At 38.8% G+C, this 68,502-nt stretch overlaps 1 protein-coding gene across 1 annotated transcript; it reads right to left on the minus strand.

Annotated features, from left to right (window-relative positions):
• Positions 1–28,582: 28,582 nt before the first annotated feature.
• Positions 28,583–39,519, minus strand: SMIM19 (small integral membrane protein 19). Its single transcript, XM_006859918.1, has 4 exons — positions 39,389–39,519; positions 34,343–34,480; positions 31,401–31,525; positions 28,583–28,647 (listed from the first exon to the last, which is right to left on the minus strand). The coding sequence occupies exons 2-4, from the start codon at positions 34,474–34,476 to the stop codon at positions 28,583–28,585; spliced, it is 324 nt and encodes a 107-aa protein (XP_006859980.1). The 5' UTR covers positions 34,477–34,480; positions 39,389–39,519.
• Between the last annotated feature and the right edge of the window lie 28,983 nt (positions 39,520–68,502).

Below are 68,502 nucleotides of genomic sequence, written 5' to 3' on the forward strand. Positions count from 1 at the left end.
ATCTCTTTTGCTTTCAGAAAGTTCGACCACCTATGGACCCTTCGCACAGGCTCAGAGATTCAGAATTTCTCTCTTGAGAATTTGGACATAGACAGAGTCAGTTAACACCAACTGCTGGCCTTAAGAGGTCATGCAACACCTGGGTAGCCATTCAGGGTCACCTATGCTGAGCATCAGGGAAGAAGAGGTAGTCTACAAATGAAAGAGAACTGTCTTGCAGAGAAAAGCAGAGCTAAGAGCCCAGAGGGAGGTGAAGAAAATTCTGCATCTTCCTTGGTTGCTGTCAGATTTCTAGTTCCTGGCTGTGATTCCTCATGAAGCCTTAAACTGCATAAGATAACTCTGTATTACTTTACCTAAAGAAAGCTTGCATAGGCTTCTTATAAGCAAAATATCCTTATGATATGGATGCATGTATTTGCTACATAGCAAGAGAATAATTACAATTTTAATAGTTTTCACTAGAGGTTATATTGATTTATTTAATTCTTATCATAAGACATTTTTCAGCTTTTTAAATAACCATTAAAAAGTAGACTCACACTCAACTTGTCATCCACTAATTTCTTTTTAACTGTCTACATTTTTCATTCTTTAAGTGAACACTAACTACTATGATTACCATTCTTGAAATCATAGGGCCTCGTTACAATTTGATTCACCTTTTTAATGGACACTACCATGTGAAGTTTTGGCACTGTGGGTTAATGCATTGGACAGCAAAGTTGATTTGAATTTCAAGGTTGGTAGTTCAAGCTCACCAGCTGCTTCTTGGAAACACTATACAGGGTCACTTTGGGTTGGAATTGACTCGATGGCACTTAACAGCAATGATAGCAAGATAACATTTATTCTATCTTATACTTACTATTGTTGTTATCCAAAATTTTCTACATGAAATTGGAAAACTTAAATAGCAATATGGCGTCTTGGTGGAAAAAAACAATTAAAAGGTAGTATTGGAATTACTCATTTATTTGTACGCTAATTATATTTTATATGTTTTAAAACATAATAAAGCCTCATTAAAGCAGTTTCCTTGCTTTTAACTTTATGATAATCCATGCAGTAACTGGGCTGAGGTTTTTTTATTTTGTTTTGGTTTATCATTTTATTTTGCTTTTAATAGTAAAATAGTACACAAATGCCAAAAAACCACACACAAAAAATATAATACAGCAAGTATAAGGAAAATACCCTTGTAGTTGGAGTCCTGGTGTAGCACTGTGGGTTAATGCGCTGGACTACAAAGTTGGTTTGATCCTCAAGGTTGACGGTTCAAGTTCACCAGCTGCTCCTTGGAAACTCTATGTTGTTGTTGTCAAGTGCCGTCGAGTCGATTCTGACTCATAGAGACCCTGTATAGAGTTTCCAAGGAGTAGCTGGTAAGCTTGAACCACCGACCTTGCAATTCAAACAGTTTTGCAGTCTGGCGTATTAACCCACAGCGCCACACCAGGACTCCTATACAAGGTGGCAATGGGTTGGAAACGACTTGACAGCACTTAACATAAATAACAACGGCCCTTGTAGTTATCAGACAGGTCAAGAAATCGAACTTTGCCACCAACACTAGAAGCCCCATGAGCCCCGTCCCAATCACAACCCACTTGAGGTTAACTTTTAAATATTAATGACATAAAAGGAGATCTAGCGCTTAATGGGTTACCCATTGGGCTGCTAACCTCAAGGTCAACAGTTTGAATCTACCAGTGGCTCCTGTAAATATTTACAGCCTCAGAAACTCTACACTGGGTAGTTATGAGTCAGAGCCAACTACGTGGCACCTACCAACCACAACAACATATAAGAAAAAGATTAGGTAAACAATCGTGTAAATAATTTTGCAAAGAGAATGTGCACATATATCAGACTACTTTTTAGTACTTGAAATAATTTTATAACTTACAGTAAAAAATTAATGTTTGAAAAGTAACTACCTTATATTGTTTATTGTCTATTTCATATCTAAAAATAGATAAATACATACAAGGAAGCTTAAGATATTTATGGAAAAATTTCATTATCTTTCCATTTCATTCTCCCATGAACTTTTTTATGCCCTCCTCATATATATGTGTGTGTTTATACATCTATACATACAAACCAGTTACTGTTGAACTAACTTTAACTCATGGTGATTTCATGTGTGTCAGAGTAGAATTGTGCTCCACAGAATTTTCAATGACTGATTTTATGGAGGTAGATTTCTAGACATTTCTTCTGAGACCTCAAACTTCTAAACTTTTAGTTAACAGTCAAGTGTGTTAACTGTCTGTGCCACCTTGTTATAGTGTTAGGTACCATCAAGTCGGTACAGACTCATTGTGACCTTATGCACAGCAGAACGAAACACTGCCCGATCCTGGGCCAACCTCACTATTGTTGGCATGCATGAGCCCATTGATGCTGCCACTTTGCTGATCCATATCTCTGGGGGGGGGGGTCTTCTCTTTTTTTCTGACCAAACATGAGATCCTTCTCCAGCAACTGATACCTCCTGACAATACACCTGAAGTATAAGAGACAAAGTTTGGCCATCCTGGCCTCCAAGGAGAACTCTGGCCGCACTTCTTCCAACACAGATCTATTGGTTCTTCTGGCAGACCATGGCACTTTCAATATTCTCCTCCAAAACCATGATTCAAAAACCTCAATTCTTCTATGGTCTTCTTATTCACTGTCCAGCTTTCACATGCATATAAGGTAATTGAAAATACCATGGCTTGAGTCAGGCACACCTTAGTCATCAAGCTGACATCTTTGCTCTTCAACACTTTAAAAAGGTCTTGTGCAGCAGATTTGCCTAATGCAATAAATACATCGTTTGAGTTCTTGACTGCTGCTTCCATGAGTGGTGATAGTTGATCCAAGAAGAATGAAGTCCTTTACAACTTCAATCTTTTCTCTATTGATAAGAATGTTGTTTATTGGTCCAGTGGTGAAGATTTTTGTTTTCTTGACATTGAGACGTAATCATACTGAAGGCTGTGCTCTTTGATCTTCATCAGCAAATGTTTTGAGTCCTTTTTACTTTCAGCAAGCAAGGTTGTATCATCTGCATATCATAAGTTGTTGATGAGTCTTCCTCCAATCCTGATGCCACATTTTCTTCATATAAACCAGCTACTTGGATTACTTGCTCAGCATACAGGTTGAATAAGTACGGTAAAAGAATACAACCCTGTCGCACACCTTTCTTTATTTTAAACCATTCAGTGTTCCCATGCTCTGTTAGAACAACTGCCTCTTGGTCCAGGTATAGATTCCTCATGAGCACAATTAAGTGTTCAGGAATACTCATACTTTGCAATGTTATCCATAGCTTGTCATGATCCACACAATTGAAAGCTTTTGCATAGTCAATAAAGCACAGGTAAACATCTTTCTCATATTCTCTGCTTTCAACCAAAATCCATCGGACATCAGCAATGATATCCATCATTCCACAGCCTCTTCTATATCCTATGATATATGGCGGATCGGGTAGACATGCAATGAGGAGCTCCATCACCAACAACACAGAATACCGGACCAAGCAGGCTAAGGAGATGGTGCTAGAACTCTGAATCACATATAAAGGAATATTTGGAAGATTGGAAGGCTTACAGCTAGGGAAATTTGTAGCAGAATCAAGAAACCCATTGTTTTCTAATTCAAGACTCTCAGCTACTACCAGAGCTGCCATCTTGGGAGAGACCAAGTGGGGGAAAGATCAGAACAGCCACAAATGTCTGACAGAACCGAGGAGATACAGGGGTGGACATTCTTTTTTGCTATCTGTTCATTGGTCTCTTGCTGTCTGTGCACCTCCATTCTGGTGACTGGAGGGGATGCCTGAGCAATGGACACCCCACCCCACCCCTGGAGGTTTCTACTATACATGTGCACAGATCTCCTTGAAATTTAAAGTGACAGTTTCTACTTAAAACCAAACGGCCACCACTTGTCTGTCAGTTTGTCATACTGTGATGGCTTGTGAGTTGCTGTGATTCTGAAAGCTATGCCACTGGTATTTTAAATACCAGCAGAGTCACCCATGGTGGACAGGTTTCAGATGAGCTTCCAGATGAAGACAGACTAGGAAGAAAGAGTGACTAACTACTTCCGAATATTTAGTCACTGAAAACCTTATGAATAGCAGAGAAACACTGTCAGATATAGTGCTGGAAAATGAGCCCCTCAGGTTGGAAGCCACTCAAAATGTGACTGGGGAAGAGCTGCCTCCTCAAAATAGAGTTGACTGTGATAATGAGAATGGAGTAAAGCTTGTGGGAGAAAAAGCCCGTGGGACCTTCATTTGCTGATGGGGCACAACTCAAAATGAAGAGAAACAGCTGTAAACAGCCATTGAAAATTGAAACTTGGAATGTACGAAGTATGAATATGGGCAAATTGGAAGTTGTCAAAAATGAAATGGAATGCATAAACATCGATATCTTAGGCATTAATGAGCTGAAATGGACTGGTATTGGCCATTTTGAATCTGACAACCACATGGTTTACTATGCCGGGAATGACAAATTGAAGAGGAATGGTGTTTCATTCATCGTCAAAAAGAACATATCCAGATCAGTCGTGATGTACAACGCTGTATGTGATAGGATAATATCCATGTGCCTACAGGAAAGCCCAGTTAATACCACTATTATTCAAATTTATGCAACAACAACTAAAGCCAGTGAGGATGAAATAGAAGAATTCTACTAACTTCTTCAATCTGAAATTGATCAAACATGTAATCAAGATGTATTGATCATTACTGGTGATTGGAATGCAAAGGTTGGGAGCAAAGAGGAAGGATTAGTAGTTGGAAAATATGGTCTTGGTGATAGAAATGATGCTGGAGAACGCATGATAGAATTCTGCAAAACCAATGATTTGTTCATTTCAAATACCTTCTTCAGACAGCATAACAGGTAACTATACATATGGACCTCCAGATGGAATACATAGAAATCAAATTGACTACATCTGCGGAAAGAGAAGATGGAAAAGTTCCATATCATCAGTGAAAAGGCCAGGGGAAGACTGTGGAACAGACCATCAATTACTCATATGCAAATTCAAACTGAAGCTGAAGAAAATGAAAACAAGTCCACTAGAGCTAAAATATGACCTTGAATTTATCCCACCTGAATTTAGAGATCATCTGAAGAACAGATTTGATACATTAAACACTAAAGACCAAAGACCAAAAGAGTTGTGGGATGACATCAAGGACATCATATATGAAGAAAGCAAAAAGACATTGAGAAGACAAGAAAGAAGGAAAAGGTCAAAATGGATGTCAGAAGAGATACTGAAACTTGCTCTCCAGTGTAGACATGCTAAAGTAAATGGAAGAAATGAGGAGGTCCAAGAGCTGAACAGAAAATTTCAAAGATCAGCTCGAGAAGATAAAGACAAATATTACAACAAAATGTGCAAAGATCTGGAGTCAGAAAACCCAAAAGGAAGAACACACTCAGCATTTCTCAAGCTAGGGGAACTGAGGAAAAAATTCAAGCCTTGACTTTCGTTATTGAAAGATTCTCTGGGAAAATTATTGAATGATGCAGAAAGCATCAAGAGAAGATGGAAGAAATACACAGAGTCTCTGTACCAAAAGGAAATGGTTTATGTTCAACTGTTTCAAGAGGTAGCATATGATCAAGAGCCAATAATTCTGAAGGAGGAAGTCCAAGGTGCATTGAAGGAATTGGCAAAGAACAAGGCACCAGGAACTGAGGGAATCAAAATTGAAATCTTTCAAGAAAGTGAGGCGGCACAGGAGGCACTCACTCATCTCTGGCAAGAAATTTGGAAGACGACCATCTGGGTGACTGATTGGAAGAGATCCATATTTGTGCCCATTCCAAAGAGAGGTGACCCAATGGAATGCGGAAATCATTGGACAACCTGTTTGATATCCAATGTAAGTAAAGTTTTACTAAAGGTAATACAGAAACGGCTACAATCATACATAAACTCCATAGACAGACTCAAAGTGATTATGACAGCAATAACAACTCTTAAAGAATACTTATTCTGTCTGACACCACATTGGCTATGGTACTGTAGAATAGGCACTGGACTGCTAACTGCAAAGTCGACAGTTCAAACCCACCAATTGATCCTTGGAAACCCTATTCAGGGTTGCTATGAGTCAGAACCAACTCCACAGCACTTAACAATAGCAACAACATTTTATTTAACCTTGACTATAGCTCTTTGAGGTGAGAACTATCTTCATTTTACAGAAGAGAGCTTGAAGTTCTATGAAGTTAAGTTTCCTAGGGGACAAGGCACTACTGATTAGTAAAAGAGCTAAGATTTAAACCTAGGTCTGTGTCTGGCCATAGCTCATGCTGATAACTCTTCCAATACATGCCCACTGAACATACCTGTTTACTTTAGGGATCACTGTGCAATTGAAATACAGACCTTTTTTTTTTTTTTTTTTTTTTTAAACTTGGACTTCAAAGATTCTAGATAAAGCAAATGAACAAACTTCAAGTCTTTTATGTGCTCTTAAAGCTCATCTCTTGGTTTTCTTTCCCTGGTCTTTACTTTTTACTGTGTCAGGGTAAGTGCTTTGGAGAACAAGATAGACTTTGCCCAATCGTCAATTGAAAATCCTGGGATCTTGAAGAAATATATATTGAATCCTTTCACCTGCAGTTCCCATGACTTGAAAAAAGAATATACAGGAGAAGATGTATCGAAACTTTCATGTTTTACTTGTTAATTACTCTGGATGTATATATATACATACATATATATTTTTAATATCAGAGTATTATAACAGAGTGTCAAAGAAAGAATAACATTTTCAATATGAACTTAAGTTTTCCTGAATTTACTTTGTGTAGAAATTTACATAAACCTGTCTGTCACTGTGAAAGGGGCTGTCTTCTTTTGTTTTCTGAGTCATAGCTTAAATGACAACCAAGTATGTAAGTATGTTAAGTGGCTTTTATGAATGCACTACAATCTTTGCGTGCTCAAACTTGTCTGGTACAAAGTGTACAAAACAGACACATGATTTATAAACTACAGGGTATTCAAATTAATACGGGGGGGGGGGAATCTATATTTGAATGTTGGGGAAATACTTTTAAAATAATATAAGGAAAATTACTTGCTGCCAATTGCTTGACTTTGCTCTTATCTCAAAGGGCTTTGAGGGAAGCTGTTTTGTTATCTGATAAATTGAGATGCTACGTGCTAACGGTATCTGTGTGATTTCCAGCTGGAAGCAATGTTTGTGCCTCCAAACCATTCTTTTTCTATTATGAGAATCATAGAACCATAAGTGGAAAATAACTCAAGAAAGAACATAGTTGTGGTTTTTAACATTGGACATCCCCCTAATTTCTCTGTGCCAGTATTTCCATCTAAAAAACGTGGGTATCACCACTATCTAGAGGATGACCAAAAAATCTGAAGGTTGTAATAATACAGTGAACATGAGTGATAATAACTGCACATTCAGAAAGAACAACTGTGTTTGGAGACTTGGATTAATGCATTTATAAGTTTTCATTAGCCAGTTGTTTTTCCTCACACTACAGAGAAAGCTAAAGAGTACATGTTTTAGTTCCTTAAAAATTTTGAGATTTTATACATATCTGATTTTGCTGTTCAAAAATTTAAGTATATAAATTGGTTATGTTTTAAAATAACATTAACAACATCACATGGATTGTTATATTGCCTTCCAGGGATCACATATGGTGATCTTATTTAATATGTAAATATTACTGGGGTAAAGGTAGTCTTATGCTCAATTTACAGAGGAACAAATGGAAGGCTACTAGGTTTAATGATATGCCCAAATCAAATAGATATCAGCACAGATTGAAACTGACTGGAATCCTGGTTTCTAATTCTGTGTTTAATTAAAACCTTACCTAGTTTATTTTCTAGGTAACTATAAAACCCTTACCTATTTTATTTTCTATCTATATTGTTACATTCAAAGCTGTCGTACAATAGACAGAAACATAGAGTTCCCTTTGATTGTATTAAATGTGACTTAATAAGCTAAACTGAATTAAAATTTTATTTTAACTTCTTAGGAGCAGGATGAGCTATATTCTTTTGATTGGCCATTAATGACCAGTTATAATAAAGTTCAAAAGGAAAGGGATTCCTTGAATCTTGAAGTGACTTTCCTCCATTCAGAATTGCTTCAAGCTAAATTTACTCTCAAACAACTTGAAAAAGCAAACAGCAAACTTCAATCAAAGCTGCTAGCTTCCAGAACAGTAAGTGTCTACATATATCAGATATTGGTTAATAAATTCAGCTCAAATTTCTCCACCATTATAATTAAGTACTAGAATTTCTAAAAATGTATAATCCTTTCAAGCATACTAGATTTTCCAGGTTCCTTTTTAAAAAAACAAAAAACAAAGAAAGGGTATATTTTGCAAATACTAAGCTAGCGTAAGAATGACTGTTAATTCTATTTCACCGTGGCAACAACCCACAGGCCATTAAGTAAGGCATCTAAGAAATAGCCAAAAATATTCAGAATCATAAGAAAAGTTAGAATGCAATTACACACATACAAAAAAACTTTGGATAAATAAGGTTCCAACTACTTTTATTCATTTGTAATTTGTAGATAAATGAAAATCTGTCCTTGGGACTGGCACTTCTAAAACCTTATCTCCAGTCCTCTGAGGAAAGCATCAGAGATCTTGAAGATGAAAAGAGAAAGCTAATTCAGATGACTACAAATCTCAAGGAAGACAGGGAGCAACTACTTTCCCAAAACAATTTTCTGGTAAAATCCTTGACATCCAGAAAGGATGACTAACGTTTGTTTGCAATTACCTAGGCTGGTATCCCCTCCCATGTTCTGGACTGTTAGTACATTTCCTCAGTTGAGGTTGGTTTGCAATAAACAATATTTCATTGACCAGTGCTTTACTAAAATAAAAGGCAGTGGTGTCATAACTTTAAGGACTCTAGGTTGTGGAAATGGTATTAATTAAAGTGTGTCCCCCCAAAATAGGTGTTTTTGCATTGATTTTGATAAAGTGATTCACAAGTTTGCAAGTTTGAAGACCAGGAAAGGAAAGTTCTGATTTTATCAAGATGTTCACTAAATGTTAAAATGCTTGTGTATTGTTCCTGTTTAACAGTATAAATTCATTTATGAATATATTTCCATAAGCATTTATCTATAATATCTACATTATTTGGCCAATTAATGATTAAACAAACAATCCATTAATTTGGGGTCCTAGTGTAGTGCTGTGGGATATAGCACTAGACCACAAGATTCATTTAAACCACAAGGTCTGTGGTTCGAACTCACCAGCTGCTCCTTGGAAACCCTATACAGGGTCACTATGGGACAGCATTGACTCGACAGCACTTAACAACAACAACAACGAGACGGTATTAATGTTGTTGTTGTAAAGTGCCGTTGAGTCAATGCCGACCCATAGCGACCCTGTATAGGGTTTCCAAGGAGCAGCTGGTGAGTTTGAACCACCGACTTTGCAGTTCAAACAACTTTGCAGTCTGACGCATTAACCCACAGCACCACACCAGTATCAGTGTAGGATGCGTTTTAAGTAGATATCTTTTGAGATATTAAAGAGATTAAACAAGCAAGATTAAACAAAGGAGCTGGAAGAAGATAGACACCAAGTCAGATGAAGTTCATTAGTAGCAGAAGCTCAAAAGAGATCAGGACCTTCCCCGAGAGCTGGAAAGGGGAGAAAGCCTTCCCTTTAAGATGGCAGCTGGAATTCAAACCTTTAGCATCCTAAACTATGAGAAAATAAAAGTGTTTGTTAAAGTGGTATTCTGTGATAGTAGCACTAGATAACTCAGACAAATAGTGATAACATTTGTTGCAATACTTAGATAAATGTAGCTTGCTATGTATAAATTAACAACAGAGAAATTCATTTGTAAAACAAAAAACACACTTTTACCATGACTACTCATTTGAAGCTCTGACTGACCCACTCAAGATTGTCTAACAACTGGAAAATGTGTAGAGTACTTACAACCCATTTATAGCACCAGACCAGCTTCCTTCCCTTTGGAAATGCAAACACCTTTGCATTTGCTGGCCCTTAGAAGGAGCTCTGGTAGCATAGTGGTTATGAATCAGACTGCTAACCACAAGGTCAGCAGTTCAAAACTACCAGCTGCTCTGCAGGAGAAAGATGAGGCGTTCTGCTTCTGTAAAGATTTATAGCCTCGGAAACCCTGTACAGGGTCTCTATTCATTGGAACTGACTCCACAGCACACAGCCACCACCACCACCATCATGGCTTAGGAGTCCTGGTGTGGCGCTGTGGGTTAATGATCTGTACTACAAAGTTGGTTTGAACCTCAAGGTTAAAGATTCAAGCTCACCAGCCGCTCCTTGGAAACCCTATACAGGGTCGCTATGGGTCAGAACCAACTCAACGGCACTTAACAATAACAACATCATAGGTTAAGGGAGTGTTGGTGGCTCTGTATGATAAGCACTGGACTGCAAACCACAAAGTTGGCAGTTTGAGCCCACCAACTGCTCCATGGGAGAAAAATGAGATTGTTTGCTCCTGAAGGGATTTACAGCCTCATAAACCTTCTACAGGGTCTCTATGAGTCAGAACTGACTTGACAGCCCTTAGCAACAACATCATAAGTTATAATGAGTTTATAGACAGCAAATCAAGTAAAACACTTATGTTGTTGTTGTTAAGTGCCGTTGAGTCAGTTCCGACCCATAGCGACCCTGAACAGGGTTTCCGAGGCTGTAAATCTTTACGGGAGCAGAAAGCCTCATCTTTCTCCCACAGAGCAGCTGGTAGTTTCAAAGTGCTGACCTTGCGGTTCGCAGCCGGATTCGTAACCACTACGCTACCAGAGCTGATATATACTCCTAATAATCCAAACTCACTGCTATCAAGTCAATTCTTACTTACAACAATGCTGTATAGGGTTTGTAAGGCTGTAAATCTTTACAGAAGCGAAAAGCTCTTTCTCTCTTGGAATAACTAATGTGTTTGAACTGCTGACCTTGCAGTTGGCAGTCCAGTGTTCATCCTACAGTGCCACCAGAGCTCCTTCTATACTGGTATTTTGTTGTTGTGTGCCATCCAGTCAAATCTGACTCACAATGAATCTGTATAGGATTGCCTAGAGCAGCTGGTGGGTTTAAATTGCTGACCTTACAGTTAGTGTAGATAGCAGTCCAGTGCTTATCCAACAGCACCACACCAGGGCCCATATATTGCTATTGTTGTTAAGTGCTGTTGAGTTGGTTCTGATTCCTAGGGACCCTTTATAGGGTTTCTGAGGAGTGGTTGGTGGATTTGAACTTCCGACCTTGCAGTTCAAACTGGTCATGTGGCCCAGTGCTTATCCTACAGTGCAACACCAGGACTCCATATACCGGTATTTTGTTGTTGCTTTTAGGTGCCATCAAGTCGGAACCGACTCATAGCAACCCCATGCACAGCAGAATGAAACAATGTCTGAATCTGGGCCAACCTCACTACCACTGCCACACTTGAGTCCATTAATGCCACTTGGCCAATCCATCTCATTGGGGGTCTTCCTCTTTTTCTCGGACCCTCCATCTTACCAAGCATGATATCCTTCTCCAGCGACTGTTCCCTCCTGACAATATGTCCAAAGTATGAGAGATGAAGTTTGGCCATCTTGACCTCTAAGGAGCACTCTGGCTGCACTTCTTCCAAAACAGATCTATCGGTTCTTTTGGCAGCCTATGGCACTTTTAGTATTCTCCTCCAACACCACAACTCAAAGGCATCAATTCTTCTATGATCTTCCTTATTCACTGTCCAGCTTTCACATCCATATGAGGTTATTGGAAATACCATGGCTTGGGTCAGGTGCACCTTAGTCCTCAAGCTGATATCTTTGCTCTTCAACACTTTAAAAAGTTCCTGTGCAGCAGATTTGCCCAATGCAATACGTCGTCTGATCTATTGACTGCTGCTTCCATGAGTGTTGACAGTTGATCCAAGAAGAATGAAGTCCTTAAAAATTTCAATCTTTTCTCTGTTGATAAGAATGTTGTTTATTGGTCCAGTAGTGAGGATTTTTGTTTTCTTGACATTGAGATGTAATCCATACCGAAAGCTGTGCTCTTTGGCCTTCATCAGTAAATGTTTTAAGTCCTCTTCACCTTCAGCAAGCAAGGTTGTATCATCCGCATATTGCAGGTTGTTAATGAGTCTTCCTCCAATCCTGATGCCACGTTTTTCTTCATAGAACCCAGCTTCTCGTATTATTTGCTCAGCATACAGGTTGAATAAGTATGGTGAAAGAATACAACCTTGTCGCACACCTTTCTTAATTTTAAGACATTCAGTGTTCCTATGCTCTGTTCAAACAACTGCCTCTTGGTCCAGGTACAGATTCCTCATGAGCATAATTAAGTGTTCTGGAATACTCATACTTTGCAATGTTGTCCATATCTTGTCATGATCCACACAATCAAAAGCCTTTGCGTAGTCAATAAAGCACAGGTAAACATCCTTCTGATATTCTCTGCTTTCAGCCAAGATCCATCGGACATCAGCAATGATATCTCTCGTTCCACGGCCTCTTCTGAATCCAGCTTTAACCTCTGGAAGTTCTCTGCCAATGTATGATTGTAGCCTTCTGTATTACCTTTAGTAAAACTGGTATAGCACAACTGATTTGGTATATAACAAAATTTTTTATAGCTCACTTTTGCGGTGATTGTTTACTTTCTTGGATTTTCCATACAACCACTGAAAGCACTGGCAGAAAACAAGGCTCCAGGAATTGACAGAATATAAACTGTGATGTTTCAACAAAGAGATATAGCACTGAAGTGCTTACTCATCTATATCAAGAAATTTGGAAGTCAGCTACCTGGTCAACTGACTGGAAGAGATCCTTATTTATGGCTATTTCAAAGAAAAGTGGTTTAACAGAACATAGAAATTATTGAACAATTAATATCACACACAAGTAAAATTTTCCTGAAGATAATTAAAAAAGAATTGTAGCAGTACATTGAAGAGAAATGTCCGAAATTGAAGCTGGATTCAGAAAAGGACTTGCAACAAGGGATATCATTACTGATGTCAGATAGATCTTGGCTAAAAGCAAATACTAGAAAGATGTCTACCTGTGGTTTACTGACTATGCAAATGCATTCTATGTGTGGATTATAACAAACTATGTATGGTATTGTGAAAAATAGGAATTCTCGAACACTTAATTGTGATCTTTTGGAACCTACATATAGACCAAGAGACAGTTATTCAAACAGAGCAAGGGGATATACTGTGTGATTAAAATCGCAGTTGTAACCTTTCAACTTATTCAACCTACATGCTGAGCAAATAACCTAAGAAGCTGGACTATATAAAGAAGAAAATGGCATCAGGATTGGAGAAAGATTCATTAATAACCTGTCATATGCAGATGAAAAACATTGCACACTGAAAGTGAAGATGACTTTTGAGGATCATATAATATGCAACCTTCGGCATGGGTTTTGCTTCAATATAAAGAAAACAAAATTCCACACTACTGGACCAATAAGCAACATCATGATAAATGGAGAAAATGTGAAGTTCTGAAAGGTTTCATTTTACCTGGATCCATAATCAACATCCATGCAAGCATAAGTAAAGAAATAAAACTATATATTGCATTAGGCAAATCTGCTGCAAAAGACCTCTTTAGAGTATTCAAGAGCAAAGATGCCAGTTTGAGGACTAAGGTGATCCTGACCCAAACCATGGTATTTTAAGTTGTTTCATATGCACGCAAAATTGGACAATGAATATGGAAGAAGAAAGAAATGCTGATGCCTTTGATTTATGGTCTTGTTGAAGAATACTGAATATGCCATGGAATTCAAGAAGAGGGAACCAATTTGTCTTGGAAGAAGTACAACCACAATGCTTTGGGGATGGCAAAGACATATTATCAGGAGCGATGAGTCCCTGGGGAAGGACATGATGCTTGGTAAAATGAAGGGTCAGCAAAAAAAGATGAACAACCTCAATGAGATGGAACGACACAGTGGCTGCAACAACGGGCTCAAACCTAACAACTGTGAGAACATCATAGGATTGGGTAGTGTTTTGCTCTGTTGTACATGGGGTTCTAGAAGCCAGAACCAAATGGATGGAATTTAACAATAACAACAATGCAACCACTTTCATTGGCATGATAAATTGAGAGTTAATTACTAAAAATTACTGAATTGAAGAACAATAAATTTGAAAATTGTAACTCCCTAGAAACATAGTACACTGTGCTCTGAACATTTTTGGAGAAAGAAATATAATACTTCTTCTTTAAAGTTTTTTTAGAGGATGATAATATGATATGCTATTGGAATTTAACTACTTTTACAAAGTGTGCTGGACTGTCAGCAAAGAGCTTCAAAAATGATGGAATCACTGTTACTCTGTTTGGCCATGGGGATAGAAGTTTAAAAAGGGAAACTATTAAAACTGAGTTACTCCTCAGCTTACTGCTTACTTGGATGGCACAATACTGATTCAACTGGATTTCATTAAGCAAATATTTGTTAAACACCCAGTATATGCAATTTGAAGTCCTGGTGTGGCACTGTGGGTTAATATGCTTGACTGCAAAGTTGGTGTGAATTGCAAGGTCAGGAGTTCAAGCTCATCAGCCACTCCTTGGAAACCCTATATAGGGTTGTTATAGGTTGGAAGCAACTCGATGGCACTCAAAAACAACACCAATATGCAATTTATTCTAATGAATAAAAGGTAACCAGGGTGATGCAATTATAAGTGCTCAATTACTAGGCAAATGCTTGGTGGTTTGAACCTAACCTGAGGTGCCTTGGAACACTTAATTCAACCTTATAGAAAAGTTTTAAGAATAGTATAAAGAACTCCACTCACTTATCTATGCCAAGAAACTTGGAAGATAGCTACCTGGCCAAATGATGGGAAGAGATCCATATTTGTCCCCATTACAAAGTGAGGTGACCCAGTGGAATGCAGAAATCATTGAACAATATTATTAATATCACATGCAAGTAAATTTTTGCTAAAGATAATTTTAAAATGACTGAAACAGTACATCTGCCAAAAACTCAAGCCGGATTCAGAAGAGGACGTGGAACAGGGATATCATTACTGAGGTCAGATGGATCTTGGCTGAAAGCAGAACATACCAGAAAGATGTTTACTTGTATTTTATTGACTATGCAAAAGCATTCAACTGTGTGAATCATGACAAGCTAAGGATAACATTGTGAACAATGGGTATTCCAACTAAATTGCTCATGAAGAACCTGCACATAGACTAAGAGGCAGTCATTCAAACAGAATAAGGAGATGCTAGAAGAATTGATGCCTTTGAGTTGTGGTGTTGGAGAAGAATACTGAGGGTGCCATGGACTGGCAAAAGAACCAATAGATCTGTTTTGGAAGAAGTGCAGCCAGAGTGCTCCTTGGAGGCCAGGATGGCTAAGCTTCGTCTCTCCTACTTTAGACATGTAGTCCGGAGGAAACAATCGTTGGAGAAGGATGTCATGCTGGGTAGGGTGGAGGGTCAGAGAAAAAGAGGAAGACCCCCCAAGGAGATGGATCGGCCAGGTGGCATCATTGATGGACTCGGGGGTGGCAGCGGTGGTGAGGTTGGCCCAGGATCGAGCATTGTTTCGTTCTGCTGTGCATGGGGTCGCTATGAGTCGGTTCTGACTCGATGGCACCTGACAACAACAACAACAACAAATGATTTAAAATCTGGAAATGTGTGTGGCAGAAATGTTTTCTTTCACATATTTATTCAATCTGTATGCTGAGCAAATAATCAGAGAATCTGGATTTATATGAAGAAGAATATGGCATCAGGATTGGCATCATTAACAACCTGAATATGCAAATGATACAACATTGCTTACTGGTAGTGAGGAGAACTTAAAATACTGATGAAAACCAAAGACTGCAATCTTCAGTATGGATTGAACCTAAATGTAAGGAAAATGAAGATCCAATAAATAACATCATGATAACTGGAGAAAAGATTGAAGTTGTCAAAGATTTCCTTTTTCTTGGATCCACAATCAACATTCCTGGAAGCAGCAATCAAGAAATCAAATGATGTATTGTATTAGGCAAATCTGCTGCAATAAGACCTCTTAAAAGTGTTCAAGAGCAAAGATATCAGTTTGAGGACTAAAGTACACCTGACCCAAGTTATGATATTTTCAAGTGAAAGTTGGACAATGAATAAGGAAGATCATGGAAGAATTGATGCATTTGAGTTATGGTATTGGAGAAGAATATCGAAAGTACCATGGACTTCCAGAAGAACAAACACATCTGTGTTGGAAGAAGTACAGTTACAATGCTCCTTAGAAGCAAGAATGGCCCTGACTTCTTCCTCCATATTTTAGACATTACCAGTAGCGACTAGTCCCCAGAGGACATTATGCTTGGTAAGGTGGATGTCAGCGAAGAAGAGAAAGACCACCTAAGAGATGGATTGGCACAGTGGCAGCAGCAATACACTCATATAACAACAATTATGAGGGCGGTGCAGGACTGCACAGTGCTTCGTTCTATTGTGCACAGGGTTGCTATGAGTCGGAACTGGCTTCACTTCTCTTAAGCTCAAAGAACATTCTTTAGTATTTTTTGTACATTGATCTGCTGCTGATAAAGCCTTTCAATTATATTTTTTCTGCAATTACTTCATTTATTTAGACATGTTTGTAATAACTACTTTAAGGAGCCCTGGTAGCATAGTGGGTTATGAGAAAGGTCAGTAGTTTGGATCTACCAGCCGCTCTATGGGAGAAAGGTGAACCTTTCTGCTCCTGTAAAGATTTACAGTCTCACTGTGAGTCACTATGAGTCAGAACAACCACCATGATAACTGCTTTAAAACCTCTGTCTGTTAATTCAGCTTCTGGGTCATTTTGGAGTCAGTTTTTATTGACGACTTTTTTTTCTTAACTAGGGATCACATTTTGACTTAATTACGGGTCTCATTTTCCTGTTTCTCCTCACCCCTGCAATGTGTGTGTGTGTGTGTGTGTGTGTGTGCATGTTGTACACTGGATAATATGGCACAGAGATTCTAGATTCTGTTACCTTCCCTTGAAAAGTGTTGATTTTTGTTTAAGCAAGCAGGTAACTTGGCAGAACTCAAACCATGCCTCTCCTACAATGGGCAACAGATGAAATATCTTCTTTGTTCTTTCAGTCTTCCAGCCATTTGCTTTGTGCTAGGCTCTTTGGGGTTTCCCATATAGATGTGGTAGCTCAAGAGTCAACCAAGAAGTCAGGTTGAGTTTATATGTAGAGTAAGGAACCCCCACACCCTGCCTTCTGTGATTTATTTTTCTATGATGTTTCCCCTCATTTACTAGACTTTCTGGATACTCTGGACTCTGTCCTCTGACTCGTCAAACTAATATGACTGTAATTCTCTGCTGGAGTTCTAGCTACTCATCAACTGGTGATGTGTCTTCATGCAAAAATCCATATGAACATAAATCTCATCCAATGCAGCTCCTTCCTTTCAAGGAACACCTTCTTTTCAGTTTCTGTCTGTTTGTGGTTGCCTGCCAATGTCTTCAAATAATTGTTTATTTTATTTTGTTCTGAACTTGTAATTGTTATTTGTAGGAGAGTTAGTCATACAGAGCTACTCTGTCATTATCAGAAGCAGAGCCTACAAATGAGCAAACAAACAAAAAACCATCAAAATAAAGCACTGACTCTGCAAACAGTAAATTCATTAACTTAACAAGTATTTACTGAGCACTTACTTTGTGCTAGTTACTATGTTAATAAGGAGCCCTGGTAGTGTAATGGATTACAAGCTGGGCTGCTTACCATAAAATCAGCAGTTCAAACCTACCAGTTGTTCCTTGTAAAAGAGATGAGGCTTCCTACTCCTGTAAGCTTTTTACAGCCTCAGAAACCCTAAACAGGGTCAGAACCGACTCAGTGGCACACAACCAGTACCACCACCACTATGCTAAGAATTATATTAAATTGTAGCCAATTTGAATGGGTCTGGTTTTTTAAGTCTAAAAATGAAAATGTTTTTCTGAAATACTTATAATCCCTTCCAAAAATATAAATATAAAAAAAAGCTCATACATACATTTACTTGTTCTTTCATAAGTATTTTATATTTATATGGTGCTTTTCTCAAGAAATTCACATTTCTGAGGTCAAAAGGATTTGTAGTTAAGTTTAACAACACCAACAGTTGGTTGCAGTTAAAAATCTTCAGCTGTATTCAGCTGCTTTGAAGTTTGTAAAAATGTATTTTTAATAAAAATCCCAGAGATGATTCCACTCTTCCATGGCAGTGAGAACAACACATCATTTCTCAATTTGGAAGAAAAAACAGAAACTCTGGAGCTGGAAACATCAAAACTAAATGACCACTTTGATGGTTACCAGGGATATAAGAGTGAGTTGTTGTTGTTGTTGTTAGGTGCCATCAAGTCAGTACTGACTCAGAGTGACCCTATGCACAATAGAATGAAACACTGCCTGGTCCTGGGCCAACCTCACAATTGTTGCCATGATTGGGGCGAGTAGGTAGGAATCATTCTCTAGATAGTAGACTCTTGTTATTTTTGGTAATGGGAACGACAATATCCAATATGGATTAAGTCTGTACAGTTTGTCCAAAATAAATGAAGACACTAAGAAGTACTAATGCATAAGGGACAATTTTTAATAAATGCTATAGCACACAATTTTGCAACAATAATTATAACAACCAAAAAATACATGCATAGTTATATATGTAGAGCTGTATGCATATATGTATATAGGAAGGTATATGTGAAGATATGGGTGTGCATGTACAGGTGTATCTATCTGTAGGCACATGTATATACATACATTTAAAAACCAGATAGAAGGATAGTTATGGATACCAGAAATAACTAAATATGTCATGAAGTTGGTTTACTGGGTTTGAAGGCTTGGAACCATAGTCTTGTGGGACAACTTGGTAAATTGGGATAGCATAGTTCATACAGATACTATTGTACATTCTACTTTGGTGAATATCATCTTGGCCTTAAAAGCTTGTGAATAGTCATCTAAAATACAACTATTGGTCTCTACTCATTTGGAACAAAATTGAAAGAAGGAAACCAAAGACTCAAAGAAGAAAACAGTCTACATGACTAATAGCACACATGACCCATGGCCTCACCTAGCCTGAAACCAGAACTGGATGGTGCCCAGCTACCACTACTGACTATTCTGACCAGGGACAGAAAGTGTCGGATGGAAAAGGAGAAAAATGGAGGACAAAATTCAAATTCTTTTAAAACGTTAAATAAACTTCAATAGGGATAAATACTGTTGTATGCACAATCCTGTGATAATGATGATCTATGGGTGTGGCACTGTAGGATAGCCACTGGACTGCTAACCACAATGTCAGCAGTTCAAACTCACTAGCCTCTCCTTGGAAATCCTATACAGGTCACTTTGAGTCAGAACTGACTTGACAGCATTCTACAACAATGTGGGTTTAAGCATGGCTAGAAACACAAGTTGAACAGGTATGGGAGGGAGAGTGGGAGTATACCCACAAATATGAAAGGGTTTGGCAGAGGATATTTTTACCTTTGCTGAAAATAATGTCCATGAATGTGTATACAGGAGGAAAGTCATGAAAACTTCTAAGACATTACTAAACACCTTGAGGGAACAAATTGCTGGGTGGGTGAGCTAAAGGGAACAGCATGTGACATAGCATAGTCCATAAGGATATACTATTTGATGAGTAGCTGTTTGGATCTTAAAAGCTCACGAGAGGACATTTAAGGTGTAACTATTAGTCTCTACCTGTCTGGAAGAAAGAAGAGTGATGAAAACTGAAGACATATGGAAATAATTAGTCCAATGGAGTAAGGGATCATGTGAACATCAGTCTCCACAACCCTGAGACCAGAACTAGATTGTTATTATGGTTGTTATGTGCTGTGGAGTCAGTTCCGATTCATAGCGACCCTGTACAGGGTTTCTAAGGTTGTAAATCTTTACGGGAGCAGAAAGCCTCATCTTTCTCCCACGGAACGGCTGGTAGTTTCGAACTGCTGACCATGAGACTAACAGCTCCATTCGTAACCACTACGCTACCAGAGCTCCTTAGATAGTGCCCGCCTATCTCTACCAACTGCTCTGCAAAGCATCACGTTACAAGGTCCTGAATAGAGTGGGAGAAAATGTGGAACAAAATTCAAAATCATTTAAAAAAAAAAAGGCCAGGCTTACTGGTCAGATTGAGAGCAGCAGAACCCCGAGAGTATGGCCCTTGGCCATCCTTGTAGCTCAATTTTCAGCCAAGCAATAGATAGGTATGGTCAGGGGGTGGGTGGCGCTGCTGGGCTGGGAGACAGCAACTAATGAAGTACACCATAGAATGGTCATCTATTTGAGATCAAAGAAAGGTAGCATTTACCCAAAGAGAAAGTTCAGAAGCGTTGGGAAAGAAGGAGGGATGGAAACAAGAAACCCAGGGAGAAAGTGGGATATGTGATTACATTGCACGGATTGCGTTCCTTGAGATGAAACCAAGTATACGGTTTGTTGAATGTAAAACTGATGCTCTGCTCTGTAAACCTTCACTCAATTCACAATAAAAAGTTGGCAAAGAGGGAAAGAAAGAAAGAGAACACTTTTGATACTTATCTCACAGATTCTTCCCAACAAAGTACATTTAAAGGCCAGATTTTCTGGACTGGTCAAGACTGGAGGGACCCCAGGCACTATCACCCTAAGATACCTTTTCAACTTGGAACTGAACCATTCCCAGGGATCACCTTTCATCCAAATAATGTATCAGCTTATAAAATAAACACTGTCATCTGTGAACACTGTGCTCCCTTAAGTAATCAACTATAGAAGACCAAATGATCAACATTTACCCAAAAACAAAGATGAGAAGCTAAGGAGAGGCAGGGAAGCTAGAACAAAAAGAATGGAAAATAATGAGATTGTTGATATTTGTTGCAACAAGTTGTACAAAAATTATTAAATGTGAACCTAATTTGCTATGTAAATTTTTATCTAAAACAAAATAAAAAGTATTTTAATAAAATAAATAAATGACCAACACAGGGTTCCTTTGGTATCAGTATATAAAAAAATGAAAGTGAATTGCTAGAACACGCCTGGCCACTGAGTGGCCACTCCTTTGACTTATATTGACATGGGTTCCCTCCTATGGTCTTTTTGGCTCTGGGTTTGTGAAAAAAATGTAACTTGGAAGGGGATTTCCTGAGTTGATTGCCACTTAAGAGATGATATACAGCTCTGTGGTTTGATACTTTTGTCCAGTTTGGTGCTGGTAATTGATAAGGCCTGCTTTCGTTTATATTTCTTGAGTAGTCTAAGAGGGGTTGGGCTCCAATCCAGTTATGAATTGGTTGGGCTTCAGTTCAGCTAAAAGCATTGATTGGGCTGGAATCCAGCTTGACATTGACAAGAAATGGCCTATGTAAATGGCTGAAACAGGCTTTCGGGGGATACCCCTGGAATATGATAATTTGGAGGGGAGTGAATCTTTAGGGAAATGGAGCCCCGTGTTTAGCATGTCCCAGACCTAGTAAGAAGCTGTACGCAGGTAAAGAGCTGTAACACATGTAGGGATCCAACAGCACCAGAAATAGAGACCACAAGTGGGTCCAGGCAGTAGAAGAAACCCTAGCTGAGAGCTGTAACACTTGGTGGCTGGCGAGAGGCCCAAAGGCAGTGGCTGGAAGCCAAACTAGCCCACAGAGAGGCGCCGGCACAGAGTCCAAGCAACCCACAGAGCAGAACAGCAGTGGCATGGGGCCACCTGGAGCACAGACGACAACCTAAGTATGGCACATGAAGCAGTTCTCCTCCAAGGGCTGGCCTAGAGCTGTCCCAAGGTCGAGAGCTGGAGTAGTCAGCAACAGAAGCAGAACTGGCCAAGAGAAGCCTCAGAGCCAGCATGCGTACAATAGCAGCAGCAGCCACGATGCCCCTGTTAATATTTGAAGCAGTGATGTGAACCCAACACCTGAACCACATTGTGCCCACCCAATGACATAAGAATGAGCATCAGTTTGGGGGAAGGTTAAGTGGGTCTCCTTGAGATGTTGAGGGTCTGTGCTGGGACCTTTCCCAAACTTTGCCCTTGGCATTTCTTCATTTATATCTTTCTTTCCATTTAGAACCTGTTGTTAGGTTGTTATAGCAGATATGGTGTTTCCATGAGTTTTGTGGATGCTGTAACAAGTTATTAAACCAAGTGGACAGAGTCCCATGCAACAGCTGGTGTCAGAAGCAAATAGAGAAGTTGGAACCAGCTTGATGTGATTATTATTGGCAAAGTTAGGTATAGAATTACCCCTCAGTGACTCCTTTTACTTACATCATCATTCTACCTCAAACACAGACTACTATTAATCTCCATAAAGTTTTAGTGACAAGTAAGTTAAAGGTAGGGAGTACATTACTATCGAGTTCAGTGCTAAATGCCACTCAGTTACTTAGGGTGAGTTCTCATGTGTGCTAAGGATCCTTGGAAGCGTTACAGGATAAGCACTTAACTGCTAACCACAAGGTTGGCAGTTCAGACCTACCAGCTGTTCCTGGGGAGAAAGGTGAGGCTTTCTGCTTCCATAAAGATTTAAAGTCTCAGAAATCCTATATAGGGTTGCTATGGGATGCAATCTACTTGAAGGTAAGGGGCTTGTTTTTTGTGTTTCTTATGTGTGCTTCAGGAATTGGTTGGCCGTATCACCTTAATTCCTCATTCCCACTCTTAAATCCTCATGCGTCTTTCACCTACAAGAGGTTGAAAAGGGGCATAAAACAGGTGGGCAATTTTTCTTGCTTTATGCTTTGTGTCCTGATGTGGAGCTGTAGGAGAAGCATTCGACAACAAGGTTTGTTTGAACTGCCAGATCGGCAGCTCAAACACACAGACCGCTCCTCAGAAACTCTTATTACAGGGTTGATAACGAGTCGGAATCAACTTGATGGCACTTAACAACAACAACATAGTTTGATGCAAGTTTAGCTCTGGCTTTATTAGGAAGTCAAGTGGGAACTATTTATGGCCCTCACTAATTTAAACAAGTCAAACTTAAGTCAAGTGCCTTTTGTTCCTATTTCGTTTTCTGGCACCTTTCCCCATTCTGGGGGTCACTATGAGTCAGAGCCAACTCCACAGTACTTACCAACATCCCTATTTTATTAGAACAAAATAGTCTACAGAAAATGATCACTATGTGGCTGTTGTTAAGTGCCATCGAGTCAGTTCCGACCAATAGCGGACCCTGTCTAGGGTTTCTGAGGAGTGGCTGGTGAGCTTGAACAGCCAACTTTGTTGTTCAAACCAACTTTGCAGTCCAGCGCATTCACCCCAGCACCACACCAGAGCTTCTGTATAGGCTTCATAACTGCTTTGTTCAAGGAATGAATGACTTGACTCCATATAAATTCTTACATCCCTTCTAATTACATTTTTTAAGTTAAATTTTAAAGGAGCACTGGTGGCTCAGTGGGTTAATCATTGGGCTGCTAACAGCAAGGTTGAGGTTTAAATCCACCAGCTACTTCACTACGCAAGAAAGATGAGGCAGTCTGCTCCTGTAAATACTTTTGGAAACCCTGAGGAGCAGGTCTACTCTGTCCACGTGGGTCGTTGTGAGTTGCAATAGACTCCACTGTAGTGGGTTTTGTTTTAAGTTAAATTTATCCTTTTATCATCTTAATGTCTGAGGCTTTTTTTATTACCATTGTTTTACCTTGTATTTCCTCTTAGTACTTTAAAATAGTTGTCATTATAATAATTTTGCCATAGAAGCTGCATTTAATTTTCTGATGAATCATATAAATAACTCAACCTGACACAGTATGAGGTCAATAGCAAACATCTGTGCCTCTGCTGTGCCTTTGGAGCTAACTTCTTCCCTTAGTGCAGCTGGCTGGCAGCAGCTAAACTTCCAATTATTTAACACCCTCGAACTGTGCAACAGTAGACACTGACCAGTGATCATGACCCAATGTCTTATAAATTGAAAAGAAACAAGGCAGAGCATAAGCAGTTTCTCAGTCATTACATTTTTCTTCCATACACACACAAGTTCTGTTGAATCCTTGGTGGATGTAGGCCAATCAGCTGGTGTCACTTTGAAGTGTGGCTGCAGGGTTTCAGCCCCTGGCCCAGCTCAGCTGTTGCAGCCGTGAAGAAACTTCAAAGCCAGACTTGCTATTCCTGCCAATGGGGGGTGTGTGTGACTCCTATCAGTTAGCTTTAGAGAAAGAATGAGAAGGAATTCACCCTCTCTCACTTGCCAAGGTTTGATGCTCACCAAACCATCTACCAGTTTTTGGTTCTGTCTCTTATCTCGTGGACACAGAATAATTTCATCAAGTGATTTGTACTATTTATGAACATTATTCTTACAAATGGTCTGATAGCCAATTTATGTAAATTGTCCAGACTGTGACACATGTCAGTGACAAGTACACCACTCTTGCTCCCGATTCAGTTATCTTCCCCTAAGAGCAAAGTTTAAGATGTTCCCTATGCATTCTACCCTTCACCTCATAATTAAACAAGCTTACTATCCTTTAGACAATTTTTTTGTTGTTGTTCTGTGTATAGGTGGTACATTTGTGAGTTAAGAAATGTACTTATTCCATGAGTTCCTGGCCCTGGGAGCTCAGGACTATAGTCTCAGGAGACACCATGGTCAATTGGCATAACGTCGTTTACAAAGGCAACATTCTGCATCAACTTTGGTGAGTAGTGACTGGGGTCTTAAAAGCTGGTGAAGTGCCAGTTAAGGTGCAACTATTGGTCTCTCCCTATTCGGAGGAAGAAGAGTGAATTGAAGACACTTGAACATGCTGGTCCCCAAATACCACTAGAACTGTTCTGAAAGGGATCACATTAGAATGTTCTGGATAGGGGGGTGGAAAGGGGAAGGGGGCAAGGAGGAAAACATACAATAAAACTCAAAATCATAAAAAAAAAAAAAAAAAAAAAAAGACCAGGCTCACTGGTCTGATTGAGACTGCTGAAACCCCAAGTCCATGGCTCTTAGTCAGCCTTCAGGTCTGGAATTGAACTCAACTCACACTCATTGCTGAGTTTTCAGCTTAGCAGTAGATCCGTCTATAGGGGGAGCAACACCACTAGTGTGGTATATCATAGAGTGGTCAACCATTTCAGATTAAAAAGGCAGCATTTACCTAAGGACTAAGCTCATAAGGATTGGGGAAGAAGGACAAATGGAGACCAAAAAATGCAGGGAGGAAGTAGGTAATTGATGTTACATTGAGGGGATTGTAATCAGTGAGAAGAAATGAAGTGTGTATGATTTTGATGAATGTAACATTGAGGAGCTGCTCTGTAAACCTTCACCTAATTCACAATAAAAAAAGAGAGAAAGACTTATTCCATTTGGTTCATGGTTAATCTTGTAAAGCACATATATTTTTGAAAGATGTAATTAAATGAAAGATTAATACAAGTTTCCTGAATGATCTTATTAGTTCTAAATCTTAATTATTATTTCATTTGTATTCTTTATTTCACAAATATAAAGGAAAAAGGGAATGGTACTTGGCAATGATTATTAACTTGGTTAAAATTAAGAATAGCTTTGATTCAAAACCTGACCTTTAAAATTCACATGGATAAACTGCATTAGAAGGTCCCAGATAGAGTGGGATAAAATGTGGAACAAAACTAAAAATTGTAAAAAAGATCAGGCTTACTAGTCTCAAAGAGACCAGAGGAACCCGAAACTATGGCCCTCAACCCCACTTCAGGTCTGGAAAGAGACTCACCTCATGGTCCAATTTTTAGCCAAGAGGCAGATAGGTGTTTAGGAGGGACAACACTAGTAAGGTATACTCACCATGGAATGGTCAGCCATTCAAAATCAAAAGGGCAACATTTTTACCTAAGGACAGAGCTGAGAAGGGATGGGAAGGTGGTGGAATGGAAATATGAACCACAGAGAGGAAGTGGGAGAACTGTTGTTCCATGGGGGGGATTGTAATCATTGAGATGAAACAAGGTGCACGATTTCCTCAAATGGAAACCTGATGATGGGCTCTGTTCACTCAATTCACAATAAAAAGTTTCAAAAACAAAACTATTTATACTTTTAGAATTCAATACAATTTATAAAAAGTTGAACTTCTATACTACTACCTTCAACCAGCCTGTATTTAAATAAACGTGAAAAATTATATTAAAACTTTCATTGTACAGTACAACATGATACAAGATATGAGGGAGGGTCTTTAGGGAAACTTCTTGTACTAACAAAGCATAAATAACCTGGCAGAAATATCGAGGTAATAGTAATATGGTCAAAAAGCAAGTTGTTAACTTGCGGCGCTTCCCTGACCGGGCAGCACAGTCTAGGAGCAGAGGTCTTTGGGACCATCAACGGAGAAGAGCCGAGAGCGGGCCCCTACCCAGAGAAACAGAGATGCCTGAGATGGCGACAGAGACGATGAAGTGGAGTAATGAAGCAGCTGAGGACTTTGGATCCAGAGAGGGAAAGGGACTGTAGGCCAAAAACTGGGTGGGGTGGGGGGTGGGGGTTGTTTAGGGGGAAGTATAGGGGGCGGGTTTCTAGGATATACCCTTTGTTTGGTTGATGATGCATGGAGGGGATTGGAACCATGGCAATGAGCTGATATATGATGGAATGAATGTAAAACTTAAGTTCTCTGATGTAAACTACCATATAATTCATAATAAAACATTAAAATAAAAGCAAGTTGTTGCTGTTGTTCGGAGCCATCGAGTCGGTACTGACCCATAGCGACCCTATGCACAGCAGAACGAAACACTGCCCAACCCTGGGCCAACCTCACCACGTTCAAGCATCACCACGATGCTGCTACTTGGTCAATCCATGTCGTTGGGGTTCTTCCTCTTTTTCTCTGACCCTCCACCTTACCAAACATGATATCCTTTCCAACAACTGGTCCCTCCTGACAATATGTCCAAAATATGAAGAGATGAAGTTTGGCCTTCTTGGCCTCTAAGGAGCACTCTGGCTGCACTTCTTCCAAAACAGATCTATTGGTTCTTTTGGCAGCCCATGGCACTTTCAATATTCTCCTCCAACACCATAACTCAAAAGCATCAATTTTTCTAAGGTCTTCCTTATTCACTGTCCAGCTTTTGCAACCATATAAGGTTACTGAAAATACCATGGCTTAGTCCTCAAGCTGACATCTTTGCTCTTCATTTTAAAAAGGTCTTGTGCAGCAGATTTGCCCACCAACACCAAAACAAAGATGTCCATTCATAAAACAGCACAGCCCTTGTACAAGGAGCCCTGGTAGTGCAGTGGATTACAAACTGGGCTGCTAGCCAAAAGGTCAGCAGTTTGAATCTACCAGTCACTCTCAGGAGAAAGATGAGGCTTTCCGCTCCTGTAAAGATTTACTCCCTCAGAAACACTATATTGGGTTGTTGTAAGTCGGAACCAATTCCATGGCACACCATTACCACCATTACCATCACCAGCATGGCCCTAGTACAGTGTACAGAAAATCCATCTGGTGGAAGTAAAACTGAGATGGTAGGGTGGTGGTGGGGAAGCAAACTAACTCCTGTGAATATGAATGTTGTTGTTAGTTGTGGTGATCCTATGTGTGCAGTGCAGAACTGCTTCAGAGGGCTTTCAGGGCTGTGACCTCTCAAATTTCCAGGCCTGCCTTCTAAGGCACTTCTGGGTAGGTTTGAACCTCCAACTTTCGACTAGTAGTAGAACACTTCAAAGTTTGTGCCACCCAAGACAAGGATCCAGTCACAAAAACTTCTAAAATTAGCTGAAGGAATGGGTCAGGAAGTAGAGAGAGAGTTTGTTATGTAAGTTCTGAAGATGTCAGGATAGTTAATTCAATTAAAGAGTACTTAACAACAGCAATAAAAACATAAATTAGTCCATTACTGATTTATATTTATCACAGACTATAAAATAAGAACTTATTTCAATGACTGGATTTTTTTTTATTTGAAAATTTTACCAAAATTTTCAAATCAAGGTGGCATAAGTGTTAGAATTCCCACTTCTAAAGATGTGTTTTCACACTTGTCTGATTGTAGTCTGAGAAAAGCGAAGGGTCTTCACAAGCTATAGTCACCGGTCTCTGGTGGGTTTGTATTTTCTTAGACATTGTATGTTTGTAGCCTTTGAGCCATTTTCATTTGTCTAATAAATTACTGGGGTCCTGGTGGAGCACTGTAGGATAAGCACTGGACTGGTAACCTCAAGGTCTGTAGTTCAAACCACGAGCTACTCCTCAGAAACTCTATACTGCGTCTCTATGAGTCTGAACTGACTCGCTGGCACTTAACAACAATAAATGACTTGGTGACTTAATTAAAAAGAACTACAACAAAACACAAACATATATACACACAAAACCGCATACAAAAAAAGGTCACAAGTAAAATGATTTTATGGTGCCGGAAGTTTTTTTAAAATGCTATTAATGATTAAATAGAAAGAATGAGCAGCTTGCTATTGTACTGTTGAGCAACAATTTCTTATGATGTTCATCTTCTGAGACCTCATTCTAAGGAGAGCTGCACACTGTCAGCTTGGCTTTGTGGCTGCTGATAGTCATACTTCCTTGCTGTTAAAAGAAAACAAACAAGAAAATATAAGAAATAATAAGACTGTAAAATAATAATTGTTGTTGTTAGATGCTGTTGAGTCAATTCTGACTCTTAGTGATCCTATGTAAAACAGAACATAACACTGGCTGGTCCTGTGTCTTCCTCCCAATAGTTCTTATGTTTCAGCCCACTGTTCCAGATACTGTCTTAACCCATCTTGTTGAGATTCTTCCTCTTTTTCACTGACCCTCCACTTTACCACCATGATGTTCTTCTCTAAGGACTGGTCCCTTCTGATGACATATCCAAAGCACAATTAAGTCATGATTCTCAGTAAAGAATTAGTTTCAAATTTAACACTTTTGTTTCTTTATAAGAGAGTTACCCTTTGTAATTCTATAATTTCTCAAACATGCTAATATGCCCATTTTCAAATGTTTCACTGATATATTTATTTGGTCTTCTGATATCCATGGTATATTCAATATTCTTTGTCAATACACTAAATCAAATGCACTGAAATCTCCAGTCTTCCTTATTCACTGTACAGATTTCACACACATACGAGGTAATTAAAAATACCCTGGCTTGGGTCAGGAGCACCTTATTCCTCAAATAGCTATTTTTGCTTTTTAACACGTTAAAGAGGCCTTTTGCAGATACGCCTAATGCAAATCCTTTGATTTCTTGACTGCTGCTTCCATGAGTGTGGATCCAAGCCAAATCTCTGACAACTTTGATCTTTTCTGACTATCATGATGCTATTTACTGGCCTAGTTGTGAGAATTTTTGTTTTCTTTACATTGAGGTATAATCCATACTGAAGACTGTAGTTTTTGATTTTCAGTTAGAACTTCAAGTCCTCTTCACTTGCTTTCAGCAAGCAAGGTTGTATCATCTGCATATTGCAGGTTGTTAATGAATCTTTCTCCAATCCTGATGCCACGTTCTTCTTCAAATAATCCAGCTTTGCAGATTATCTGCTCAGCATACACACTGAATCAATTATAGTGAAAGGATACAACCCTGACACACACCTTTTCTGATTTTAAGCCATTCCGTGTCCCATTGTTCTGTTGAAACAACTGCCTCTTGGTCTCTGTACAGTGTCCTCAAAAGCACAACTAAGTGTTATGGAATTCCCAATCTTCTCAATGTTATCCGTAGTTATGAACCACACAGTCAAATGCCTTTGCATAGTCAATAAAACACAAATAACCATCTTTCCGGTATTTTCTGCTTTCAGTCAAGATCCACCTCACATCAGCAATGAAATTTCTCATTCTTAGTCCTCTTCTGAATCCGGCTTGAATTTCTGGCAGCTCCCTGTCAATGTACTGTTGCAATATTTTACTTGCATGTGGTATCGATGATACTGTTCGATGATTTCCTTTCTTTGGAATGGGCACAAATATGGATGTCTTCCTATTGGTTGGGTAAGTAGCAGTTTTTGTTTAGCCCATTGTTGTTGTTAAGTGTCATTGTTGAGTCAGTTCCGAATCATAGCGACCCTGTATAGGGTTTCCAAGTAGTGGCTAGTAGGTTTGAACTGCTGACCTTGCAGTTCAAACTGACTTTGCAGTCAAGTGCTTATCTTACAACGCCACACCACAGACCCTTCAGTATTACAACTCAAGGCTTGAATTTTTTATTTAATCCTTTTAGCTTGAGAAATGCCAAGCATGTTCTTCCCTTCTGGTTTTCTAACCCCAGGTCTTTGCACATTTCATTTTAAGTTTACTGTGTCTTTCTGAGCTGTCCTTTGAAATCTTCTGTTCAGCTCTTTTAATTCACCATTTCTTCTATACTTTTTTTACTTACTCTAGTTCAAGAGCAAGTTTCAGAGTCTCTTCTGACATCCATTTTGGTCTTTTTTTTCTTTCCTGCCTTTTTAAACGACTTTTTGTTTCCTTCTTGATGTCATCTCCCAACTCTTCTAGTCTTTGGTCATTAGTGTTCAATGCATCAAATCTATTTTTGAGATGGTCTGTAAATTCACGTGGGATATCCTCAAGGTTGTCCTTTGGCTCTTGTGCAATTGTTTCAATTTTCTTTAGCTTCAACCTGAACTTGCATAAGAGTAGTAAAAATACAAAATAGAAAACACCTCATTCTTTTAAATGCTGGCATAAAAGGCTGTGTTTGCATGTACTATCCATGCTGGCTTTGTACATGTTAAACTTAAGCTTTCTTTTTTCTCTACTACCTTCATACTCACAGTGCTCAGTATTACAGGGTATATTACTACTGAGATATAACCTCTGGCCTTGCCTTAATGTTACAATGTTATATTCCTGGAAGTCACTCCTACAGTTCTTTGGCTTGCAGTAATTATAATAAAAGTAACTGAAAACCTCATAAATACAGACTATCCAATCCAAACTAAACAAAGCTCCCACTCAACTTCCCTTCAGCCAGATCCTCAAAATGATCTAAGCCACTTCAATGCCACCCAACGCAAGAAGTACAAACAAGGGAGATTGGAATAGGGAAAGATAGCAATCTTAACTGACTGTAGTTAAAATATCTAGTTTTTTACAAAATTAACAAAAAATATGATGTAACCACAAGGGTCTGAATAGGCCTGTAAACGTAAAGGACCTTGAAGCACTAATGTCACGGTAAACCCACCTTTAGTGATACTATGTAAGACACTGGAAAAAGTACAGCTTTCATTACTGTTTCTTGTAACCTTTTGCTAATTGAATTTCATTCCAAAAAAACCTATTTTACATACTTAGTTATATAGTTCAGCAAAAAATATACTTACAAATGGAATACATTTCCAGTTGCTGCCTTAAACGAATTTTGCTTATGGTATCATAAAAGTTGGGTTCTGACAAAGTCTCTCCTGCGGGTGGCACACTGAATATCCTCATAATTTTTCTTTTATTCCTAAAAGACACAATCAATGCAGAATTCAGATCAGTATGAATGCCTATGGGACTGCAGTATTTCTCATGATCACAGTAATCAGAAGTTGTATTAAAAGGACATATATGATAATAAATCTATTTCCTACTTCATGAGATGCTTCTTTGGCTTAAGTGTTCTTTCTTCCAGTTAAAAGTACAAGGGTGAGCAGAACACACCCATTTACTACTAGGTGAAGTACCTCCATTGTGCCTTTCTCTTATTCCTCACTCCTATCCCAACCCCACTCCAGAAAAACCAAATATTATGTGAAAATATGAACAAAAATGATTTTTCCTTCCTCTCATGTCATCTAAATTAAGCTAATTCACTTGGTTGTTGTTGTTAAGTGCCGTCGAGTCAGTTCTGACCCAGAGTGATCCTGTATAGGGTTTCCAAGGAGTGGCTGGTGAGTTTGAACCACAGTCTTGTGGTTCAAACCGACCTTGTGATTCAAACTGACCTTGCAGTCCAGTGCTTTATCCCACAGCGCCACACTTAGACTTTAATTTTTGAAAATAATGAATGGGAATATTTCTTAAATAAGATAGCATGATCTTAACAGGGCCATGGAGTCCTGGCTTGGCACTACAGGATAAGCACTGGAATGTAAGGTTGGTTTGAACCACAAGGTCAGTGGTTCAAACCCACCAGCTGCTCCTTGGAAATCCTGTACAGGGTCGCTATCAGTCAGAATTGAGTCAAAGGTACTTCAATAACAACAATGCAGCCATATTGTAAAATTAAAGAACAGCGGGGTGGGGAGGAGGTATGGCTAACTTTAGAGAAAAGCAGATACTGCAAGTGGATCAGTGATGATTTGTGGAGCCTTAGCTAACCCAACCCCTACAGTCCAGGCAGCCAAGGATCCAGCTGCCTAAGAATCACATGGTAGCATCTGAAAAGGGCAAGCATGTACATCTGACAGCAAGTGCAGGTCTGAACTATTCTCCAGGTCAAACAAATTATTTTTGGATTACCAATTATTTTTAACTATTTAATGCCAGTTTAAAAAAAACGAAAAACTCCTTGGTAAGTAGAAGCAATACTGCTTTCCTCTTCAAAGCATTTCTGCCCCTGCCCCTTTAAACAAACACACTAGACTTAGGGGAAAGGAGCCAGGGACTGTGAAGGGAGCCATTCAATTAAGCCACAACATCTGGAATTAAGGCAGTTAGTGGTTCACTGGTTCCGGAGATTTTATTAAGGATTTTACACTGTGTTGTATACCAAGGACACAGAGGTAAAAGACAAGGTTCTTGTTCCCAAGGGACTTCAGTTTTTTTTTTTTTTTAATGGACAGATGAATAAACAGATAATACTAATATTGTTTAATAAGTGTTGTGATACAGTTGTATACAAGAAATAAAAGGAAAAACTGAAAAGATGCAAGTATACAGGCTTCCTGAAGTCATAGAAACTAGCTTTTTTGCATTTCAAGGTCTAAAGCTAAGAAAAAAAAAATGTGCTCAGCAACTATCAGGCTATGAAAAGATATGGAAGAACCTTAAATGCATATTGCTAAATGAAAAAGCCAGTCTGAAAAAAAGCTATGTATTATATGCCTCCAACTATAAGACATTTTTAAAAAGGCAAAACTAGAGATGATGAAAAGATCAAAAGTTGCCAGGGGTCCCTGGGATAGTGGAAGAGATGACTAGGTGGAACAAGGGCATTTTCAGGGCAGTGAAACTATTCTGATACCGTAACAAGGGACACAAGACATTATGCATTTGTTAAAACCCCTTTTTTTCCACTTGTTATCCAACTGATTTCAATTCATGGTGACCCCAGGTGTGTCAGAACAGAGTCATGCTCCAAAGGGTATTCAAAAGCTGATTGCTAGACCTTTCTTCTGATGTGACTCTGGATGGACTCGAACCTCCAACCTTTTGATTAGCAGCCAAGCATGTTAACATTTTGCACTTCCCAGGGACTCTATCAAAACCCATGTTGTTGTTGTTAGGTTCTATTGAGTCTGTTCCAAATCATAGTGACCCTCTGTACAACAGAATCAAATAGTGCCTGCTCCTGTGCCATCCTCACAACTACTGTTACATTTGAACCCATTGTTACTGCCACTGAAACAATCCATAATACATTTTCACATGAAACTTTTTTCTTGCCTTTTGTCTTAGGCTGGAATTTCTAGAGAAGCAAAACCAGTGAAGCTTTTATGTATGTATAAAGAAGTTTATACCAAGAAAATGGCTCAAAACCCAAAGGGCTGTTCATTTTTGTGAATAAGAATGTATCACCAAGAGTGAACCCTACCTTGATCTATGGGCTTTTGTTACTAATGCATCAATATTGGTTCATCGATTACAACAAACATACCACAATATTGGTTCATCAATAACAACAAACATACCACCCTAATGCAAGAGTTAATAGGAGAAACAATGTGCAGAGGGGTGGGGGTATATGGGCACCTTCTGTGCTTTGGGTATATTTTCCTGTAAACTTACTAAAAATCAAAGTTTTTGTTGTTGTTGTTTTTTAAAAATGTGCTCATTGAGGATGACAGAGAACCAGGTTGCATGATAAAATTGAGTTCTATTAGAAAAATCAGAATCGGGAGTCTAGCGTCTGACAGAGCCTTCATTCATCTCTTAAAGCAACAATGAGGTTTTAAAAACCAAAGATTAGCCCATTAGTGCTCCAGGGGAGACAAAGCAGACAGTGTGTTCATAGCAGGAACAAAAATTCTGATGTTATTGTTAGGCATTCAATTCAATATTTTTAAAATATGCAACACATACAAACATTCTTATCTACACTGAGATACTCCATATTTACCTCTTGGCATACATGAAGAGACCAAAACTAACGAGGATCACTATCAAATAAACATTGGTGGCTTCATTCCAGGCTTCGTGAACAGTGTAGTCAATAGAACCATCATCACCCATCACTCCGTAACTTCCGGCCATGGGACTGCAAGAGTGAAAAGAAAGAACTACTTTTCATTCTGTGGCACTGTAGGATAAATACTGGACTGCTACCTACCAGCCACTCCTCAGAAACCCTATGTAGGGTCCCTGTGAGTCAGAACCAACTGGACAGCATTTAGCAACATCTAGAGAAGAGTTGGCAAGCTACAGCCTGCTGGCTAAATCCAGCCTACCATCTGTTTAGGTATGGCTCACAGGCCAAGAGAGTTTTATATTTTGAAATGGGACTGCTAACCACATGGTCGGCAGTTCGAACCCAACAGCCGCTGTGCGGGAGAAAGATGAGATTTTCTACTCCTGTAAAGATTTACAACCTGGAAACCTTCTACAGGGTCGCTATAAGTTGAAACCCACTCAAAGATGACATTTAACAACAACATTTATAATTGTTATAAGAATCTAAATAACACCTTCAATTTTGCTTCTTAGCCCAAACAGCCTAAAATAATTTCAATCTGGCCCTTTAAAAAAAAAAAGTTTGACTCCCTCTGATGTAGATAATCAAGGCATTTATTTTTCACTTTGAAACATTATAGTTCCCACATAAAACTCAGAAATAAAACATAATTGTTCCTAAAAGGGTATAGGCTGAAATGTCATATTGCAATTTCCAAATTGTAACTATCACCAGAGAGATGAGAGCAACAGAATACTTTAAAACATAGACCCAAACAACTGGCTGTGAAGCCAAGGTGAGAGGGTCCAGTGTTGCACTCTGGACAGCAGCCTTAAATAAATGTGACAGCCAGAACTAGGCTCCTCCACTTGCCTCCTGACATGAATGGAAACCATTTGGAGTTTTAACTCTGGCCTGCTGGCCAAAATTGGTTGAAAGAAGCTATGTGGTAAAAAGTTACTTTTTGCTATTTACACAGCTGTGACATCCATGTAAAGAAATGCATTCTTTGGACATTCCCACAAAAAGTAAGCATGATAATACCAAGTGTACCAAATGAGAAGTTCAGAGAGTAATGGCTTCATATTTGCGTTTGAGAGGTTATTGAATTTTTCCTTCAAGAGAAAGTTCTTTACTTTCTCTTGTTGGACATAAAAGATATGTCTTAGGAAAAATGACTTAATATGTGAAAGATGTCCTGAAGTGTTGTTTTAGACTATAAAAAGGATAAGAGAAAAACTGCAACTAATAGGCGATAACCATATTGTAGTTTCTAAGAAAAAAAAAAATCTGGAACATCCAAAAATTTATTTTGCAATTTTTTTTTTCTAGACTGCCTACAGCAATAGAGGCATTGCTGAAATCTTTCAACCAAAATATCTTGCAGCTTGTCTTGAAAGTCTCTAAAAATACATGCTCATCAATGTAGATTTGGCTCAGAAACTTAGTAAGGATATGTATTAAGGGCAGAACCTGTTTACTTTCTTATAGCTTGCCTCTGCATAAAATGAAATTTCTCCAGAGGTTTGCTTCTAAGCTAGGGGGCATGTTTTCCACTTTCTGATGTATAAAGTCTTAGTCAGGTGTTTGGGGACATCCTGCCTCATTTAAAATGAATGGCTACTTAACTTAAACTCCTGATATTGATGCCAAGAGCTATTCATCTAAAACATCAATTGGTATCTGAGGATTGATTGGTCCTGTAAAAAACGAGCCAGGAAACATTAAAAACAGCACTTTGAATTATAAAAGTTTATAAATGCAAGATCTAAATATTAATTAAATGTTAATTAAATTGGGTATATATACCCAATTCCAAAATATTAAAGATTGACTATGGATTTTTTGTTGTTGAAAAATAGTGAGAGGCACAGGGGGATTTTGAATATTCAGTTTCAATTCTTACTCCTTAAAACCAGACTCCGGAGTTTCTCAGAAAATAACATGACTTATACATTTTAGTATACAGCCTACTTTAGAAATGGAAACTTTTAGAAGACCACAGACTATAATTGTGCTTATGATTTTTAGAATCTAGAACTTTGTCAGTGCCAAAATGTAAAGTAACAATGATAGTTTTTAGCAGAGAGAGATGGCTTTAGATGTCTGATTTGAGATGTCGCAGAAGGCCCTGGACAATATATTCAGCAAAGGTGGTAGCTTTTATGATTGGGAGTAATTAACAAATTGGGGAGGAAATGGAACAACATAGCAATGGACTCTAGAACATCTCTGCAGTTACCATTCATCTGACAAATTATCAAAGTAACCTGTTTACCACCTGACTGGATCTAAGCCAGATTACTTTCTTCAAAGTTTCACAAAATTCTGTTCATGGGCCACTCAGTAAATGGTATATATTTACCCAGTGTTTATCTTCTTCCTACTACAGATGTCACTCTTTAATTATATTACAGAAGAATTTCTAATCACTGTCTACCCAGAAATGTAAAAGTTTAATGTGAATTATACAACATCATTGGTATGCAATGACATTATTCTTCCACAGTTCCAGGGGCATGCACTTGAGTTATTTTTAGGTGGTATAGTTGTGAAAGATTTGCACGAAGTGTAGGCCTTGCCTAAGCAGTCCTCTGTCAGGACCAACGGTATGAATTTGTAAAACTACCAAGACCAAAGACTGGTCTAGTCCAGAATCATAGTATAGACCTAGAGCCTGGACTCAGACCATCCCCTCCCAATCTACCACAGTCTCACCAGTGTACACAGGTACAATTGTTGACTGGTTCTTGACACCACCACAGTTCTCCTCTTGAGCACTAAAGCAAAATGCCCAGGGGCACTACAGTGGGTCATTCCTGGCAAGTTCAAGTTTCAGCAGGCTTACCAGTATAGCTCATCAGGTGCTTCAAATATCATTCGGGGCTCTTCAAAAAACATCAACCTTTCTTCTTCCTCTTTTTTTTTTTTTTGTATAAAGTAATGATTGAACTACAACTATTTTATTATGAAGACAGTAGGATATGTGGAATTAAGTCTCAAGTCAAATTTCTAAAGATAAAGTTGCCAGAATATGACAGGTGGTGCTTGCTTTTAAGTTAACTTTTAAGTTGTTAACCAGGAGACTTATTCTAGGGATCAAGTGACCATATCATACATTTTATAATTCGTTTCCTGATTTTGGGTTCCAAAATTGAGCATCATGCCTTATTCAATCATTTTGTTTCTCACTTTGATCCTTGTTATTTTTCTGATACAAATTCAGATTAGATTCATTTATACATGCTTATATATGGGAGCTCTGGTAGCATAGTGGTTACAAATAGGGCTGCAAACCTCAAGGTCGGCAGTTTGAAACTACCAGCTAGCTGCTCCCGTAAAGATTTACAGCCTTGGAAACGACTCCACAGGACATAACAACAATAACATATATGACTCAGTGGGGCTATGGGTTAATGCACTAAACTGCAAAGTTGGTTTGAACTGCAAGGTTGGTGGTTCAAGCTCACCAGTCACTCCTTGGAAACCCTGTACAGGGTCGCTATGGGTGGAACAGACTCAACGGGGCTTAACATAATAATATAACTCCAGATCACCAAGAGTCGTCTCACAGAGACTTTTCTTTTTCTCTCTAATACAGTTCCTATAGTTCCTCGGGGTCCTGGTGTGGTGTCCTAGGATAAGCACTGGGCTTATAACTGCAAGGTCGGTGGTTCAAACCCACCAGCCACTGCTCAGAAACCCGATAAAGGGTCACTGAGTCTGACCAACTCAGCGGAACTTAACAACAATCTAGTTCCTAATAATTTCTTAAGAAGGCCTGGTGGGTAGTGTGTTAGAAGTGGACTGCTAAGCTAATCACAACGCCAGCAGTCCAAACCCACCAGCTACTCTGCAGGAGAAAGATAAGGATGAGGCTGGCTGGTTTCCTAAAGATTTATTCTTGGAAACCGTAGCAGGCAGTTTTACTGTTTTATGGGGTCGCTTTGAAGGGGAGCCTTGGTGTGGCTCTATAGCATAGAGCCACTGCACCGCCGGTTCAATCCCACAAGCCACTCCTTGGAAATCCTGTAGAGGATCACTGAGTCCTAACAGACTGGAGGACACTTAACAACATGAAGAGGAGTTCACTCCATGGCAGTGGGTTTGGTTTTTTGTGTGTTGTTTTGGCTTACAGTTTCACACAACAATGGTCACTACATAAATAAATGTGATTTTGCTTTTCTCCGACCGAACTTCAAAGTGGGTTCCTGAAGCAGGAGAGTACAAACTAGACCTTTAGCCAAAAGGATAAAGGCAATTAACATTTGAGGGATATGTGCTGAGCAGTCCACATAATCATTTAATTTTCAAAACAACTCTGCTGGGAGGCATTAAAACTCCATTTTATAAAAGAAACCGGGGGAAGGAGAGGGAGCCGGGAAAGGCTTACATAACTTGCCCAAAGTCACAGGAGGGAGGAAGTGGAGGTTCAGGGTTGTCATACACATCTGACTCCCAAATACGAACTTTTTTACTATAAAAGTGCCGCCTTTCAATTTTGACCCCGATATTGTAAAACCTGCTCCTCCCGGTAAGAAATCGAGCCGAGTGGGTGTAAATTATAATCTTCTGTCAGGAAGTGCCCCCAGGAGGGATCCTACAGAGCTGCCTAGCGATTTTACACATTTCCGCCACTCCTTGGTTGCAAGTGTTTCAATCTGAAAAACACTCCTGCCAAAAACTCAACCACCCCGGGTCCATCTCGCCCCCAGCTGGCGTTTCAGATGAGGCTGTTTCAACTGTTTTGCCTGTGTTTCTGCAACTCGGAGCCTCTCTAATACGACCTAGAGGGACTTCGAGCAAAGGGTGACGCAGGTGAAACGGCCACAGAGCTCCGAGTTCGCAGTGCAGAGCCCCGCCGGCTGCGCTGGTACCCTAGCCTCCCCGGCGAGTGCGGAGGCGGGGCGGAGGGGCGCGCGACCGGAGGGCGGAGCCGGGGATGACGCTGCCCCGCCGGGGGCCGGGGAGGCGCGGGGACGCGGTTGCACTCACGCTGCTCGCTCCGGAGGCGGCACGCGGCCAACGCTGCTCCGCTCGGGGGCTCTTTTCCCCGACGTCGGGGCCGGGCGCACGGGAAACGGTTACTAAGTGGACCCAGACGACCTCTGTCTTCGTCATTTCCTGCCGGCCCTTCGGTTTCCGGATAAAGTGAGGAGTCAGGTTTTTTTTTTTTTTTTTTTTTTTTCCCCTTTTCAGTTTTTGAACGGGAGAGACGCTGCGACGGCCCCGGCGCCGTCCCCGGGCGTGTGAGTGGAGCCGGGCTCCCTTCCCCTCCCCACGCGGCGCGCACCGCCGCGCCTCGACCCCAGTCCCAGGGCCGCGCGCGTGGCGCCCTCGGCGAGTTCGGCTGCGTAGTTGGGGCCCCGCGGGAGGGTCCGGACGGGCGCGGGGCGGCTGGGGGGCTCAGGACCCGCCTGGAACTCCACGTGGATCTAGCTGTGTGCGGAGCGGCGCTCTAGTTAAAAGCGGGCGGAAAGTAGCGGAAACGGGTCATTGTCCCGGAGTTGAGAGCCTCTTCCCGCCCCGCTTCGGCGCGCCCCGGGTGTGACTGTACCCGTAGGAGGGGGGAATGTGCATTGTCCCACGGTCGCAACTAAGCTGAGAAACATGAAGTCTTTTTGTTTTTTTCCGTAATGAGGTCATAGGGTTACTTTTTTAAATGTATGCGAACGCCTTAAGAAAGCTTGTGCCCTCCAAAATGTCTTTATTATAGTCTTTCCGTTTTTCTCATCATAATAAATAATGCGTGGCTGAGACTGAAGTGTCTTACAACCTGCCTGTGGTCAGGGTAGTCTAATCATGCCAATTTAAGTGACTTTGGGGGATTTCGAAAACAATGTACAATGACGTGAGAAATGTGTTTTCCAGTCTGAGAAAGGTAATGGATTTATGTAGGAGTCAGCGTCAGTATTGAAGTGATCAGATTTCAGTGGTTAGTGCAGTCTTGAATGGGCACTTATACACGTGCTTACGGCCTTAATTCATTGTGAAAAGTACACTTGGAACAGCAGACTGCTAATCATAATTCATACTAGATTATGCAGACGTTATATTATTGACAACAGACAGAAGAGCTAATATTTAACACTACACCCGTATCAACTTTTCTCTGCTGCTTTAAAAACCATTCTGTTAGTACTACAGGATCCACTTACATTTAGCTAGATTAAGAACATTTTTTGGTACAATAGCATACTAACTATTTGGTAAGGAGATCTGGTAGCGTAGTGGTTACGAATTGGGCTGCAAACCGCAAGGTCAGCAGTTCGAAACTACCAGCTGTTCCGTGGGAGAAAGATGAGGCTTTCTGCTCCAATAAAGATTTACAGCCTCGGAAACGCTGTACAGGGTCGCTATGAGTCGGAACCGACTCCACGGCACATAACAACAACATTTGGTATGGTAGTCTACCAACAAAAAATTGGAAAATCAGAAAAAAATAATAGCCAATTGTTAGGGCTCTGCCAAATGGTCTACATGCTTTATTTCAATCTTCAGAGATAACTTTTTGTGTAAGCATATATATTACTCAAAATTCTTTGAATGTATGAGTTTGAAATGTAAAATAGACATATTAAATAGCTGTATCTACTTTTTGTAAAATAAGGTGATGGTAATGTAAAATGACTTGGAGCAAATCAGTATAATTTTAAAGTAGGCAGATGACTTAAAAAATCATATACCTGTAATCAGTTCCTATATTTGAGCTTTTCAATAGTTTCCAAATCCCATTACATAACATAGAACACACTACATTAGTACATTGGGAAAGGCTTAACTTAAGTGGCTCCATTTCCATATTTCTAAGTGACTTTCCTAATTAAAGTTAAAAATGACATAATGAAATATGAAGACTCATTTTCCAATACCAAGCTAGGGATATGAAAAATAATGGGTTGACTATTGCTTCGCCTATGAGAAGTCTAGCACAGTTTCGTAAGCATGTGAATGTTGATAATGTTAAGATTGTCAACATCGCAAGGGTTCTATTTCATATTTTCAGTTTTCCTTAAATGTCTTCCACATATGCTCAGTTTGTGTTCATTACTTGGTGTACTAAAAGGTTTAAGTTTTTAACTAGATTAGATTAAGTAACTTTAGCTTCCTTAGTCAAAAAGTTCATTTTGACTATGTTTTCAAAGATACATTTTAATGATTTACATAGGCAAAACAGTTCAAATGAAACACTGATATTCCCAGAATGGTGGTGTAATGTAATACTTTTTGTGTCCTGAGGGAGTGGACACAGTTGGAAGGACAGAGGATGAGGGAAATGCTTGGAGGTGTGTCTTATCTGTGATTAGAGCTTTTGGGTTTATCTGCCTTCTGCTTCTAGTGGCCCATTGTTGGGAAAAGGAAAAGATTCAGAATGCTTTGTCAGTCTATCTGAGAGGGTTCCTTTACCTAAAGACTTTCTTTGAGGAGGTAAGTGGAGAGTTATCGAGAGGGAGGTAAAAAGAAAAAGGTGCACATATTTTTTCTTTTGGAGTTAATGATTTACCCCTTGTGACTAACTAATGCTTGCTACCACGTACACCTTCAGGCATTTCCCCAGCTTTTGATGTTAGATATTGTAAGCTGCTGCTGGTAGAGTCCTGGTGTGACGCTGTGGGATCAGCACTGGACTTCGAACCGTTAGGTGGCAGTTCAAAAACCCCACCAGGTGCTCCTCAGAAACTCTATATAGTGTCACTATGAGTTGGAACCGACTTGATGGCACTTAACAACAACAACCAGTAGAGTCCTGGTGTGGCGCTGTAGGATAAGTGCAAGACCATAAGGTTGGTTTGAACCATGGCATCGGCAGTTCAGACTCACCAGTTATCCTCGGAAATCCTATACTGGGTCGCTATGAGTCAAAACTGACTTGGCACTTTATGAAAATAACCAGTAGCTGAAATGTAAAAGTAAAAACAGAGGGTGTGGGGGGAAACAAAGCACAAGGGTATATGAGGGGGATTCAAAAAGCTTGTGGAAAATTTTCATTATGTTTTCATTTCATTTTCAATGAATTTTTTGAAGCCCTCTCATAAAAGTAAAGTCTTACTGGTTGTTAAGTGGTGTCGAATCGGTTCTGCCTCATATCAACCTTGTATAGGGTTTCCGAGGAGCGGCTAATGAATTTGAATCAGCAACCTTGTGGTTCAAATCGGCCTTGCAGACCAGTGCTTATCCTACAGCACCACATCAGGACTCCAAAGCGTTATTGGTGGTGGTTATGTGCTGTGGAGTTGGTTCCTACTCATAGAGACTCTGTATAGGGTTTCCAAGGCTGTAAATCTTTACGGGAGCAGAAAGCCTCATCTTTCTCCCACAGAACGGCTGGTAGTTTTGAACTGCTGACCTTGAGGTTAGCAGCCCAACTCAACCACTATGCTACCAGAGCTCCTTATTAGGTACTAACTGTTAGGCTTATTATTGGAGTCCTGGTGTGGCACTGTGGGTTAATTCGCTGGACTACAAAGTCAGTTTGACCTGTGAAGTTGGCAGTTCAAGCTCACCAGCTGCTCCTTGGAAACCCTATACAGGGTTGCTATGGGTCAGAACCAGCTCAGCGACACTTAACAACAATTAGGCTTTCATCTGTATAAACTTTAGGAACTAGGCCTCCTCATTGACCTCTGTTAAACCTTTCCTATAATGTTGAATGTATATGTTCGTAGGTCCATAGGTGACACGAATGGTTAAGCATTGCTAACTGTAAGGTTGGCAGTTTGATCTCACCCACAGGACTTCTGGTGTGCTGTGGATTAATGCACTGGAATGCAAAGTTGGTTTGAACCACAAGGTCGGTGGTTCAAATTCACCAGCCTCTCCTTGGGTACTCTATACAGGGTTGCTATGAGTCAGAACTGATTCGACAGCACTCAACAACAACAGGTGCTTCAGAAGACAGGCCTACTAATCTGTTTCTGAAAGGTGTGGCACTGTAGGATAAGCACTGGACCGCAAGGTCGCTTTGAGCCACATGGTCGGTGGTTCAAACTCACCAGCTGCTCCTTGGAAACCCTATACAGGATCGCTATAAATCAGAACTGACTTGACAGCACTTAACACTACCTCCAACCGCTTTGAAAAGTCTGTGGAGTGCACAGGACAACTCCATGTGTTGTACAGTAAAGCTGTTTCATGGGGTGTTTAGGCTGTGATATGACCACAAGTAGATTGCCAGACCTTTTCTCCTGTAATACCACTATGTGTGGTCGAACCACCAACCTTTAGGGTTAACAAACCAGCATAAGCCATTTGTTCCACCTAGGGATCTTTTTCCATTTAGTATATGTTTGTAAGTCATGTAGATGTCATTTGTGTAAAAATAAATGGAGACTGTCCTTAAGTATGCTTTATAAACAAGGAAACAAATTTAAAATACAGCACAGAAACAATTATTGAAATTTTCATTTCAACTGTTTATTTGCCCTTGTTACAGTGCCACATTGACCATAATCTTGGAATTGGCTTCTGTGTGTAAGACATTTATGTAATCGTGTATTTCCTCTGGTAGGGAAAAAGACATTTTCATTCCTTCCTTAAAAACAGCTGTTTTGTGGAGTACTCCTTAAGCTTCCTGAGTGCAGAGTTTCTTTCTCACTCATTGCCATCTTGGGCCCTAGAACAGAGCCTTGTTTATGAGGGGGAAAAAAAACCAACAACAAAACCGCAATGCCATTGAATGGATTCCAAATCATAGAGACCTTATGATGTCCTGAAATATGTGTGGAATGAATTTCACATTGGAAATCCCTTTCACTTCTCTTTGCAATAAGTAACAAAGACTGGATGTGAATCCAGGCAATCTGGCTCCAGAGGCAGTATGGTTTCTCTATGAAGTTTCACTTTATACTTGGAGGAGGGATCTAAAAGTTGAGGCTTCTTTCTCTTCTGTAAAAGATGTTTTTTTTTAAAACATTTCAAAGTAGCATAAAAGATTGCAGTGATACTGCATTGCATAAACAATGCTAGATTTTCTAGGTAGGAGGTTTTGATAGTGAAATGGTTAAGTGTATTTTGTAGTAGAAACAAACAAATAGAAATTGAATTTTGAATCTCAAAGCTAAGTGAGAAATTGTAACTCTTTGTAGATATTCAGTGCGTCACCAGGACATAGGACAACGATTGTGTAAGACACTAATTTAATATCTATAAATATATGCCAAATAAAATGATACTGAATGACACTTGCCTTTGTTTTTAAACACTTCCTAGATTTAAAACCTGTTGTGGTAGTAACTTAGCAGGATGTGGGTATCCTAAGACTTCTAGTGCCTTTCTGTCCACTTGCTTACTCATCATGTGTGCTCTTGATCTACTTTTCAGCTTGTGTTGAGTAATGGTTAACACTGTTGAGATAAGACGACCTCTTTAAACCAAGTCTCATTTATTGGGTGAAAAAAAAGCAAGATTGTGGCATTAATTTGGTGACACGCCTAAAATAGTCGTTTAGATGGGGGTCTACAACGAAGTACAGCAAGATGAAGACCAATAGTATGTTACAAAATCCCAATTATATGTCCCTTTGGTTGGGAGTTGACAGTATTAGTTAGGGGACATGAGGCATCAAAGAGTCACTCAACCTAAATGACTCTACAGTTATGGGAGTATATACCTCTCCATTTCCGCTGTCCAGGAACCAGAGGAGGAAGCATGGGCCACAAACCTGGTTAGCAGCCAGAGAGGACACACACATCGCAGGTATAGTATTCTGTACTACAGATAATTTCCACTGGGCAGGAGGCCATTAGGTCATGTAACTTACCTTAGAATAGTTTTATCATTTTTGATTCTGTAAAGAAATGACATGTCTGTGTTATTTTAGCAACGGAACATATTTTAAGATAGCCTGTCATGGAATCAATCAACTTACTGTGAATATTATCCTATAGTTTGTGCTCCATTTAAATATTCAAAGCCATAATTTGGAAATTTTGAGTTAAAGTACCTGATATTGGCATGTTTATCCAATTGGTATATTAGCCTTTATCTTAATTTCAGACTCTTTCTTCTCACATGTGTTTTTAGAGAATGGTACTGTTAAACTGGTTTGCTTATTTTTAAGCCCATCCTGTCCAGGTAATTTAATAAAATCTTACTATACCATTTATGAATCATAAGATTACAGACCTAGGCCCTACAACTTTACAATTCCTAAGGGTGTGATCTAGTGTGGTTATTCTGTAACTAGAAGCGCACATCAGCGTGTCCTGGAATTACTATGAAAGCAACGTATGTCTGGGCCAAAACCCAGAGATTTTGCCTCCTTAGTGATGGGGTGGGGCCAGGGCATTGATACTTTAAACCTTCCTCAAGTGATTCTGATACCACTTCTCCTGCAAGAAGAATCAGCATTATTTTATAAATAGGGCTACCTGGATGACACGAAAGGTTAAGTGCTGAACCTACTAACTGAAAGACTGGCTTTTCAATCCACCCAGAGACATTTCAGAAGTAGGACTAGCGATTTGTTTCTGAAAGGTCATAGCCTGGAAACTCTATGGAGCAGTTCTACTCTGCCTATGTGAGGATACCATGAAGGCAGAATAACCTGATGGCAATTTAAAACAATTTTTTAGATAAAGAAATTGGCACATAGTGAAATGACTTGTGTAAAGCTGGTTCACTGGTACTAATATGTTATCACCAGGTAATATGTAATTTCAGAATATGATAGCTCAAAGAGATCCTTTGGATCTTCAATTCTGTGGTTCATTTTATAGTTGAATATAAAACCTGCTTGTTCATTCCATTTTCAAGTAAGATATAAATGTAGAAAAAGTGTTTTATCTAACTCTGTCTTCTGTCCTGACTATATTAAAACTCCGTTCAGCTTAATGTCTTTATAATTGTAGTTGATAACTTTTAATACTTTTGAAAATTATTGGTTAGTTGCAATAATTTTTATTATGTATTTGTGATGCCCTTTTAGATTATTTTTTAAATATTGTATGAATGAAATGAAAAATTAAACTTTTATCTCAACTATCTTTCAATCTTAGCTAAAATATTTGTTTAAATGTAATTAGGGTTAAAATGATTAAGCATATGAAATTTTTAGGTTTTTGTTTTGTTCTGGTTGGTTTTAATTTAATTTAATTTAATTTTAGGCAGCATCCATCTCATCTTGAATGTAAGAGATAATCCTAGTTTCAGCATGTCCTCAATAGACACCAAAATCCAAGTTTGTTCTTTCAAGAGTCTCCTAAGTCTGTGAAGCAGCAGCCATATCCAGAAGAAGCCACTAAGTTAGATGTCTGAATGGAATATATGGTCAAGGGACTTATTAAGATATTCTGGAAGAATCGTTAAAAAAAAAAAAAAAAAAAAACTGAAGAAAAGGCAAAGTCCAAGAAGAGACTCCCCTGCTGAATTTCAAGCAGCTAAGAGAAGATATTTCTGAAAAATCAGTGATAAGACTGGCAAATTTCTTTATACGTTTCTTACATGATCTTTGTTAATCCACCCATTTTGTAATGATATTTGAGTTATGTTCCTCAACAGAGACAGCAGGTAATCTCTTTATAATTAGAATTTTATTCTGTTTAAATAGAAAGGTAGTAAATAACAGAAATAGGATGGAAAATAATACCACTTGATTGGCGATGTCAGCCTCCAGAAGTTAACTTTACTAATTGCTAAAGGTATAGTATGAGAAGGGCCACATCAGTGGATGTAAATCTTTTTGTTCACGTTAATTTCAACCTTAGTTTAATCTTCGCTTTTCTACTCCCAGCCTCTGTATATGCCCACTTTTTTTCTTGAACAGTCTTTTGACAGTGAATAGACTGGACTTAACAACAGCAGCAATCTGATTCCTTTTTTTTTTTTTTTTCCAGTCTAAAAATAAGTATTCTGTCTGTATAAATAGACCTTTATGAAGGTTGCTGTTTTACCCTGGATTATTTTATAGGATTAAAAATAGAATGATTTCTTTTTTTATCTTTTTCAGTGTTTTCTTGCTCTCATTTTGTAGATGGATATGAAGGATGCTCTATGCTTTCAGTTATCTGGGAGACCTGAATAATAGGGGTAGCAGAGATTCTTAGAAAATGTACAAAATCTTTTAACCATTGTTTTAAACCTCCATCAGAGTCTTTAGGAGTGCTTAGAAGTAACAATATTGATACAGATGTCACTTTCTTGCTTTATTCTTTCCTTTTTTACCGGGCTGTATTGTTGCTCTTGTTAAGTGCCACTGAGTTGGTTTCAACTCATAGCGAGCTTGTATAGGGTTTCCAAGGAGCAACTGGTGGGTTTGAACTGCCGCTCTTGTGGTTTACAGTCCAGTGCTGATCCTACAGCACCGCACATTAAGAACCAGGGATTATTCAAATGATGGTAACGGGAGATTTGTAATTAACAAATGAAACAATCAGGCATTCAGTAATCTATAAGGTGTTTATACATATGTTAGTATGAAACCTGTGTGAATTAAGAGTTAATTTATCCACTTTAGTACATTTTTTTTTTTTTTTCCAATTTTGTTGTGACTAAGTTGGCTAACCTCATCCTGTATTTTCTTCTCTGAATTAAAGAAAGCTTTTGTTCTCACAAATCAAGTTTTACCAGCAAGGGGGAATAAAAACAAAGAATAAGTTTTAAACTTTATTTGATTGAATTAAGTAAAATTCTATAAAGCATTTAGTCTTTTTTTTTTTTACTTTTTATTGTGAATTGAGTGAAAGTTCACAGTTGAGAGCATCAGTTTTATATTCAGCAAATTCCACACTTCGTTTTGTCTCAGTGACTGCCATCCCCTCCGTGCAATAGCAGTTGTCCCGCTTCCTCCTAGCAATTAGTCTATAATATTTTCTTCCTCTGTAGGCCTGTTTTGCTTCATTCCTTTTAACCTATCTACTGTTAACCAGTCCCATTTCTACCTTCCGTCTCATATTCAGAATTTCTTTGGGTTATTTGTATTTGCCTTCTGTATGATTCAACCTTCTATGTAAAATGCTTTCTAGTCTCTTAACTCTCTATTTACTTGGATATGTCTCCTTCCTAGTTTGTTTCCTCCAGTTTCTTATTATTGTTCCTTATAACTCAGCTCCTGCATCTCTGTCTCCTGCTTCTTTTGCCCCTCACCTCCCTGCCCTTTTTCTTCCGTTCATCCACTGCCAGTGGTGGTCCTTTCCCATCACCTAGTCTACTTCTTTCCCGAGGAAAGTTCACTGATCTGTCCTGGGTTTTATCTACTACTGATTCAGTCTCATCCCAAAATGGACCTTTCTCCTCCTATACTTTTTAGACATTGTGTGTTTACTTCTTTAGGTCTTTTTCAATTTTCTTTGTCCTTGTCTAGTTAGGCATTCCTAGATAGATTTATTGTCAGTATTTTCATAGAACACAGATCCTTGCTGTGTTTGTCCTGGATAGCCAGAATGGATCAGCTGTTCACTTTTCTTGCAACTTTGAGCTTCCAGTGTTTTCTGCTCCTAAAAAATAGATTTGTACCCTAGAAGGAGTCCTTGTGTGGCGCTGTGGGTTAAAGTGCCAGATTACAAAGCCGTTTGAACTGCAAGGTTGGCGGTTCAAGCTCACCAGCTACTCCCTGGAAACCCTATACAGGGTCGCTATGGGTCAGAACTGACTCGACGGCACTTAACAGCAGCTAGATTAATAATACTATAAGAGACTCAAGATTGTCATATGATACTGTCATTTCTGTTAGAGTCCTGAGTTAGTGTGCTGGACAGCAAGGTCGGTTTGAACCACAAGGTTGGCCCTTCAAGATAACCAGCTGCTCCTCGGAAACCCTAAACAGGGTCGCTGTGAGTTGGAACTTACCCAATGACACTTAACAACAACAACAACTATCATTTCTAACTCTTTAATCAAAGGAAATTAATAAGTTAGTGAGATTTAAATTAACCCCTTTATCTTGATAGGTTGAATAAAGAAGCCGTCCAAAGCAGCTGTGTGGGGGTGGAGGGGAGAGGTAAGTACTAGTGAAGAACTCAGAATCAGTGAACATTTATTAGGCAAAAGTTCCCCTAAACAAATTTTTAAAAATTAGTAATTCTGTTAACCTGGTTTTAGGTGTAGGTCATCTGTATTTGTACACCTCCCATTAAATTTAGTTTCAAGCATTTTCTGTGTAAGGACCTCTGGTAGCGTAGTGGTTATGAGTTGGGCTGCTAACTTCAAAGTCAGCTAGTTTGAAACTACCAGGCAGGAAAAAGATGAGGCTTTCTGCTCCTGTAAAGATTAATAGCTGTGTTGTTAAATGCTGTCAAGTCAGTTCTGACTCATGGCAACCATATGTAGGTTTTCCAAGACTGTAAATCTTCATGGGAGCAGAAAGCCTCATCTTTCTCCATCTTCATAAAGATTAAAGCCAAGAAAATTCTGGAGCAGTTCAACAGTTTTGCTCTGAAATGCATAGGGTCATAATCGACTCAATAAGTTTATTTTTATTTATTTTCTTTTTTTGGTATACACTACATTTTGTTGTTAAGTTCCATCAGGTAGGTTTTAACTCAGAGACTAGTGTAGGATTTCTGAGGCTTTAAGTCTTAGTGGGAGCAGAAGTATTTAAATAAGATTTTAAGAATGATTGTACAAATTGAGGTTAATCATTACTGAATATTCTTTCTGCCTGAGCCGTCTCTGGTTGTGGTGGCTTTGGGGTATCTTGTAGCTAAAGGAATGACTAATGGACCAGGAAAGGTATTGTAATATTCACCACCCATGAACATCTAGCGAAAGTAGTATCAAAGCCACAGGTAAGTTACTAACAAGGGACTTGTGTAGATGATTTGTGTGTGGGAGTACTGAAATACACAAAATATTGTGCATTCTCTCAGTTTATATGGGGACATTGATAAGTGACTGATTGTAATATAGTGTGACAAATGCTAAAATCAATACACAGAGAAACTTTAAAAGGAGCAGTTTAATTGAAAGAATCAAATAATATAGGTCATTAAAAATATATATTAATGTGGGACCCTATCCAGAGAAGCAGTGACACCAGGGATGGAGGAAGAGATGATGACATGGAGAGAAAGAGCAGCTGAGGACTCCAGACTCATGGAAAGAGAAAGGCTGTGTGCTGGTAGTCAAGAGGCAGGTTTGCAGAATGTGCCCTTTGATTGTTTAAATAATTATATATTCCTGAATGTTTTGGTGTACATCCAAAAAAAAAAAAACAGGAAAGAGAAGCAAATACTGTTGAATGATGAGGCATGGAGGGGATTGTAATTATTGCATGAAACAAAATATGATAGAATGAGTGCAAAACATTGTTATCCCATGTAAACTATCACTCAATTCACAATAAAAACTATGTATATGAAGGGATTTCAAAAAGTTTATGGAAAAATTCCATTATCTTTTAACTTTCCATTTTCTCCAAACTTTTTGAAGACCCCTCATTTATCACAACATCTGCCAGTTTGACGCTTTGAACGTGTACAGTTTAGTGACATCTGTTACATTGATCATGCACAACCATCACCAATATCTGCTGTCAAACGGCACAGAACTGCTTGATATGTTTGAATTGCAAGATTGTCCCATTCAAACTCACCAGCTGCTCCTTGGAAAACCTATAGGGGGTCACTATGAGTCAGAACCAACTCAATGCATTTAACAACAGCAGCAGCCCTAAATAAAAGCTCAGTGATTCCTAAATGACTTCTAAATCCTGCACCCTCCCTCCCCTGGAAACTGATGTTAAACTCTGATTTCTATTCATTTACCTAGTCTGGGTTTTTCATAAGAATTAAGTCATACAATATTTGTCTTTTTGTGATTGACATCATTGATGAGGAAACTGTATTCCCATAGAAAGAGAGGCTTTTGATGTATAAGTATTTCAAAACTTAATTTAAGCTGATTATAATTGGTAAGTGGCTTTCATTTGTGTTCTGGGATAGAATAGCCATACTATCTAGTTGGTAGCATGTTTGGGAAATTGCTACAAATGTTGTAGAATGAGCTGAGATACTGGTTTTGTCTTCACCAATCCCCTAGTATATTCCTTGAGAAAGTGATTTTTTCCCTGGTAGTGTTTTGTTTCTCCTTGGATATAATGCATTATTATTAGTGATAGCAGAAACTGGCATCTTAAGAAAGTCAGGTTATTGACATATAATTTCTAATAAAATTTGGATGCTATATATTTTATGTTTTATAGATGCATGTGCTGTTAAGTGCCGTCAAGTCAGTTCTGACCCATAGCAACCCTGTATAGGGTTTTTGAGGAATGGCTGGTGAACTTGAACTGCCAATCTTGCAGTTCAAACCAACTTTGTAGTCCAGCACATTAACCCACAGCACCACACAAGGACTCCATATACAATATCTATTTATGTTGACACAAATGAATGATAAATGGGTTAATATTTATATGTTACAACTGTTCTGCAGATCAGTAGGTTTGTTGTATTACCTTTTATAACCACTTTAAAATGAGGAAGTTTATTACCACTTTAAAATGGAACTGCTGAAGGCCACACAGGTAGGTTGTTGTTAAGTGCCTTTGAGTCTGTTCTAACTCGTAAAGACCTTGCATAGGGTTTCCAAAGGAGCTCTGCTAGTGTAGTGGTTACAAGTGGGCCTGCTAATGTAAAGGTCAGCAGTTCAAAACTACCAGCCGTTCCATAGGGAAAAGAGACTTTCTGCTCCTGTAAAGATTTACAGCCTCAGAAATCCTATGCAAAGTTGTTATGAGTCGGAACTGACTCCACAGCACATCACTATCACCATCACCGTAGGGTTTCCAAGGAGCAGCTGGTAGATTTAAACTGCCAACCTGTGGTTCACAGTCCAGTGCTGATCCTACAGTGCCATACCAGGAGTCAGTAAGTGATTAAGCCAGTATTTTAATCTAGCTCTGATAAATCACTTTCTTTTCTCTCTATATGTATTTTTAATGAGTATTTCCCCTTAAAAAATTAAAATTTAGCCTTTTTTGGGGTGGGGGGTAGGAGTAAGCAATTGAGATTAGGACTAGATCTAGGCTAGGTCTGTTGCTATTAAGTGTCATTGAGTTGGTTCAGAGTTACAACAACCCTGTATAAGATTTCTGAGGAGTGACTGGTGGGTTTGAACTGATGATGTGGTTGGCAGTCCAGTGCATATCCTACAACACCATACCAGACTAGGCCTAGGACTTCATTTAGTGTAGGGCTAAGGGTTGGGTTAAGGCTAGGAGTAAGACTTGGTCTACCTTTAGGGTTACAGTTAGGTGTATTTACTTATTTTCTTGAAATCTTCTAAATTAGGACATTTTAAAAAAGATAAACAGAAATTAAAAGAATTTATAACAAGCAGATCAGAATTACAAAAAATACTAAAGGGAGTTGTTTGGACAGAGAACCAACAACAACAGATACCAACCTGAGATTAACATATGTTTCAGTTTCACCAAAAACTCACCACAGATGGTGGTTATGTGCCATGGAGTCAGTTCCGACTCATAGCGACCCTATACAGGGTTTCCGAGGCTGTAAATCTTTATGGGAGTAGAAAGCCTCATCTTTCTCCCGTGGGACAGCTGGTAGTTTCAAACAGTTGACCTTAAGGTTCACAGCCTGATTCGTAACCACTGTGCTACCAGAGCTCCTTTACTGCAGATATAGACATATTCAAAGTAAAACAAGCCTAAAAACCTGAAAATAAGAAAGCAGAGATACCAGTTTGCAACAACAATAACAAAAACAAAACTTTTATAAAGACAACAGCAACAAGGCTCAATGTAAAGCTATAGTTAGTGCTTAGTGGAAAAACAAAATCAGATAATTAAAGAAGAGACTGGTGAATTATCAGTAATTCTGCCACACAGAGGCTTGATGTGAGTTTAATAATTTTTGATGTATGATGTATATACATATTGTTTTAAAATAAAAATTCATAGCATACATATTGTTTGTTATACTTTTACATTTATTATATGTTTGCTATCATTCCATGTTATTAAAATTTATATATAGTTTAAGTTTACTTTTAAATTTAAAAAACAATAGTTTGAGGGCAATTTTAAATTTACAGAAAGATTGCATAGCTAATATAGACTCCAAATCCAGTTTCCCTTATTAGTAACATCTTCCATTAGTATAGTACATTTCCTACAATTAATGAGCCAATTGATGTATAATGATTAACTAAAGTCCCTGGTATGGCTCCATAGGAAAGACACTTGAATGGTTAGAACTGCAAGGTCAGTGATTCAAACTCAACAGTTACTCCTTGGAAACCCTATTCAAGGACGCTATGAATTGGAACCAACTTGAAGGAACTTAACAGCAACAACAACTAAAGCCCCTACTTTATTCAGATTTTCTTAGTTTCTCACCTGTTGTTCTCTTTTATATTTTAGGATTCCACATTACATTTAATCTTCATTAAGTCACAGCTCATCTTAGCTGTGACTTGTTTTTGATGACCTTGTTGGCCTTAAGGGTATTTTATAGAGTGCTCCTCAATTGTGATTTGCCTGATGTTTTCCCCATGATTAGAGTGGAGTTATGTGATTTGGTCGGAGGAAGGCCACAGAGGTTTGTGCCATATCACATGGTACCTAGGGCTCATACCCTCAGCATGACATCACTACTGGTATTCACCTTGATCGCCTGGCTGAGGTGGTGCTTGTCAGGTTTCTCACCTGTAAAGTTCACTCTTTTTCTCTCCCCTTCCATCCTGTACTCTTGGAAAGGAAGGCATCCATACTTAAGGAATGAGGAATTAAGCTCTACCTCTTTGAGAACTGAGTATTTACATAAATTTTTTGGAGTTTTTCGACATTTATCTAATTTATCTGTTTGCCTACATTTGTTTTTTCATTCAGCCATATATTAGTATAGACTATTGAATATTTATTTTAATCTAATACTACGTTGTTGCTCTATTTGTTCTAGTTTTCGCCATTGGGTGCTCTTTCGGTTGACTGCTGTCTCTTGTTATACCCCTATCATTATGGATTTATATCTTCCATATGATAAAATAGCTGTTATGATATTCTACTGTGATCTACAATACAAACCAACCAACCATACCCACTACCATCAAGTTAGTTCCAGCTCATAGTGAACCTTTATAGGGATTACGAGGCTGTATTTGTAGGAGCAGACAGCTGCATCTTTCTATGGCGAGGATGTACCATAATTTACTTAACTCTATTAATAATAATTTGGATTGCTAGTATGGCGCTGTAGGATAAGCAGTTGACCACAGGCTTGGTTTAAACCACAAGGTTGGCAGTTCAAACCCACCAGCCGCTCATCCGAAACCCTATACAGGGTCACTGTGGATCAGAACCAACTCGATGGCACTCAACAAAAACAACAATTGATAATAATTTGGGTATCAAGTCTTTCACTGTTAGAAAAAAATACTGTGATGTGTCTTCAAAAGACATAAAATTGTTTGGTAACATATCTCTGGTAAATTGTATTAAACAGTCTGCCCATTTAAAATTTTACTTAAGTGTGACTTTTTTCCTTAGAGATACCTTAAGCAGACTTCTGAGAAATGACCTTTTCGTTTTACCTACAGGAAATAGTGATGTTTATCACCACCGTTGCCTCCCTTCCATTTCCTTCTTTCCTGTGATCAGAGCTTGATGGCACCATTGGTCCTGGAGAGCTGCTTTGAGATTTCATAGTGTCTTGAGACTCATGTTGCCATCTCAGTCAATGTAGAGTCATTTACAATAGACAATTAAATTTATATGAAACTCCATTTGTAAAAAACCAGCATTCTCAAAGAATGAACACATTTTCGAACTGGACACAACCTTTAGAAACCATCATATTCCATCCCTACACTGCAGAAGTAGAAAGGGAGGTACAGTTTGACATCCGGTGACTTGTCTCAGATCAGTCAATGGTGGTTGTTTTTGTTGTTGGGAATAGTAGAAGAATTAAAAACCTGTGTTTCTTCATAAATCTCAGAATTTCTTGTTATATGGGTATATTTTATATCTAGTTCAAAGAGATTTTCAAAAGACTTTTTTATGTTTAAATATATTTTATTCCCATCTGCTCCCCTAACTTTGAAGCAAATCCCAGACATTTGATATATTCTAAAATGTACCCTATTGTGGCGCTGTGGGCTAATGTGGCAGACTGCAAGGTCAGTTTGAACTGGAGGGTCAGTAGTTCAAGCTCACCAGCCACTCCTCAGAAACTCTATACAGGATCGCTGAGTCGGAACTGACTCGAAAACAGTTAACAACAGTGGTTCTAAACTGTGGGGTGGTGCTGCAGGATAATGCACTGGAACACAAGGTCGACTTGAACTACAAGGTTGGCAGTTCAAACCCACCAACCCCTCAGAAACCCCATACAGGGTCACTATGAATAGGAACTGACTACAGCACTTAACAACAACAAACTATAAAAACTCTTCACTCTGTTGTTGTTAGGTAGCTTTGAGTTGGTTCCTGTGTACAATAAAACGAAACACTACTTGGTCCTGTGCCATCCTGACGATTGTTATATTTGAAACTATTGGTGCTGCCACTGTACCATCCTTCTCATTCTGGGTCTTCATCTTTTTCGCTGACCCTTCACGTTCCCAGCCGTGATGTCCTTCTCCAGAGACTGGTCCTTCCTGATACAGTGATCAAAGTATGAGAGATGAAGTCATACCACTCTCATTTCTAAGGAGTATTCTGGCTTTACAAGACAGATTTGGTACTTTCAATATTCTTTCCCAACACCATAATTCAAATTCATCGATTTTTCTTTATTCTAATACCCTAAAAATATCTATTCAAGGATATTATCAAAACCTGGGAAATTCCTGTTCACCATGGATTAGAATTGAGCACTAGTGAAAACACAGCTCCTTGGGTATAATCTCTGAGTGAGAGTCTAATGTACTTACAAATCTGTTGCCCAGACAAAATGGCTTCTATCAAAATATAACAAATGAAGATCTTAACCTGGAAAAAATAACCTCGTAGTAGAAATTGCATGGCAACATATCGATACTGCTTTTTCACCCTTCTCAACTTTTACTTTGTCTATTCCTGAGGAAGAAATTCCAAGTTCATATGGCAACAAAAGTTCTTTTTCAGGTTTTGCCAGAATATTAGAAGCCAGAATGGATGGAAGTATAATGGTGTGGTCCTTCCACTCCAAATCCTTCTGTAGAATGTTACTTCCTGCATTGGGACTTTACAAAGCTTCTAAGAAAACCAATAGTTTGATAACCTAGCTACGTTTACACTTGCTTTTAAGAAGGTGACAGGGGAAAGAATACTTCTGATAGCAGAAATGGGGTCAGAACCGATGGGGACTACTCTGTTCTCTTCAAGTAGCACACTAAGTGAGTTACTTGACTGCAAGTTGAAAAGGATGATTAATGTTCTGAATGTTTAAAATGCTATCTTCTGGGATTTCACTTGATCTTTAAAGTTAAAAATAAGATGATATTCCTCTAGAAATACAACCCTGTCTCAGGCTTTGTAGAAGACTAACAAACTTCCTTTTAAATACCCATGTACTTGCATTGAATTTATTCTACAGTACTTCTGCTTTTGGACATATGTGATGGCTCTAAGCTGGAGATGGGGTCAGACAAAAGGGCAGAAATTGTCTTTTGGCATATTCTAATCAAGGCTGAAGCCAATCTTAATTACATAATTTTATTTAAACTATTTTATTAAAATAAATATCTAGTTAGCCAATATTGTTCATTATATATAGACTCCTGTTTTAATCTAACCTAATTTATAGTTTTTTCTACCTTGAGTTTGACAGTACTGCCAACTTCCTTACTTTTGCCTTTTTGTTTCACCAACAGACTTTGTTATAATCAATCAGCTTTATTTGTATTAGTTCTGAATTTTTTCTGTTTATTAGGGGATTCAAAAAGTTCTTGGATAAATTCTTTCCAATACCTTTCAATTCCATTTTCCCCTGAACTTTTTGAAGGCCCTTGTCTCCATTCAGTAAGTACTTTTGAAAAGAAGAACTTAAGTTTATCTAATATCAATCTTCTAGTTTCTACAGAAAAGTAGAAAGCTTAATAAAAATCACCACAGATTTAAATACAATTCTGGCCATGTGTATTCATTTTATTTTAGGATGATGCATGTTACAGATTTTAAGTTTTTCGATGATAGAATGTTCCGCATAGTATGCTTTGAGTGTGGTATATAGGATCACAGCAGCACTCCATCTATTCTATCTTAAGCAAATTGTAAAATTTCTTCTTTATACCATATCATTAGTTGTTTTTGAGTCGGTTCCAGCTCATGGCCACCCCGTGTGTTTCAGAGTAGAACTGCTCCATAGCGTTTCCAAGTTTCTGACCTTTTGGAAGTATGTCACTAGATTGTCTACCAAGGAGCCTTTGTTATTGTTAAGTGCTATCGAACCGGGTCTGACCTGTAGTGACCCTGTGTAGGGTTTCCGAGGAGCGACTGGTGAGCTTGAACCGCTGACTGTACATTTCAAATGGCTTTGCAGTCTGGCACATTAACCCACAGCACCACACCAGGACTCCCAAGGAGCCTTTGGGTGGGTTCAAATCACCAAACTTTTGGCTAGTAGTCAAGCACTTAACTGTTAGTGCCACAACTTTTTCTTTAAAAGCCTCTGTGCTTTGAAATTTGCCTTTGACATGTCTGCTATTTACCAGCTACACGAACTAACTGAGTTACTTAATCTTGGCCCTTCAGTTTTCTCATCTGAAAAGTGAGGATATTAATTAGCAACTATGTCATCAGATTGTTAGTTTGTTGGATTAAATGAAATGCGCTATAGTGTCTGGTACATAACAAATGGTCTGTTGTCGTTAAGTTCCATAGACTTGGTTCTGACTCATAGCAACCCTGCATAGAGTTTCTGAGGCTTGAACTATGGACCTTGTGGTTTGTAGTCCAGTGCTTTTATCATCTGGAGCCACAGTGTTCCCCAAATGTTCCATAAATATTAGTTGAGGTTATCAACTCTCCAGCTCTCTTTTAATCTTCTCCACTTACACGTCTATACCTTTACTTAGGTTAAGAAAAAGGGTTATGTATCTTAAATACTCATGACTCCCTTCACATTTTCCTGAAAACATATTTTTAGCTTTTTATTTTTAAATGATTATAGATCCACAGGAAGTTGTAAAAATAGTACAGAGGCCCTATGGGCCTTTCACTCAGTTTTCCCCAACTTGCATAACCGTAGTAAACTATCAGAACCAGGAAATCCACAGGGCTTGTGCAGATGTTGCCAGTTTTACATGTGTGTATAATTCTATGCAGTGTGATCACATGTAGATATGTGTAACTACCACCACAAGGATATAGAACACTTCCATCACCATGAAGCTTCCTTTTGCTAACCCCTTTGTACCCATTCTCTCCCCACTCCCACCCTAACCCATGGTAACCACTAATCTGTGATCCATCTCTATAATTTTGTAATTTTGAGAATATTGTTTAGAAGGAATCATGTAGTACATGATCTCCTGAGATTGGCTTTTTTTTTTTTTTTAACTCCACGTCATACCTCTGAGGTCCACGCAAGTCATTGAGTTTATCTGTGCTTGTGTATTCCTTTTTATTGCCAAGTAGTGTTCCATGGTATGGTTGTACCACAGTTTAACCATTCACCAGTTGAAGGAAATTTGAGATGTTTCCAATTTTTAGCTATTATAAATAAGGCTACTGTGAATGTTTGTGTACACGTTTTAAATTGTGCATAAGTTCTCATTTCTCTGGGATAAATGCTTAGGAGTGTGGTTCTGGATCTGAACTTTTGTTTAATGGACCCTTGTTAGGTATCTCTGAAAATATATGCTAATATATGATATGTAATGGCAATTCTTTCTTAATGCCAACCATTTTAAATGATACTGTCCTTTGTTTTAAAATATCTATCTGTAATTTGCATCACAAGTCCAAGGTGTAGCATTCTGTCTTATGTGTACTGCAGTGTAATGTGTATTCAATAAATAATTGTTTTATTTTTCTGAATCATATTTTCTTTCATGTTTTATTGACATTTTTCTTGCAGAGTATATTACTACTTTTATCAAGTACAGTGAATGGGGCTGATAGTTCAAGTAACAGTTTTCTTTTTATCAATTATTTGTAATCTTGTAGATACTGAATTTTGAAAATAATTAAAAGAGCTAGTATGAAGAATCAGAAAGTCCATTAATTGACCAATGCCCGCAATGTTTGGAAATCCTAAGTTTTTTTAACCGATTCATTGTCTCACAGGCTAATGATGTATAAAAATTTATTAGAGTAATGGATTATGATAGCTGGGGCTTTAAGTAACATGGTCAGATGTCAAACATTAGCATGTTGTTAAGTGCCGTCAAGTCAGTTCTGATCTGACTCATAGCAACCCTGTGTGGTGTTTCTGCGGAGCAGCTAGTGGGTTTGAACCGCCGACCTTGCAGTTAGTCCAATGCTTATCCAACAATGCCACTCCAAAGTTAACATAGGGATAATGTAAGTTATGGGTGGTGGACCGTTTTTTGGTTTTCCTAAATTTATCTTCTAGCCTTAAAATAAGGAACAAAGGTAAAAGCCCTTTGTAAAAAGTTGGAAGAAGAGAAGGAAAAGGATGAAAAATTTTAAAGCAGTGGTTCACAATTCTGACTGCATATTTGAATCGTCTACATAGTTTCAACAACTATGCCTGAGTCTACTACATTGGACTCTCTGGAAGGAGGTCTTTAAATTCTTAATAGGTAATTCTAAGCCAAGATTGAAAATGACTTATCAGGAACAGCTTCTGTACTCAAATTTCTTCACCCTGGAATTGAGAGATTATGCTGCATGCATATATCTTCTGTTCTTAGACTAATATGGGTTCCACGTGGCTCTCATTTGCGCCTCTCCAAAGATTAATGTTTTCCTGAGGGGGGGAGAAAGGATCACAGTTGTGAATCATAGAAATGTAAACTTTCACACGAGTAACAAAAATGGAGTCAACTAACCCAAAATGGTGAGAAATGCTTCAGCATTTAAAAGTCAAAAAGAAATTGCGTTCCATCCAGGACGTACTATGGCTAGGAAACTTTTTGGGAAATTAGCATTTAGAAAACCTGTGTAAGGTGTGTGGGATAAAAGGTCTGAGTCTTTAAATACTTGGTCTTATTGTTGGCCTTGCATAGTTTTGCTTTGCTTTTTTTAGTTTAACTTTTTACTTTGCAAAATAACATATATACTTGTCACATAGTGACTCTCGTAGCAGTGTTCAAAACCTAATGTGTATTTTTCCACACTTTCCTCTGTACTCTTGAAAGTACACATAATGACAAGATTTGTGAGCTTATTTGTGTTTTTTTAAGACAGGATCATACTCTACACATAATTCTAAAACTTGCTATTTCTCCTTATCCATGCGTGTTCCCAAGATAAATAGATACAGATTGAACTCTTCTTTTGGAAAAAAGTAAGATTTGATAGGTTTTGTATGTCATAATTTATTTAGTCTTTTATCTGTGGAATAATGGACATTCAGAATGGTACTTTTTCTTCCTCCTTCCCTACAGCCTAAACTTTGAAAGTGTTTATCCTTATACTCCTTCCGCTTCCTTGTTTTCCGTTTTTTTGCCAGTATAAACAATAGTGCAACAGATGTCTTTGTCCATATAACCTTAGGTACTTGTGCATTTATTTCCAAAGCTATAATCCATAGTTTGGTTTTCACCCGATTTCTGAGTTTCTGGGTATGGTCTCTGTTAGTGAGAATTAATGAGTTAATGTCAGTAAATTTCCAGTCAAGTGTCTGCTTCTGGGTGTTAAGCATTAAGTAGAAGAATCAACTACATTATTTTAGAAATATTTGGATGCTTTTGGAATCCTAATGACTAGAAATGCTTTTCTTAGACCCTAGAATTCTTAAGGGATCTCCATGAATCGTTACAACCTGATTCCTCAAGTATGTACAGATGCACATTTTATGGCTTTCGTTAGGTCTTCAAAGGGGCCATTGCCAAAAGAAAGATTAAAAATGGATAATATATGTATCAGAGTAATCCTAAATTTAGAGAACCCATAGAAAAGTCTGAGTTGCATCAGATACCATATTTTTATCAGTGTTCTCATTCTATAAAATCTGGACTGAAATAAGTTTAGCCAGTTTCCAGATGGCATATACCTAGGAGAGATAACTGATTCCATAGATAGCATATTCTAGATTCATAGTAATCAGCATAGATTGTATTAATGTCCTAAAGTAAGATTAAATATATTAAGGAAAAACCAAATACAGGAGTTGAGGAATGTTTAGGGTAGAGGATGAGCTCAGATGCACCTGAAATGAAAAACACTTAAGAGTTTATGTGATCGCAGAGCTGTCTCGATGAGGTAGCTGCTAAATAAGGAACAATCTGTCGCTACATTAGTATAGGTGTGGCAGTGCAGGTTAATGTGCTGGATTGCAAAATTGGCTTGACCGATGAGGTCGGTGGTTCAGGCTCTCCAGTTGCTCTTTGGAAACCCTATACAGACAGGGTCATTATGAATTGGAACCAACTCAATGGCACTTAACAATAGCACCTCACATTAGGACTCCTGGCGTGGTGCTGTAGGATCAGCACCAGACTGCGAACCACAGGTTGGCAGTTCAAACCCACCAGCTTCTCCTTAGAAACCCTATACAAGGTTGCTATGAATCTGAGTTGATTCGATGGCACTTAAACCTCACATTGTCAGTTCCTTTTGTGTGTGTGGAGGGGCAGATAAGACATTGATGGAGGAGGATGCCAGGATAGTGATGACGCAGGAAATGAGGTCACATGAGAAACTGCTGCTAAAAGAATTTATTGTATATGAGGGAGAGCATACAAAAAGAAAGATGTAGCAGCTTACATAGATTAGAGATTATTAAGACAGAGGAAAGTGTACAGAATTTTGCAGTGTGGGTCAAGTAAGTGTTCAATAAACGTTTGAATGGATAGATGGAAATTACAAAGGATTTTGACTTAATATAAGATGGAATCTTGTATAGGTGAGAACTCCCTAGCCAGGGTATAGGCTGTTAGGACTTCTAACGGTGCAGCCCTTCAAGCCTAGTGGTGGGTGACTCTGAAGGGGCTATACTAGGAATTCTTGCTCTAAGTAAAGCATTCTATATCAGAACCTCAAGAATCTTTTAAATTGGAATTTCATATTTGCTTAAGTACCTTAATTCTAAAACAGAAATTACTAGGATAATGATGTAGGCTTTTCAAAAGTATTTTTATGAAAGGAATACTTTGACTCAGAGGTCACTTGATTGTCAGTACTTTTCAAAAGGTGCTGAAAAATTGAAATATAGTGGATTATTTTTTTCCTGAAACTGGTGTATAAACTATTCAACTGATGTCACTAATCTAAACTTGTGGTTTTTAAGTTTTTTTAAAATTTTTGTCACTTTAGAAAGGAGGAAACCACATTCTTTTCGAGCTACAAAAAATAAAGTTTTCACCATTTCCTGTAATCGTTGTGGTCTGGAAACACAGGCCCACCATCTCCATTAGGCCGATCATTCTGAATTCCTACTTGGATAACCATAACACTGGAATTTGTGCCAGACTTTCTTATTTACATAGGTTTGCAGCCTGACTGACGACAATGTATCCCTAGTATTTAAGTTGGTTAAGACAAATGCCTCTATGGCTCCCCAAATAACTGAAATAGTATAGCAGTCAGTCCTATAGGTTATGCACATAGATATAAACTGCTGTCAAACGTTTTAATATATATAAAGTGTTTAAAAGCTATTTCACACCATTATTCTTTAGAGCAAGGTTGGGGGCTGCTGCTACTTAAGACACCACGGTTTCTACTCCTTTTTATAGTGCTGGAGAGAGGTATCATTTCAGGGTTAAGAAGATGGGCTCTTGGGTTCAAGTCCAGCTTTACCACTTGCTGGCTGTGTGAACCTGGTTGCCCCATATCTGTTTCCTTTCCTGTAAAGATAATTCAAGGAGCTGTGGTGGTGCAGCAGAGTGCTAACCTAAAGGCTGGTAATTCAGACCCACCCAGCCGTGCCATAGCAGAAAAGATCTGGTTTTTGCTCCTGTAAAGATTACTGCTTAGAAAACACTATGAGGTGGTTAACATTGGGTCATTATGAGTTGCAAATGACTTGACAGCATCTAACAACAAAGGGTAGTTCACCGAAGCACTTACACAATTGTGGGAAAGCGCACCTAGCACAGTGCCTGGCACATGTTGTTAGGTGCTGTCAAGTCGGTTCCAACTCATAGCAACCCTGTGTAAGGTTTCTAAGGAGCTGCTGGTGACTTTGAACAACCAACCTTGCGGTTCAAACTGACCTTGCAGTCCAGTGCATTTCTTACAGCACCATACCAGACTCCATGTGGCACATGTTGTTGTTGTTAAGTGCCATGGAGTCAGTTCCGATCTATAGCAACCCTGAACAGGGTTTCTGAGGCTGTAAATCTTTACGGGAGCAGAAAGCCTCATCTTTCTCCCGCGGAGCAGCTGGTAGTTTCGAATTGCTGACCTTGCGGTTCACAGCCCGATTCGTAACCACTAGGCTACTAGAGCTCCTATACATGTCACATAGAACTCAGTAAATGTTTTCTTCCTGTGTTTTCTGCTCTCACTCTTGAACTCCTTTCTATTTTTTCCATGATTTAACAGAATCACTATCTGTATATATCTACATTACCCCAAACACAACATGTTTAAAATGAAATTTTTATGTCCTCCACTCCTACCTTTCTAATCATAAACCTCCTCCAGCTCTATATTCTGTTTAATTAATTGGTGCTATTCACCAGACAGCACTTAACATCAATAACATTCACCAGAAAGACTTCTGGTGTGGCTCTGCAGGATAAGCACAGGACTGCGAACCGTAAAGTCATCCGTTCAAACCCATCAGCTATTCTTCAGAAACCCTATACAGGGTTGCTGTGAGTCAGAACCAATTAGACAGCACTTAACAACAACAATGCACCAGGAGTCCTGTTGGGTTGCTAACTGCAAGGTCAACAGTTTAAATCTATCAGCCTTTCCTCGGGAGAAAGATGAGGCTTTCTGCTCCTGTAAGGATTTACAGCTTTGGGAACCAGGGTCTCTATAAGTTGGAACTGACTCAACAGCACACAACCACCACAGCACCACCACCATTCACCAGAAGTAATGTGGGAATAGTTTAGCCCCACAAACTCTGTAATCACACCATTTGGGATGGAATTGCTGTACCGTTATTTCAGTTGATTTTAGAAAGCTGCTGAATGTCTCTAAATCTCAGTTTCTTCATTGATGAAATAGTTTTGATAGTATCTGTTTTACAGAATTAGGAAATTTGGTGAGATAAGTGCATCTTGAGGGCTTGTATGGTTCCTGATACTTAAATAATTGGCTATGTTGTTGTTAAGTGTGGTGGAGTTGGTTCCTCACAGTGACCCTATGTAGGGTTTCCAACACACACATCTTTGTGGGAGCAGAAAGTCTCATCTTTATCCCACTGCTGGTGGGCTTAGATTGCCGACCTTGTGGTTCACAGTTTCATCCTACAGAGCCACCACACTCCACAATAAGTGCTTAGTGAGTGTTAATTATTATTTATAGCTCTCCAGCTAGGGATAGTAATATCATCTGTAATGCCTCTTGTTTCCCATCACTTGAAAGTCATGAAAACTGTTGATTCTTTCTCTACAGTCTGAATTCCCTGTACATCACTGCCTTTACACCAGGGTTGTCTTAACTGGAATCCATTACTCCAAGAGGTTCAGAAACTATGGAACTGAAAGGATATGCATATGTTCTGACGTGTATTTTTTCTAGGGAATGATTTTTCAACCTTTATCATTGACTTTCATACAACTCAATAACCCATAAAAAGTTGATAACTATCTCTTGCTGATAGTCAGTAGTTTGTCAACTAACCGATAATTCTCCCTTAGTATCTCTCCCATCTCTCCCTCTAATCAAGTCTTCATACTGTTGCTCAGTTAACTTAAGAACAAAGAAAGTTCACATCACCATCTTGCCTATATAGATGTATTGACTATTGTCTGCAGCTCTGGTTCTCATCCTCACCACACATTAGAATTACTTGGGAAACTTTCTTTTTTTAAATGCTTATGCTTAGTCCCCATCCTTGGAGTTTTGGTATGGCACTGTAGGATAAACACTGAACCACAATGTCAGCGGTTCAAATCCACCAACTCCTCCTCTGAATCATTACACAGAGGCTCTTTGAGTTGAAACCGACTCGACTGCACTTAATAACAACAACAGTCCCCATCCCAGACCAATTAATTGTTCATAACAATTACCAGCCATCTATAATTCTTTAAAAGCTTCCCAGGAGATTAAACGGTATAGCCAGAGTCCTTATATGAAAATGGACTAATTCATTAACATAACGCAAAAAGAAATATACAGTTTGGCAGTAATCTAGAGCCCTGGTGATGCAATGGATTAAGCATCAGACTACAAGCTGCAAGGCCTAAAACATCAGGAGGAAGATGTGGCCGTCTGCTGCTGTAAAGATTTACAGTCTTGGAAACCTTATGAAGCAGTTACACAGTGTCTCGTAGGGCCACTGTAAGTCAAAATTGACTCGATTGCAGTAGCTTTGATTTGAATAACAGAAATATGCGTTACCAACCTAGTGTTCTGCCTCTTCAACTATTCGTGTCCTATTACATGTACTCTAGAAACATAATGTTTACTTTCCCTGGATACACTGTGTTGTTTTCTACCTCTGATCTATACAGATTGCTCTACTTAGAATACCTTTTACCCTTTCTCTGTCTAGTAACTTTTTCATTGTTTAAGACTAAACCTGCATCATTTCTATTGCAAAGTATGCTAAGAGAATTGCATCCTTACTTTGTATAGATCTCTAATATTGGACTCACACCTGTATTATAATGATTTGTTCATCTGTCTTCCACAAATCAATGAACTTCCAGAAGGTATGACCCTTCCTTAGTCTTATCTCTCTAGTGCAGGGGTGGGGAACCTTTTTTCTGCCTAAATTTATAACATCATTCACAGGTCATACAAAATTATCAACTTAAAAATTAGCCTGCAATATTTGGTCAAACATTTAATTAACTCACCTCTAACAGGATCGCTGTGGGTCGGAACCGACTCAGTGGCACTTAACAATAACAACAATGTGATGGCTAAGGAGCTCTGGTAGCGTAGTGGTTATGAGTCAGGCTGCTAACCTCAAGGGCAGCAGTTCAAAACTACCAGAGGTTCTGTGGGAGAAAGATGAGGCTTTCTGCTCCTGTAAAGAGTTACATCTCGTGAACCCTATGCAGGGTCGCTATGAGTCAGAACTGACTCCACAGCACATCGCCACCACCAATGTGATGGCTAAGTCCTGGTGTGGACCTGTAGGTTAATGTGCTGGACTGCAAAATCGGTTTGAGAGGCAAGGTTGGCAGTTGAAGCTCACCAGTTCTTACGAAGCTTTATACAGAGTTGCTATGAGTTAGAACCGACTCAATGGCACTTAACAACAACAACAATGTGATGACAGGAACTAAGTTTGCCTTGGCTGGGCCAGACCAATGATTTTGTGTGCCTTATATGGCCCACGGGGCTGGAGATTCTTCACCCATGCTCTAGTGCTTGATTCTGGGTCAAGATGCTCTCTAAAAGTCTGATGAATAAGTAAATGAAAATGAAGACACCGCAGCCCACTTTGTGAAATCAGGAAATCCATGTCATTTTGGAAATGCAAGTAAATATTGGTATACTGAATATGGTTAGGAATGCTCAGCAGAAATTTTATCCGCTGCTCTTGCTTTTTCATACTCTTGTGTCATGAGAAGATTAAAGTATATGAAGTAGGAAAGTCAAACTCAGCTTTTAAAATATCCCAAGCATACAAACTTAATATTTTTTTATGATCAGTGCCTATTTTGTAGAAATAATTACTGCTAAGATTGGGGTCCTGGTGTGGTGATGTAGGATAAGCACTGGACTGCAACTTAGTTTAAACTGCAAGGTCAGCAGTTCAAATCCACCAGCCACTCCTTGGAAACCCTACATAGGGTCACTATGGGTCGGAACTGACTCCATCGCACTTAACAACATCATCATCAGAATGCTTGATACTCTGTTTTTTCATTAAAAAAATCTTCAGAGTTTGATGAGATAAAAATGACATGACTTGAAGGGAAAGCGACTGTGTGCTGAAGACCTGGGGGGCACGGGGGAAGGATTGCATGGAGGGGATTGTAACCATGGCAATGAGATGATATACGATAGAATGAATGTAAAACTAATGTTCTCCCATGTAAACTGTCACATAATTCACAATAAAAAAAAATGACATGACTTGATATTATTATGTTCAAAAATGTATAATACAGTCTTCTTATTGTTGCTGTAGTTTTGTGCCATTGAGTCAGTTCCTTGTGGTTCAAACCTACCTCTACAGGCCAGCACATTAACCCGCAGCACCACACCAGGATTCTGATGAGGGCAGCTGTTTATTTTGCTCAGTGGACTACAGTAAGTCACTGATTTAAAGATTCCCTTACATGGACATTCACTAGACATTGTATGTTTCTAATTTTGATCTTATTCCTGGCCTAATCCTTCTCCAGGCTATTTTTAATAGACTTCTTTTATTCAGTGTGTCTCAGAAGGGTTCTCCAACACTTTCTAAAGAATCATAATTTACATGTGGTTTATTCTTGTTTGTTTAGTGTCCAGGAACAGTTAAAGGTGGCATTGAGGGAAGAGTCCTTTAATAAATATTATCAGAGAGTTTCTATTGATATTGCTTGGGGAGTGTTTTAGGTTGATTGCTTGCCCTTTTGTCTTAATTATTTTTCCTGAGCACTAACTTGCCACAGAATTCTAATGAGAAGAGACCTCTCCCGTATGAAGAACAGTGAATACTAACTAGTCTGATGTACTTTGTATGAACATACCCTTTGTCTTATTGACTGCTTATTACTGTAATAATTTAGAGAAATAAGATTTTTCTTAGTGAAAATCAAAATGTTGATTGGACTGTATAAATGACGACTTTTGTAGTTGCCTTTGAGCTGGTACTATCTCATGGTGACTGTCATAATTATGTAGTGCTGCTCCAACAGAAATGCACAAGTGAGTCACTTCAGTAGAAAGAAACTGATTTTCTCAAAATTCATTGTTAGTAAGTGCCACCGAGTTGGTTCAGACTCATGAATAAGTTTTCCGATTTATATAT

This window comes from Chrysochloris asiatica, unplaced genomic scaffold, assembly GCF_000296735.1.
Source record: "Chrysochloris asiatica unplaced genomic scaffold, ChrAsi1.0 scaffold00035, whole genome shotgun sequence".
Classification (NCBI taxonomy): domain Eukaryota; kingdom Metazoa; phylum Chordata; class Mammalia; order Afrosoricida; family Chrysochloridae; genus Chrysochloris; species Chrysochloris asiatica.

Bases quoted from the DNA above. Each gene is read 5' to 3' on its own strand.
- SMIM19 (XM_006859918.1), bottom strand. From the start codon at position 34,476: ATGGCCGGAAGTTACGGAGTGATGGGTGATGATGGTTCTATTGACTAC. The intron at 31,526-34,342 runs GTAAATATGGAG...TGTGTCTTTTAG, and splicing joins CTCTTCATGTATGCCAAGAG to GAATAAAAGAAAAATTATGA. The intron at 28,648-31,400 runs GTAAGTATATTT...TTCTTTTAACAG, and splicing joins ACTGGAAATGTATTCCATTT to CAAGGAAGTATGACTATCAG.